This window comes from Myodes glareolus, chromosome X, assembly GCF_982192425.1.
Source record: "Myodes glareolus chromosome X, mMyoGla1.1, whole genome shotgun sequence".
Lineage (NCBI taxonomy): Eukaryota > Metazoa > Chordata > Mammalia > Rodentia > Cricetidae > Myodes > Myodes glareolus.
The window spans coordinates 122130469-122202557 of NC_142053.1; the positions used below are offsets into that span (position 1 = coordinate 122130469).

Sequence of the window (72089 nt, forward strand, 5' to 3'; positions counted from 1 at the left end):
ATGTAGCCACAAACCAAGCCTTACAGAATGTAATAGAAAATCATAACCCAAGGAACCCAACAACACCCACAATGACTTAGTTATATAGTAACAGTGCACAAACACAACACAAAAAAGGGAAACACACAAACTCTACCACCAAAAAAAATAAGTGGAGCTAACAACTGCTGGTCATTAATATCACTTAATAACAATGGTCTCAATTAACCTATAAAAAAAGGCACAGAATAAGAGAATGGACGTGAAAACAGGATCCAACATTCTGCTGCTTACAAGAAACACACCTCATCCACAAAAACAGACATTTACTCAGAGTAAAGGGTTGGGAAAAGGTTTTTCAACCAAATGGACCAAAGAAACAAGTGGATGTGGCTATATTAATATTTAACAAAATTGAATTCAAACTAAAATCGATCAGAAAAGAAGGAGATGGACATTTTCTACTCATAACAGGAACAATTCATCAGGATGAAGTCTCAATCCTGAATATCTATGCCCCTAATAGAAAAGAACGCACATATGTAAAAGAAATATTACTACAACTCAAAGCACACATCAAACCCCACACACTAATTTTAGGAGACTTTACCACTCCTCTTTCACCAATGGACAGGTCAACCAGACAGAAACTAACAGAGAAATAAAAGAACTAACAGAGGTAAAGAATCAAATGGACTTAACAGAACATTCCACCCAAACAGGAAAGAATATACATTCTTCTCAGCATCTCATGGAACCTTCTTGAAAATTGATCACAGACTAGTTAACAAAGCATACTTCTAAAAATACAAAATATTTAGTAACCACCTATGCCTTATCAGATTACCATGGAATATAGTTAGAATTTAACAACAATTCTGCCCCAGAAAGCCGACAAACTCATGGAAACTGAACAGTCAATCACTGAAACACTCCTGGGAAAGGGAAGAAATAAAGAAATAAAGTCTTCCTTGAATTCAATGAAAATAAAGGCACAACATACCCAAACCTATGGGAAACTATGAAAGCAGTGCTAAGAGGAAAGTTCATAGCATTAAGTGCCCACATTAAAAAAATGGAGAAATCTCACATTAGAGACTTAACAGCACAGCTGAAAGCTCTAGAAAAAAAGAAGCAGACTCACCCAGGAGGAGTAGAAGACTGGAAATAATCAAACTGAGGGCTTAAATCAACGAAATAGAAACACAGAAAACAATCCAACAAATCAATGAAACAAAGAGCTTGTTCTTTGACAAAATCAACAAGATTGACAAGCCCCTATTCAAACTAATCAAAAGGTAGAGAGAGAGTGTGCAAATTAACAAGATCAGAAATGAAAAGGGGGACATAACAACAGACACTGAGGAAATTCAGAGAATCATTAGGTCTTACTACAAAGGCCTATATGACACAAAGTTGGAAAATGTAAAAGAAATGGACTCATTTTTAGATAAATACCATATACCAAAATTAAATCAAGACCAAGTAAACAATATAAATAGATATATAAATCGTGAGGAAATAGGTGTCATAAAAAACCACCCAACCAAAGAAAGCCCAGGACCAGACGGTTTCAATGCAGAATTTCACCAGAGATTCCAAGAAGAGCTGATACCTAAACTCCTTAAGGTGTTTTACATTATATAAACAGAAGAGTCATTGACAAACTCTTTTTTTTTAAAGTAATTTTATTAAATTATAAAAGTTTCCATTTATGCCCCTCTTCCCAATGCCCTCCCACTTCCCCCCTCCCTCTCCTCCTCCCTCTTTGTCCCTAAGCGCAGTCAGGGTTTCCTGCCCTGTGGGAAGTTCAAGTTCCTCCCCCCTCCCTCCAGGTCCAGGAAGGTGAGTATCCAAACAGACTGGATCCTAAAAATCCAGTATATGCAGAGTAAACTAGTCCCAGTGTCATTGTCAATGGCTTCTCAGAAAGACTCCAGGCCAGCCACATTCAGAGAATCCGGCCACATTCAGAGACTCTGGTTGGATCACGTGCTCGTTCAGTCGCAGTCCAACTGGCCTTGGTAAACTCTCATTAGATCTGACCCCTTGTATCAGTGGGTGATAGCATCCCTCGCAGTCAGAAGGTATACTCTTTCCTATTTGGGTGGAGTGTTCTATAGATGTCTGTTAAGTCCATTTGATTCAGTACCTCCAATAAATCTCTTATTTCTCTGTTAGGTTTCTGTCTGATTGACCTGTCCATTGGTGAGAGAGGAGTGTTGAAGTCTCCTACTATTAGTGTGTGTGGTTTGATGACTGCCTTGAGTTCTAGAAGAGTTTATTTTACATATGTGGGTGCCTTTATATTAGGGGCATAGATATTCAAGATTGAGACTTCTTCCTGATGAATTATTCCTGTTATGAGTATGATATCCATCTCCATCTCTTCTGATTGATTTTAGTTTGAAGTCGATTTTGTTAGATATTAGAATGGCCACACCCGCTTGTTTCTTAGGTCCATTTGCTTGGAAAACCTTTTCCCAACCCTTTACTCTGAGTAGGTGTCTGTCTTTGTGGTTGAGGTGTGTTTCTTGTAGACAGCAGAATGTTGGATCCTGTTTTCGTATCCAATCTCTAAGTCTGTGCCTCTTTATAGGTGAGTTGAGTCCATTGATATTAAGTGATATTAATGACCAGTGATCGATGACTCCGGTCATTTTTTGGGGTAGTAGAGTGTATGTGTATTCCTTCTTTGAGTTGTGCTTGTGAAGGGTGGCTAGATGTCTGAGTTAATGTAGGCAGTGTTGGGAATGTTGGATTCCTTGGGTTGTGACTTTCCTTCTAGTATTCTCTGTAAGGCTGGATTAGTAGCTACGTATTGTTTAAATTTGTTTTTATCCTGGAATATTTTGTTTTCTCCATTGATAGTGAACAATAGCTTGGCTGGGTAAAGTAGTCTGGGCTTGCATCCATTGTCTCTTAGTTTCTGCAGTACCTCTATCCAGACCTTCTGGCTTTCATGGTTTCCATCGAGACGTCTGGTGTAAGTCTGATAGGTTTACCTTTATAAGTTACTTGACCTTTTACCTTTGCAGCTCTCAATATCCTTTCTTTAGTCTGAATGCTTTGTGTTTTGATTATTATATGACGAGGGGATGTTTTTTTCTGACCCAGTCTATTCGGTGTTCTGTATGCTTCTTGAACCTTCATAGGAATATCGTTCTTTAGGATGGGAAAGTTTTCTTCTATAATTTTGTTGAGTATATTTTCTGAACCTTTGAAATGCAATTCTTCTCCTTCTTCTACTCCTATTATTCTTAGATTTGGTTTTTTTATTGTGTCCCACAGTTCCTGAAGGCTTTGTGATGAGAATTTGTTGGATTTGCTGTTTTCTTTGGTCAGAGTGTTTAATTTCTCTATGGTGTCCTCAGAGTTTGAGATTCTTTCTTCTATCTCTTGTATTCTATTGGTTAAGTTTGTTTCTGAAGTCTCTGTTCGTTTACCCAGATTTTCCATAGCCAGCCGGCCCTCGGTTTGTGATTTCTTCATTGACTCCATTTCAGTTTTCAAATCTTGAACTGTTTCTATTACCTGTTTGATTGTTTTTTCTTGGTTTCCCAGAATTTCATTTACGGATTTACTCATTGCTTCAAACTTTTTGGTATATTTCTCTTCCATTTCTTTACTCATTTCCTCAATTTTTTTGTTATACTTATCTTCCATTTCTTTATGGCAGATTTTCACCTCCTGTTTAAGTTCCTCTATTATTTTCATAAAGAAGCGCTTAGAGTCAATTTCTTCTATTTCTTCTAGAGTAGGGTGTTCAATTCTTCTAGTTTCGAGCTCCCTGGATTCTGGCGATGTCATGTTGCCTTTCAGGTTGTTGGAGGAATTCTTGCATTGGCGCCTGCCCATCTCCTCCACTCTGGATGAAACTCCTCAGCACTTTCTGGATAGAACTCCTCAGCACTCTCTGGGTAGGACTTCACAGCACTCTCTGGATAGAGCTCCTCAGCCCTCTCTGGGAAGAACTCCTCAGCAGTGCAACAGGGCTAGCTGGTCTTCCCAGGACCCAGGAGACAAAGGGCCCGCAGCAGTGGGGGGAGGGGAGGGGTCCCTTGGAACACCGAAGACCCTGCCGCAGAAGCTGAGGGGGGAAGGGCTGTGCTCCCTTCCCGGACAGGCAGGCAGGCTGCCCAGGCTAGCACCCACTCAGCTCTCTGGGAAGAGCGCCTCAGCAGTGCAACAGGGCTAGCTGGTCTTCCCAGGACCCGGGAGGCCAAGGGCCTGCAGCAGTGGGGGGGAGGGGAGGGGTCCCTTGGAACACCGAAGACCCTGCTGCAGAAGCTGGGGGGGGGGGCTGTGCTCTCTTCCAGGGCAGGCAGGCTGCCCAGGTGAGCACCCACTCACCTCTCTGGGAAGAACTCCTAAGCAGTGCAACAGGGCTAGCTGGTCTTCCCAGGACCCGGGAGGCAAAGGGCCCACAGCAGTGTGGGGGAGGGAAGGGGTCCCTTGGAACACCGAAGACCCTGCTGCAGAAGCTGGGGGGGGGCTGTGCTCTCTTCCCGGGCAGGCAGGCTGCCCAGGTGAGCACCCACTCACCTCTCTCGACAAATTCTTTTTATACAGCGACAGTTAACCTGATACCAAAACCACACAAAGACTCAACCAATATAGATAGTTACAGACCAATCTCACTCATGAACATCAATCCAAAAATTCTCAATAAAATACTGGGAAACAGGATTCAAGAACACATCAAAAAATAATCCATTATGATCAAGTAGGCTTCATCCCAGAGATGCAGGGCTGGTTCAACATATGAAAATCTACCCATGTAATCCAGCATAAGAATAAACTGAAAGAAAAAACATATGATAATTTCATTAGATGCTGAAAAAGCATTTAACAAAATTTAATACCCCTTTATGATAAAGGCTTTGGAGAGATTAGGGATACAAGGAACATATCTAAATATAATACAAGCAATATACAGCAAACCAACAGTTAATATCAAATTAAATGGAGAGAAACTCAAAGCCATTCCACTAAAATCAGGAACAAAAGAAGACTGTCCACTCTCCCCCTATTTCTTCAACATAGTGCTTAAAGTTCTAGCAATAGCAATAAGACAACATAAGGAAATCAAGGGGATGTGATTCAGAAAGGAAGCAGTCAAACTTTCATTATTTGCAGATGATGTGATTGTGTACATCAGTGACCCCAAAAAGTCTCCAAGAGAACTCCTACAGATAATAAATAACTTCAGTGATGTGGCAGTATACAAGATCAACTCAAAAAAAAAAAAACAGTAGCCCTTCTATACACAAAGGGTAGAGAAGCAGAGAGGGAAATCAGAGAAAATTTACCTTTCATGATAGCCACAAATAGCATAAAGTGTCTTGGTGTTACACTAAGCAAGGAAGTGAAAGATGTATTTGTCCAGAACTTTAAGGCTTTGAAGAAAAAAATTGAAGAGGACACCAGAAAATGGAAGGATCTCCCATGCTCTTGAATGGGTAGGATCAACACAGCAAAAATGGCAACTCTACCAAAGGCAGTCTATAAATTCAATGCAATCCCTATGAAAATCCCAACAAAGGTCTTCACAGACCTTGAGAGAACAATGATCAACTTCAAATGGAAAAACAAAAAACCCTGGATAGCCAAAACATTCCTAAACAATAAAGGAATTTCAGGAGGCATGACCATCCCTAACTTCATACTCTATTACAGAGCTACAGTAATAAAAACAGCTTGGCATTGTCATAAAAACAGAGACTTTGACCAATGGAATTGACTCAAATACCCAGATATTCACCCACAAACCTATGAACACCTGATTTTCGATAATGGAGCTAAAAGCATATAATGGAAGAAAGAACGCATCTTCAACAAATGGTACGTACTTACTCAATAGTGGACTTTAGCCATAAACAGTCTCTATTTACAGTAATCCAAATTAGACAGCTACCTTGCTCAAGATCTTTGGAGAAGATGAGCACAGATGCCCACATTAGCGAAACCCTGGACTGTAAATGGTATAGAGGAAAGTGGGGGGTGATGACAGGGCTATCCCAAGGACACATGAAAAACAGTCTATTTCCTTCCTGCAGTACAGAAGTACTAACCTTGGAAAAGGTGATCTTCTGGAAACTCTCCTTAAAGAGAGTAAGATTTCCTGTTAAATGGGTAAGTACATTTTCCATGTGAAAATTTCTATTCTGTGGGAATGCCGAAAGGGGTGTCAGTTATGGATATCCATGGTGTGAGTGCACGTAGGCCAGTGGGAAGCACAGAGAGTCACCTGCTAACTCTACTGACGCTTTCCTGTAGGGATGAGAAAAAAAAAACAGATTTTGTGCTCCAATGTGGGTCTCCGTCTGTATCGCCATCCTTCGCCAGATGAAGGATCTATGGTGATAAGCAAAATATTCATCAGTATGGTTATGGGCCAAGGCCGGTTCAGGCACCCTCTCCTCTGTCCAGAGAACAATCTCGCGATTTCTCCTTGGACCTGGGATCCAATATATAATAAAGACTCCTGTAAACCCTAAAATGACTCCCTTAGTTGAAATATATTCTTCCCTGATCCCATATTCATCCTTCCTCCCTCCCCCCCATCCCGGTCCAACGAGCTTTCCCCATTCCTCCCCTACTCCCTTCTCTCTAACCCTCTCCCCTTCCGACAACCCTCCCCCCCCCATGTACCTTAGGTTACCTGGGACTCTTGTCTATTTCCTACCTCCTGGCGGATTGCTAAATAATCTTCTTCAGGTTCATCTTATTATTTAGCTTCTCAAGGATCACAAATAATAGGCTCAAAGACCTTTAATTATGGTTAGAATCCACTTATGAGTGAATACATACCGTGTTCCTCTTTTTGGGTCTGGCTTACCTCACTCAGTAAAGCGTTTTCTATTTCCATCCATTTGCATGCAAAATTCAAAATGTCATTGTTTTTTACCGCTGAGTAGAACTCTAATGTGTATATGTTCCACACCTTTTTTAACCATTCTTCTATTGAGGGGCACCTAGGCTGTTTCCAGGTTCTGGCTATTACAAATAGTGCTGCTATGAACATAGTAGAACAAATGCTTTTGTAGTATGTTAGGGCATCTCTTGAGTATATTTCCAAGAGTGGAATTGCTGGGTCCTGAGTGAGGTTGACTCCCAGTTTCCTGAGAAACCACCACACTGATTTCCACAGTGGCTGCACAAGTTTGCATTCCCACCAACAATGGATGAGTGTTCCCCTCACCCCATATCCTCTCCAGCATAGGCTATCATTGGTGTTTTTGACTTTAGCTATTCTGACAGGTGTAAGATGGTATCTCAAAGTGGTTTTGATTTGCATTTCCCTGATCGCTAAGGAGGTTGAGCATGACCTTAAGTGTCTTCTGGCCATTCGAAGTTCATCTGTTGTGAATTCTCTGTTCAGTTCAGTACCCCATTTTTTAATTGGGTTAATTAGAGTTTTAGTGTCTAGTTTCTTGAGTTCTTTGTATATTTTGGAGATCAGACCTTTGTCTGATGAGGGTTAGGTGAAGATCTTCTCCCAGTCTGATGGTAGCCTTTTTGTCTTACTGACAGTGTCCTTTGCTTTACAGAAGCTTCTCAGCTTCAGTAGATCCCATTTATTCATTGTTTCTCTTATTGTCTGTGCTGCTGGGGTCCTACTTAGGAAGAGGCCTCCTGTGCCTATATCTTGTATACTACTTCCCACTTTCTCTTCTATCAGGTTCAAAGTGGAAGGATTAATGTTGATGTCTTTAATCTATTTGGACTTGAGTTTTGTGCATGGTGATAGATATGGATCTACTTTCATTCTTTTACAGGTTGACATCCAGTTATGCCAGCACCATTTGTTAAAGATGCTTTCCTTCTTCCATTGTATACCTTTAGCTCCCTTGTCAAAAATTGGGTGTTCATAGGTTTGTGGGTTAATATCTGGGTCTTCTATTCGATTCCATAGGTCGACTTCTCTGTTCTTATGCCAATACCAAGCTGTTTTCAATACTGTAGCTCTGTAATAGAGTTTGTAGTCAGGGATGGTAATGCCTCCAGAAGTTCTTTTATTGTATAAGATTGTTTTGGCTATCCTGGGTTTTTTGTTTTTCCATATAAACTTGATTATTGTTCTCTCAAGTTCTGTGAAGAAGTTTGATGGGATTTTGATGGGGATTGCATTGAATCTATATATTGCTTTTGGTAGAATTGCCATTTTTACTATGTTGATTCTCCCAATCCAAGAGCAGGGGAGGTCTTTCCATTTTCTGGTATCCTCCTCAAATTCTTTCTTCAAAGTCTTAAAGTTCTTGTCAAATAGGTCTTTCACTTCTTTGGTTAGAGTAACCCCAAGATATTTTATGCTATTTGTGGCTATTATGAAAGGTGATGTTTCTCTGATTTCCCTCTCAGCTTCTTTATCCTTTGTGTATAGGAGGGCCACTGATCTTTTGGAGTTGATCTTGTATCCTGCCACGTTACTAAAGGTGTTTATCAGCTGTAGGAGTTCTTTGGTAGAGTTTTTGGGGTCACTTATGTATACTATCATATCGTCAGCAAATAACGAAAGTTTAACTTCATCCTTTCCAATACGAATCCCCTTGATCTCCTTATGTTGTCTTATTGCTATTGCTAGAACTTCAAGCACTATATTGAAGAGGTATGGAAAGGCTTTAGTGGAAAGGCTTTGAGTTTCTCTCCATTCAGTTTGATGTTAGCTGTCGGCTTGCTGTATATTGCTTTTCTTATATTTAGGTATGATCCTTGTATCCCCAGTCTCTCCAACACCTCTATCATAAATGGGTGTTGAATTTTGTCAAATGCTTTTTCAGCATCTAGTGAGATGATCATATGGTTTTTTTTCTTTCAGTTTATTTATATGATGGATTACATTGATAGATTTGTGTATGTTGAACCAGCCCTGCATCTCTGGAATGAAGCCGACTTGATCATAATGGATAATTTTTCTAATGTGTTCTTGGATTCGGTTTGCCAGTATTTTATTGAGAATTTTCGCGTCGATGTTCATGAGTGAGATTGGCCTGTAATTCTCTTTCTTGTTTGTGTCTTTGTGTGGTTTTGGTATTAGGGTAACTGTAGCTTCATAAAAGGAGTTAGGCAATGACTCTTCTGTTTCCATATTGTGGAATACGTTAAGGAATATAGGTATTAGCTCTTCCTGGAAGTTCTGGTAGAATTCTGCATTGAAACCATCTGGTCCTGGGCTTTTTTTGGTAGGGAGATTTTTGATAACATCTTCTAATTTTTCGCGACTAACAGGTCTATTTAGATTGTTCACCTGTTCTTGGTTAAACTTTGGTATATGGTACTTATCTAAAAAATGTCCATTTCTTTTACATTTTCCAACTTTGTGGCATATAAACTTTCATAGTAAGATCTAATGATTCTCTGATTTTCCTCTGTGTCTGTGGTTATGCCCCCCTTCTCATTTCTGATCCTATTAATTTGCATGTTCTCTCTCTGCCGTTTGATTAATTTGGATAGGGGTTTTTCAGTCTTGTTGATTTTCTCCAAGAACCAGCTTTTTGATTCATTGAGTCTTTGGATTGTTTTCTGTGTTTCTATCTTGTTGATTTCAGCCCCCAGTTTGATTATTTCCAGTCTTCTAGACCTCCTGTTTGAATCAGCTTCTTTTTTTTCTAGAGCTTTCAAGTGTGCTGTTAAGTCTCCAATGTGTGCTTTCTCCGTTTTCTTTAATTGGGCACTTAGTGCTATGAACTTTCCTCTTAGCACTGCTTTCATAGTGTTCCATAGGTTTGAGTATGTTGTGTCTTTGTTTTCATTAAATTCAAGGAAGACTTCAATTTCTTTCTTTATTTCTTCCTTGACCCAGGGGTGATTTAGTAGTTGACTGTTCAACTTCCATGAGTTTGTTGGCTTCCTGGGGGAAGCATTGTTGTTTAATTCTAATTTTAATCCATGGTGATCTGACAAGACACAGGTAGTTACTAATATTTTTTTGTATCTGTGGAAGTTTGCTTTGTTATCGAGTATGTGGTCAATTTTCGAGAAGGTTCCATGAGCTGCAGAGAAAAAGGTATATTCTTTCCTATTTGGATGGAGTTTTCTATAGATGTCTGTTAAGTCCATTTGATTCAATACCTCCAATAATTATCGTATTTCCCTGTTAGGATTCTGTCTGCTTGACCTGTCCATTGGTGAGAGAGGTGTGTTGAAGTCTCCTACTATTAGTGTGTGTGGTTTGATGTCTGCCTTGTGTTCCAGTAATCTTTCTTTTACATATGTGGGTGCTTTTATATTAGGGGCATAGTTATTCAGGATTGAGACTTCATCCTGATGAATTGTTCCTGTTATGAGTATAAAATGTCCATCTCCATCTCTTCTGATTGATTTTAGTTTGAAGTCAATTTTGTTAGAAATTAGTATGGCCACAACCACTTGTTTCTTAGGTCCATTTGCTTGAAAAACCTTTCCGAATCCTTTACGCTGAGTAGATGTCTGTCTTTGTGGTTGAGTTGTGTTTCTTGTAAACAGCAGAATGTTGGATCCTGTCTCTAAGTCTGTGCCTTTTTATGGGTGAATTGTGTCCACTGATATTAAGTGATATTAATTACCAGTGGTTGTTAATTCTGGTTGTTTTGTCGTTGTTGTTGTTAGTAGAGTTTGTGTGTTTCCCTTCTTTGAGTTGTGCTGGTGAAGGGTCACTAGATGTCTGAGTTTCTATGGCCATTGTTGGATTCCTTGGGTTGCGATTTTCCTTCTATTACTTTCTGTAAGGCTGGATTTGTGGCTACGTATTGTTTAAATGTTTTTTTTTTATCCTGAAATACCTTGTTTTCTCCATTGATAGTGAATGAAAGCTTGGCTAGGTATAGTATTCTGGGCTTGCATCCATGGTCTCTTAGTTTCTGCAGTACCTCTATCCAGGACCTTCTGTCTTTCATGGTTTCCATGGAGAAGTCAGGTATAAGTCTGATAGGTTTACCTTTATAAGTTACTTGACCTTTTTCCTTTGAAGGTCTTAATATTCATTCTTTATTCTGTATGTTTTTTGTCTTGATTATTCTATGGCAAGGGAATGTTCTTTTTTTTTTGATCCAGTCTATTCGGTGTTCTTGATGCTTCTTGAACCTTCATAGGAATATCTTTCTTTAGGTTGGGGAAATTTTCTTCTATAATTTTGTTGAATATATTTTCTGGGCCATTGAGCTGTAATTCTTTTCTTTCTTCTACCCCTATTATTCTTAGGTTTGGTCTTTTTATTGTGTCCCAGATTTCCTGAATGTTTTGTGATAAGAATTTGTTGGATTTGCTGTTTTCCTTGATCAGTACGTTTATTTTCTCTACGGTGTCTTCAGCATCTGAGATTCTATCTTTTATCTCTTGTATTCTGTTGGTTATGCTTGTCTCTGTTGTGTCTGATCATTTACTTAGATTTTTCATATCCAGCCGGTCCTCTGCTTATGTTTTCTTCCTTACCTCCATTTCAGTTTCCAAGTCTTGAACTGTTTCCATTATCTGTTTGATTGTTTTTTTCTTGGTTTCCTTAGGTATCTTTTATGGATTTACTCATTTCTTCAAACTTTTTGTTATTCTTCTCATCCATTTATTTAAGGGAGTTTTTCTCCTCCTGCTTAAGGGACTCTATCACTTTCATAATGTCAATTTTTTTCTACTTCTTCTGGATTAGGGTGTTGAAGTCCTCCTGTGGTAAGTTTGCTGTGTTCTGGTATTTTCATGTTGCCTTTCAGATTGTTGGAGGAATTCTTGCATTGGCACCTGCCCATCTCTTCCTTCAAACGCTCTATGATGGATCTTCTGGTACAGAATCAGGTCCCCGTGTTGGCCAGGGACCTCTCAGACAAAAGGCCTAACTTGCTGCAGGCAGGCTATTGAAACAAAGGACCTCCAGCCCGGTTGCACTCACCACGCTGTCCCAACACCCAAACAGGCTGAGCTGGGGAATCTTATGGCCCCACAGAAGGGATGAACAAGGGAGCGGTAGCCTGGGCACAAGCTGGGATGGGATAAGAAAAGAGGCAGCAGCAGGGGACAGAATCCCCTGCAGACTGACCTGGAAGTTTAGGGGTTGAGGAATGTCTGTGCTCCAATTCCTGGACTTCTGCTGTGGGTCAGAAACACACTCACCCCTCCGATGGATCTTCTGGTACAGGCTCAGGTCCTCTTGCTGGTCAGAGACCTCAAAGACAAAAGACCTACCTTGTTGCTGGCAGGCTATTGAATCAAAGGAACTCTAGCCCAGTAGCACTCACCACCCTGTCCCAGCACCCAAACAGGTTGAACTGGGGGATTTTATGGCCCCGAAGAAGGGAGGAAGAAGGGAGGGGAGCCTGAGCACAAGCTGGGATGGGATAGGAAGAGAGAGTCAGTAGCAGGGGAGAGAAGCTCCTGCAGACTAACCTGGATGTTTAGGGGGTTGAGGAATGTCTGTGCTCTGATTACTGCTATGGGTCAGGAACACATTCACCCCTCCAATGGATCTTCTGGTACAGGCTCAGGTTCCCTTGCTGGTAACAAAACAGTTTTCAAGCAGGAATTACAGTTACAATATTTATATCTACTTTATCATTTATCATAACTAAGGAAAACTATAACTATGGCTGTAAATTCTTCAAATCCATCACAGATTCCAGAAGGATATGCTATTACCTAAGTAAACATGAAATGCATTCTATTCAACTTCCAATACTCTAGACATGACAGAGATATCTCACTGCCTGGACAGTCACCCAAAGAATTTCTGTACCATTGGGGCATCCGTATTCAACCTTCAGGCCCATAGTATCCAGAAGACTTTGTCATGAAGCAGAAAATTTCAAAGACATTTCAGCCACTTTCTTTTGTATCCTGCAGAATGTCTCACAGACTCTTTCATGAAGCAATCATTCCAAAGAATCATCTCACCTTTAGATAAGTTCAGTAGTCATTTTTCTGCAGGTCCTACATGTTTATTTAAGCATTCAAGGCAAGAACAGTTTCTTGTCCAAATGACTAACCAACTCCATAAGGAGCCTCTTCCTTGAACAGTTTCTGCTTGAAGTAGATTGTGCTGCCAGAAGCAGATGTGTCTCATAATCATGAAAAGTCCTAAGTTATTAAAACATTTTGAAGGTCACATTCTGAAGGTCTCTGGAAGATTTGAAAAATATCTAACTGAAATATATCTCTATATATTTAGAATACCTAACATGACTACAAGCTTGACTATTATAGTTGATTATCTATTAACCTGTATTTTTAGTTATACTTCACATTTTTAAATGAACTACAGAACCATAATATCTTTATCAAGAGCAGAAATATACATATAACAATATTGACCTTAAATTTGTATCAATAAATCAAGATCATTACCAATGCAAATTATTTATATCTATATCATATCCTTCTTTAAGTGTGAATAAACATTTATAGACAATACTTTGGAATATGGGCACAGTTCTGTCCATACTGCTTCCTGCTGAGTGGAGGTGCTGTTAATCAGGTCTTTTATGCTGTATCCTGTATGCTAGATTCATCTCAGTCAGGAGTTGTGTGAAGTAATTTTTGAGGATGTTTACAGCAACCTTTCAAGGATCGTGGTCTATCATACAATATTGGTCTAGAAGCAATCCACAGGTTCTCATCTTCTGTGAAAACAAAATAAGAACCTCTTTTCCAAAGCAACTTATCTTTAGACCCAAATTTTGAAGCCATGATACCTTTATAATATACATGCTGGTTTAGCTTAGCATCCCATATAATGAAATGGCTCTCTGTACTTAGCTCCTTCACACTCCAAAAATTCAAAGAAAACACAATATGCATAATTCAGAATCTCTGTGACTTTTCCATTTATATGTGGTTTTTTTACTCTGTTACTTTTTAATATTTATTATTTTTACTCCTTTAATTTATGACTGTCTGTACTCTGTCTCTTTAAGTACTTCACCCTTTTTAAACTTTATTTTATGACTCTCTATACTCTTTTTCCTCTCTCTCCCAAGCCTATAAATATCTATCCAATACTGTGACCCATTTAGAGGTCATTTATGTCTGAATCTGTCCTACGGTGAATCTGTAATTCCTAAGAGTCTAGAAATACTTCTTAAAATGCTAAGTAATTCTTAAAATTTAAGCTGCATCATTGCTCTGGTAATTTGTCAATGCCTGCTTGCCCCACCAAGTCCAGAATGGTGGAGCTGCACATGCCTTTGAGCCTCATGCACTTCACCACTTCCAGGCATACAGGGAGTCCATGTTGCCATCAAGCAAGCCATTGTCCTTTACTCACAAGCTCCATCAAAATGTTTGGTCTCTCAAAAGAGCCAGAGGTCACACTAGCAGCAAAGCTCAAAGAGCCAGCATTGTAGTTTTATTTATTTATTATTTATTGATTGATTGATTGATTTATTAAAACTTTCCACCTCCTCCCTGTCTCCCTTTTCCCTCCCCCTCCACCCCCCCTCCCTCTCTAGTCCTAAGAGCAGTCAGGGTTCCCTGGCCCGTGGGAAGTCCAGGGTTCTCCCCCCTCCATCCAGGTCTATAAAGGTGAGAATCCAAATGAACCAGGCTCCCACAAAGACGGTCAATGAAGTAGAATCAAAATCCAGTGCCATTGTCCATGGCTTCTCAGTCAGCTTTCATTGCCAGCTACATTCAGAGTGTCCAGTTTGATCACATGCTCCATCACTCCTAGTCTAGCTGGCCTTGGTGAGCTCCGATTAGATCAGTCCCACCATGTCAGTGGGTGGACGCACCCTTCGTGGTCCTGACTTCCTTGCTCATGTTCTCCTTCCTTCTGCTCCTCATTTGGACCTTGGGAGCTAAGTCCAGTGCTCCAATGTGGATCTCTGTCTCTATCTCCATTTATCACCAGAAGAAGGTTCTATGATGATGCAAGATATTCATCAGTATGGCTATAGGATAAGGCCAGTTCAGGCACCTTCTCCTCTGCTGCCCAAAGAACAATCTGTGAAGACCTCTCCTTGAACCTGGGAAACCCTCTAGAGAGAAGTCCCAAGCAAACCCTAAAAGGACTCCCTTAATTAAGATATTTACTTCCCTGCTCCCATATCCACCCTTCCTCTATCCCACCCATCCCATTCCCCAAGCTCTCCTGATTCCTTCCCTTCTCCCTTCTCTCTACTCATCTATCCTTACATCCACCCCCCCACACCCCTGTGCACCCAAGTTTTGCGTGGCAATCTTGTCTACTTCCAATATCCAGGAGGATAACTACATGATTTTGGGGGGGGTTCACCTTCTTAATTAGCTTTTCTAGCATCACGAATTATAGGCTCAATGTCCTTTAATTATGACAAGAATCCACATATGAGTGAGTACATACCATATTCCTCTTTTTGGGTCTGGGTTACCTTACTCAGTAAAGTGTTTTCTCTTTCCATCCATTTGCATGCAAAATTCAAGATAAGATATCATTGTTTTTACCACTGAGTAAAACACCAAAGTGTATATATTTCACACCTTCTTTAACTGTTCTTCTATTAAGGGGCACCTGGGTTGTTTCCAGGTTCTGGCTATTACAAATAGTGCTGCTATGAACGTAGTTGAACAAATGCTTTTGTAGTATGATAGGGCATCTCTTGTGTATATTCCCAAGAGTGGAATTTCTGGGTCCTGAGGTAGGTTGACTCGCAGTTTCCTGAGAATCCACCACACTGATTTCCAAAGTGGCTGCACATGTTTGTATTCCCACCAACAATGGATGAGTGTTCCCCTTACTTCACATCTTCTCCAGCATAGGCTATCATTGGTGTTTTTGATTTTAGCTATTCTGACAGGTGTAAGATGGTATCTCAAAGTGGTTTTGATTTGCATTTCCCTGATCACTAAGGAGGTTGAGCATGACCTTAAGTGTCTTTTGGCCATTCGAAGTTCTTCTGTTGAGAATTCTCTGTTCAATTTAGTACTCCATTTTTCTTTGTATATTTTGGAGATTAGACCTTTGTCTGATGAGGGGTTGGTGGAGATCTTCTCCCAGTCAGAAGGCAGTCTTTTTGTCTTACTGACAGTGTCCTTTGCTTTACAGAAGCTTCTCAGTTTCAGGAGGTTCCATTTATTCACTGTTGCTCTTATTGTCTGTGCTACTGGGGTTCTATCTAGGAAGTGGTCTCCTGTGTCCATGTCTTGTAACTACTTCCCACTTTCTCTTCTATCACGTTCAATGTGGTCAGATTAATATTGAGGTCTTTAGTCCATTTGGACATGAGTTTTGTGCATGGTGATAGATATGGATCTATTTTCATTCTTCTACATGTTGACATCAAGTTATGCCAGCACCATTTGTTAAAGATGCTTTCTTTCTTCCGTTGGATACTTTTAGCTCCTTTGTCGAAAATCAGGTGTTCATAGGTTTGTGGATAAAGATCTGGGTCTTCGATTCTATTCCGTTCGTCAACATCTCTGTTTTTGTGCCAATGCCAAGCAGTTTTCATTACTGTAGCTCTGTAATAGAGTTTGAAGTCAGGGATGGTAATGCCTCTGGAAGTACTTTTATCATATAGGATTTTTTTTCTATCCTGGGTTTTTTTTTTTGTTTTGCCATATAAACTTGATTATTTTTCTCTGAAGGTTTGTGAAAAATTTTGTTGGGATTTTGATGGGGATTGCATTGAATCTATAGATTGCTTTTGGTAGAATTCCCATTTTACTATGTTGATCCTACCCATCCAAGAGCATGGGAGATTCTTCCATTTTCTGGTATCCTCTTCAATTTCTTTCTTCAAAACCTTAATGTTCTTTACAAATAGATCTTCTCTTCCTTGGTTAGAGTTACCCCAAGATACTTTATGCTATTTGTGGCTCTCATGAAAGGTGATGTTTCCCTGATTTCCCTCTCTGTGTCTTTGTTCTTTGTGTATAGGAGGGCAACTGATTTTTGGAGTTGATCTTGTATCCTGCCACTGTACTTAAGGTGTTGATCAGCTGTAGGAGTTCTCTGTTAGAGTTTTTGGGGTCACTTATGTACACTATCATATCATCTGCAAATAATGAAAATTTGACTTCTTCCTTTCCAATTTGAATCCCCTTGATCTCTTTATGCTGTCTTATTATGATTGCTAGAACTTCAAGCACTATATTGAAGAAGTGTGGAGAGAGTGGACAGCTTTGTTTTGTTCCTGATTTTAGTGGGATGGTGTTGAGTTTCTCTCCATTTAATTTAATGTTAGCTTTCAGCTTGCTGTATACTGCTTTTATTATATTTAGGAATGATTTTGTATCCCTAATCTCTCCAAGACCTTTATCATAAATAGGTGTTGAATTTTGTCAAATGCTTTTTCAGCTTCTAATGAAATGATCATGTGGTTTTTTCCTTCTGTTTATTTATATGATGAATTACGTTGATAGATTTTCATATGTCAAACTAGCCCTGCCTCTCTGGGAAGAAGCCTACTTGATCATAATGTATAATTTTTTGCATGTGTTCTTGGATTCTGTTTGCCAGTATCTTATTGAGAACTTTTGCATCGATGTTCATGAGTGAGGTTGGTCTGTAATTCTCTTTCTTGGTAAAGTCTTTGTGTGGTTTTGGAATCAGGGTGACTGTAGCTTCATAAAAGGAGTTAGGCAATGACTCTTCTGTTTCTATTTTGTGAAACACATTAAGGAATATAGGTATTAACTCTACGTGGAAATTCTGATAGATTTCTGCATTGAAACCATCTGGTTCAGGACTTATTTGGTAGGGAGTTTTCTGATAACAGCTTCCATTTCCTCATGACTTACATGTCTATTTCAACTGCTCACCTGATCTTGACTTAATTTTGGTATATGGTATTTATCTTTAAAAAGTGTCCATTTCTTCCACATTTTCCAATATTGTGGCATACAGGCTTTTGTAGTAAGATCTAATGATTCTCTGAATTTCCTCTGTATCTGTGGTTATGTTCCACTTTTCATTTCTGATCTTGCTCATTTTTGTGTTCTCTCTCTGCCATTTGATTAGTTGGATAGGGGTTTGTCAATCTGTTGATTTTCTCTAGGAACCAGTTTTTTGTTTTATTGATTCTTTGGATTGTTTTCTGTGTTTCAATTTTGTTGGTTTCAGCCCTCATTTTGATTATTTCCAGTCTTCTACTCCTCCTGGGTGAGTCTGCTCCTTTTTTTCTAGAGCTTTCAGGTGTGCTGTTAAGTCTCTAATGTGTGCTTTCTCCGTTTTCTTTATGTGGGCACTTAGTGCTATGAACTTTCCTCTTAGGACTGCTTTCTTAATGTCCCATAGGTTTGGGTATGTTGTGTCTTTATTTTCGTTGAATTCAAGGAAGACTTTAATTTCTTTCTTTATTTCTTCCTTGACCCAGGGATGGTTCAGTAGTTGACTGTTCAGTTTCCACGACTTTGTAGGCTTTCTGGGGTTAGAACTGTTGTTGAATTCTTACTTTATTCCATGATGACTTGATAGTACACAGGTGAATACTACAATTTCTTTTTATCTATGGATACTTGCTTTGCTACCAATTATGTGATCATTTTTTGAGAAGGTTCCATGAAATGTTGAGAAGAAGGTATATTCATTTCTGTTTGGGTGGAATGTCCTATAGATGTCTTTTAGGTCCATTTGGTTCATTACCTCTGTTATTTCTCTTATTTCTCTGCTAAGTTTCTGTCTGGTTGACCTGTCCATTGGTGAGAGAGGAGTGGTGAAATCACCCACTATTAGAGTGGGGGGTTTGATGTATACTCTGAATTCTAGTAATGTTTCTTTTACATATTTGGGTGCTTTTATATTAGGGGCATAAATATTCAGGATTGAGACTTCCCCCTGATGAATTGTTCCTGATATGAGTATAAAGTGTCCATCTCCATCTCTTCTGATTGATTTTAGTTTGAAATCTATTTTGTTAGATATTAGTATAGCCACACCCACTTGTTCCATTGGTCCGTTTGATTGGAAAACCTTTTCTCAACCCTTTTCTCTGAGGTAGTGTCTGTCTTTGTGTTTGAGGTGTGTTTCTTGTAGGCAGCAGAATGTAAGATCCTGATTTCGTATCCATTCTCTTAACCTGTGCCTTTTTATAGGTGAGTTGAATCCATTGATATTAAGTGATATTAATGACCAGTGGTTGTTGACCCCAGTTTTTTTTTCTGGTGGTAGTGTTTGTGTGTTTCCCTTCTTTGAGTTGTGCTGGTGGAGGGTTGCCAGATGCTTGTGTTATTATGGTTGTTGTTGGCTTCCTTGGTTTGTGATTTTCCTTCTAGAACTTTCTGTAAGGCTGGGTTTGTGGCTACATATTGTTTAAATCTGTTTTTGTCCTGGAATATCTTGTTTTCTCCATTGATGGTGAATGCAAGTTTTTCTGGGTATAGTAGTCTGGGCTTGCATCCTTGATCTCTTAGTTTCTACAGCACATCTATCCAAGACCTTCTGGCTTTCATGGTTTCCATTGAGAAGTCAGGTGTAATTCTGATAGGTTTCCCTTTATATGTTACTTGACCTTTTTCCCTTTCAGCTCTTAATATTTGTTCTTTATTCTGCATGTTTTGTGTTTTGATTATTATATGGTGAGGGGATGGGATTTTTTTTTGATCCAGTCTATTTGGTGTTTTGTATTCTTCTTGTACCTTCATAGGAATATCCTTCTTTAGGTTGGGAAAGTTTGCTTCAATAATTTTGGTGAACATATTGTCTGGGCCTTTGAGCTGTAAATCTTCTTCTTCTACACCTATTATTCTTAGGTTTGGTCTTTTCACTGTGTCCCAGATTTCCTGGATGTTTTGTGTTAAGAATATGTTGGATTTGTTTTATTCTTTCATCAGTGAGTTTATTTTCACTACAGTATCTTGAGTTTCTGAAATTCTTTCTTCTTTTCTCTTGTATGCTGTTGGCAATAGTTGTCTCTACAGTTCTTATTCATTTACCCAGATTTTCCATATCCAGCTTTTCCTCGGTTTGTGTTTTCTTCATTTCCTCCATTTCATTTTTCAAGTCTTGAACTGTTTCCCTTACCTGTTTGGTTCCTTTTTCTTGGTTTTCTTGTTTTTCTTGGGTATCTTTGAGAGATTTATTCATTTCATCTACTTTTTTGTTTGTTATCTCCATTTCTTTTTGACAGTTTTTCACCTCTTGTTTAAGTTCCTCTATTATTTTCGTATAGTTCCGTTTAAAGTCCATTTCTTCTGGAGTAGGGTGTTCAATTCTTCTTGTTTTGTGATCCCTGGATTCTGGTGATGCCATCTTGCCTTTCAGGTTGTTGGAGGAATTCTTGCATTGGCGCCTGCCCATCTCTTCCTTCAAATGGAGCCAGGAGAGTCTTGGTGTTTTGGTCCAGTCTTTGCTGTGACTGACTCTTTGGGTGAATCTCTTCAGTGCAGGAGCTGGAACTGTTCCTGTCTGGATGGAACTCCTCAGCACAGACACAGGGTCTCCTGGTAATCTTTGGACACTGGAGACAAAAGGGCGAACATGGGGGCAGGGCAAAGCGCTTTGAGTGGAACACAGAAGACCCTGCAATAGGAGTTGGGGGGTGCTGTTCTCTCTTCCTGGACAGTCCGCCCAGGATCGCAAACACTCACCCCTCTGGATGGAACTCGTCAACACTGAAATAGGGATAGCTGGTAGTCCAAGGACACCGGAGACAAAATGGCGAACATGGGGGCAGGGCAGTGTCCAATGGAACACAGAAGACCCTGCAGCAGGAGTTGAGGGGCGGGGGGCTGTGCTCTCTTCCAGGATAGTCTTCCCAGGATAGCACACATTCACCTCTCTGGATGGAACTCCTCAGTACTGAAACAGGTATAGCTGGTAGTCCAAGGACACCTCAGACAAAAGGGCAAACATGGGGGCAGGGCTGGGTCGAGTGGAACACAGAAGACCCTGCAACAGGAGCTGGGGGGAGGGCTGTGCTCTCTTCTGGGACAGTCCACCCTGGGATAGCACATACTCATCCTTCTGGATGGAACTCCTCAGCACAGACACAGGGATCAAAGCTGACATTTTAAAACCACCTCTTTTTTTCTGCTATGACAGTTGCGTCAGGAAAATCTCTCTGCGTCATGCCATCAGCAAACAGCAAAAAGATGTATTAAGCTCTCTCTCTCTCTCTCTCTCTCTCTCTCTCTCTCTCTCTCTCTCTCTTTCTCTGTTGCAGAGGCTTCTTGGCTCTCCACAACTCTCCTTCCCCCTGAGTTCGCCCTTTTGTCTGAGGGGTCCTTTGACCTCCAAGAGTCTTGTCCCTGTGCTGAGGACAACCTCTCAGACTGACTGGCCAACTGGGGAACAGTTCCTGCACCTGCACTGAGGAGATCCACCCAGAGTCAGTCACAGCAAAGACTGGACCAAGACACCAAGACTCTCCTGGCTCCATTTGAAGGAAGAGATGGGCAGGCGCCAATGCAACAATTCCTCCAACAACCTGAAAGGTAACATGACATCACCAGAAACCAGGGATCATGAAACAAGAAGAACTGAACACCCTACTCCAGAAGAAATCGACTTTAAACAGAACATTATGAAAATATTAGAGAACCTTAAACAGGAGGCAAAAAACTGCCATAAAGAAATAGAGATGACAAACAAAAAAGTAGAGGAAATGGATAAATCTCTCAAAGATACCCAAGAAAAACAAGAAAACCAAGAGAAAGCAACCAAACAGATAAGGGAAACAGTTCAAGACTTGAAAACTAAACTGGAGGTTATGAAGAAAGCATAAACGGAGGGATGGTTGGATATGGAAAATTTGGGTAAATGAACAGGAACTACAAAGACAAGTATTACCAACAGAATGAAAGTGATAGAGCAAAGAATCTCAGATGCTGAAGATACTATAGAGGAAATAAACTAATTGATCAAAGAAAACAGCGAATCCAACAAGTTCTAAACACAATCTGGGGAAATCTGGGGCACCATGAAAAGACCAAACCTAAGAATAATAGGTGTAGAAGAAGGAAAAGAATTACAACTCAAAGACCCAGAAAATATAATCAGTAAAATTATAGAAGAAATTTATCCCAACCTAAAGAAAGATATTCTTATGAAGGTACAAGAAGAATACAGAACACCAAATAAACTAGATCAAAAAAATCCCCTTGCCAAATAATAATAAAAACACAAAACATGCAGATTAAAGGAAGAATATTAAGAGCTGAAAGGGAAGAAGTTCAAGTAACATATGAAGGGAAACCTATCAGAATTACACCTGACTTCTCAATGGAAACCATGAAAGCCAGAAGGTCTTGGAGAGATGTGCTACAGTTACTAAGAGACCATGGGTGCAAGCCCAGACTACTATACCCAGCCAAGCTTTCTTTCACCATTAATGGAGAAAACAAGATATTCCAGGATAAAAACAAATTTAAACGATATGTAGCCACAAACCAAGCCTTACAGAATGTAATAGAAAATCACAACCCAAGGAACCCAACAACACCCACAATGACTTAGTTATATAGTAACAGTGCACAAACACAACACAAAAAAGGGAAACACACAAACTCTACCACCAAAAAAAAATAACTGGAGCTAACAACCGCTGGTCATTAATATCACTTAATAACAATGGTCTCAATTAACCTATAAAAAGGCACAGAATAAGAGAATGGACGCGAAAACAGGATCCAACATTCTGCTGCTTACAAGAAACACACCTCATCCACAAAAACAGACATTTACTCAGAGTAAAGGGTTGGGAAAAGGTTTTTCAACCAAATGGACCAAAGAAACAAGTGAGTGTGGCTATACTAATATTTAACAAAATTGAATTCAAACTAAAATCAATCAGCAGAGATGGAGATGGACATTTTCTACTCATAACAGGAACAATTCATCAGGATGAAGTCTCAATCCTGAATATCTATGCCCCTAATAGAAAAGCACACACATATGTAAAAGAAATATTACTAGAACTCAAAGCACACATCAAACCCCACACACTAATTTTAGGAGACTTCACCACTCCTCTCTCACCAATGGACAGGTCAACCAGACAGAAACTTAGCAGAGAAATAAAAGAACTAACAGAGGTAATGAATCAAATGGACTTAACAGAACATTCCACCCAAACAGGAAAGAATATACATTCTTCTCAGCATCTCATGGAACCTTCTTGAAAATTGATCACAGACTAGTTAACAAAGCATACTTCTAAAAATACAAAATATTTAGTAACCATCTATGCCTTTTCAGATTACCATGGAATAAAGTTAGAATTTAACAACAATTCTATCCCAGAAAGCCGACAAACTCATGGAAACTGAACAGTCAACCACTGAAACACTCCTGGGTAAGGGAAGAAATAAAGAAAGTAAAGTCTTCCTTGAACTCAATGAAAATAAAGGCACAACATACCCAAACCTATGGGACACTATGAAAGCAGTGCTAAGAAGAAAGTTCATAGCATTAAGTGCCCACATTAAAAAAAATGGAGAAATCTCACATTAGAGACTTAACAGCACAGCTGAAACCTCTAGAAAAAAGAAGCAGACTCACCCAGGAGGAGTAGAAGACTGGAAATAATCAAACTGAGGGCTTAAATCAACGAAATAGAAATACAGAAAACAATCCAACAAATCAATGAAACAAAGAGCTTGTTCTTTGACAAAATCAACAAGATTGACAAGCCCCTATTCAAACTAATCAAAAGGTAGAGAGAGAGTGTGCAAATTAACAAGATCAAAAATAAAAAGGGTGACATAACAACAGACACTGAGGAAATTCAGAGAATCATTAGGTCTTACTACAAAGGCCTATATGACACAAAGTTGGAAAATGTAAAAGAAATGGACTCGTTTTTAGATAAATACCATATACCAAAATTAAATCAAGACCAAGTAAACAATATAAATAGATATATAAATCGTGAGGAAATAGGTGTCATAAAAAACCTCCCAACCAAAGAAGGCCCAGGACCAGACGGTTTCAATGCAGAATTTCACCAGAAATTCCAAGAAGAGCTGATACCTAAACTCCTTAAGGTGTTTTACATTATATAAACAGAAGAGTCATTCACAAACTCTTTTTATAAAGCTACAGTTACCCTGATACCAAAACCACACAAAGACTCAACCAATATAGATAATTACAGACCAATCTCACTCATGAACATCAATCCAAAAATTCTCAGTAAAATACTGGGAAACAGGATTCAAGAACACATCAAAAAATAATCCATTATGATCAAGTAGGCTTCATCCCAGAGATGCAGGGCTGGTTCAACTTATGAAAATCTACCCATGTAATCCAGCATAAGAATAAACTGAAAGAAAAAACATATGATAATTTCATTAGATGCTGAAAAAGCATTTAACAAAATTTAATACCCCTTTATGATAAAGGCTTTGGAGAGATTAGGGATACAAGGAACATATCTAAATATAATACAAGCAATATACAGCAAACCAACAGCTAATATCAAATTAAATGGAGAGAAACTCAAAGCCATTCCACTAAAATCAGGAACAAAAGAAGACTGTCCACTCTCCCCCTATTTCTTCAACATAGTGCTTAAAGTTCTAGCAATAGCAATAAGACAACATAAGAAAATCAAGGGGATTTGATTCAGAAAGGAAGTAGTCAAACTTTCATTATTTGCAGATGATGTGATTGTGTACATCAGTGACCCCAAAAAGTCTCCAAGAGAACTCCTACAGCTAATAAATAACTTCAGTGATGTGGCAGTATACAAGATCAACTCAAAAAAAAAACAGTAGCCCTTCTATACACAAAGGGTAGAGAAGCAGAGAGGGAAATCAGAGAAAATTTACCTTTCATGATAGCCACAAATAGCATAAAGTATCTTGGTGTTACACTAAGCAAGGAAGTGAAAGATGTATTTGTCCAGAACTTTAAGGCTTTGAAGAAAAAAATTGAAGAGGACACCAGAAAATGGAAGGATCTCCCATGCTCTTGGATGGGTAGGATCAACACAGCAAAAATGGCAATTCTACCAAAGGCAGTCTATAAATTCAATGCAATCCCTATCAAAATCCCAACAAAGGTCTTCACAGACCTTGAGAGAACAATAATCAACTTCAAATGGAAAAACAAAAAACCCTGGATAGCCAAAACATTCCTATACAATAAAGGAATTTCAGGAGGCATGACCATCCCTAACTTCATACTCTATTACAGAGCTACAGTAATAAAAACAGCTTGGCATTGGCATAAAAACAGAGACGTTGACCAATGGAATTGACTCAAATACCCAGATGTTCACCCACAAACCTATGAACACCTGATTTTCAATAATGGAGCTAAAGGCATATAATGGAAGAACGAACGCATCTTCAACAAATGGTACGTACTTACTCAATAGTGGACTTTAGCCATAAACAAAAGACATTACGCCAATATTTTGCAATCCTAGAGAAGCCAAATTACAAGGTGAACCCAAAGAAAAGCATATATAGATCCTCCTGGATATTGGAAGCAAACAACATTACCAGGCAAAAGTTGGTAGCATGGGGGTGGGGGTAGAGGTGGGGGGTGGTACTGGGGAACATGAGAGGGAAAGAGAGAAGTGAGAAAGGAAAGACTGGAGAGAGCTTGGGAGAGTGGGAGGGTGGAGATGGAGGAAGGGTGGATATAGGAGCAGGGAAGAAGATATCTACATTAAGGGCATCACTTTAGGGTTGGCAAGAGACTTGGCTCTAGAGGGGATCCCAGGTATCCATGGGGATGTCCCCAGCTTGGTCCTTGGGCAGTAGAGCAGAGGGTCCCAGAACTGGTCTTGCCCCACTATCTCACCGATGATTATCTCGAATATCACCATAGAATCTTCATCTGGCAATGGATGGACTTAGAGACAGAGACCCTCATCAGAGCAATGGACTTATCTCCCAACGTCCCCTTGAAGAGCAAAAGGAAGGAGAAGATGAGCAAGGGAGTCTGGACCGCAAGAGATTGGTCCACCCACTGAAACAGTGTGCCTTATCTAATGAGAGCTCACCAAATCCAGCTGGACTGGGACTGAATGAGCATGTGATCAAACCATACTCTCTGAATGTGACTGACAAGGGGGGCTGACTAAGAAGCCATTGATAGAGGCACTGGGACTTGTTTCTACTGCATGTCCTGACTTCTTGAGACCCTAGTCTATTTGAATGCAAAGCTTCCTAGGCCTGGATATAGGGGGGAGGGCCTTGGACTTCCCACAGGGCAGGGTTCCCTGCCCTCTTTTAAGAAGGGTGGGGGAATAAGGAGGGGGGGTGGAAGCGGGAGGGGAATGGGAGGAGGGGTGGAAGTGTAAATTTTTGAATGGAAATAAAAGGATACAAATAGGGAAAGAAGTAGCAAAGTTATCCCTGTTTACATATGGCATGAAATTAAACATTATGAAGATTTCAAAATCCATAAACACTTACCAGAAAATTTGTAGAAATGATAAACTCAAGAAAGTAATAGATTACTCAAAGTGCAATACCAATAACTTTTCTATAAACACCAATTAAATACAGAGATTTACACACTATTAACAATAGACATGATGAAAATATATCATCTAGAAATAAACCTAATCATAGAAGTGTGGGACCGCTATAATAAAAAAACTTTAAGCTTCTAAAGAAAGAGATAAAAACATGAAAAGTAGAAAGATATCCCATACTCACGGATAGGTAGAATTAACATTGTGAAAATGATGCGGCTATCTGAAGTTATAATCTCCAACTCATCCCTCATAGAAGCAGAAAAAGGAACTATCCTAAAATTCCTATGATCCCTCAAAAGACAACAAATAGTCAAAATATTCCTGAACAAAAATACCAATGTAGAATTTTTACAACACTGAATATTGAGATATATTATAAAAACTCAAAAAAAAACAAGAGTCAAAGCAACAACAACAACAACAACAAATGACTCATCCAACAAGTGGGCCTGGGAGTTGAATAAAAAGTTTCCAGAAGTAAAAAAAAATGAATGAAAAATAAAAACGGACATGCTCATCATCCCTAACAATTAGGGAAATTCAAATCAATACAAATTTTAGATTTCATCTTACCTTCATCAGAATGGAAAAGATGAATGGAACAACTGACAACAAATATTGGAGGGGTTGCAGGATAAAAGGAACCTTCATTCACTGCTTATAGGAATTCAAAGTGTAGAAGCCACTATATAAATCAGTGTGTATTTCCAAAAGCCTGAAAATAAATCTACTATATGACACAACTGTATCAGTCTTGACATATGCCCAGAGAACTGGACAGCATGTTCCACAGGTATATGCTCAGATATATTCACTGGTGTTTATTCATAATTGCTGAGAAATGAAAACAACCTATATGTCCTTCAACCAACTAATGAATAGTGAAAATGTAGTACATATAAAATATGGAATCCTATTCATCCATAAAGAAAAATGAAAACATGAAATTTGCAGGTAAATGGATGACTAAAGAAAAAAAATATTCAGGAATAAGACCTAGAACTAGAAAGAGAAATGCCACATGTTCTTTCTTATTGGAGGCTTATAGCTTCAAATGTTCAGATGTGATAATATAGCATATAGATGTAATTATATATATAGACTTCAGAAACCAGGAAAGTAAAATGGACCATTGCCAGAATAGAGGGGTGGAGGAGCAATAGAGAGGAGAATACAAAGATATAAGTAATCTGATCATGGAAATCAGAAAGGGGTCTCCATAGGGAAGGGGATGCAGATAAATATGCAAGAAGGTAAGATGTTAAAGGGGAATAGTGGGATAGAAGTGATCTCATAAGAGGGATGGGGAAAGAGGAACTACTTATGGAGTGCTGGTTTCTAAACAAATGCAGAAGAAGGTAGAACAAGGATAAGAGGGAATATCAGAATATAAATGATCAGATGGTAAAATGGGAGATCCCTAAGGAGAAAGAGAGAGGTAAATAAAACAAGTGGTAAGGAAGAACACAAATTTGAACTGGTAGAAATGGAGGAAGGATCTGGAAGAATTCTTTACACAGAGGTGTAAAGACTTTCAAAACATATTGTATGAAAATGTGTACTAAAAATGCTCCTAGGTATATGTAAATAATCATCCAGATTAGCATGATTATTAATTAAAATACAATTTTAAAACAAAGCTCAGGCACAAACATAAAGCTGTGGAGTCAATACCATTGTTGAAGATACAATAACATTATCAATGTCTTTTCTCTCCTGAGTTATTCTGATTTAAAAAAACGTTCTACTACTGCTTACCTAGCATGCAGGAAGCCCTGAGTTCAACATTATACAAGTAGTTATGGTGATACATGCTTGTTATCGTTATCCCAACACATGCTTGTTATCCTCCTAGGGTGGGGGTCTATTGAAGAAGTTCAAGGTCATCTTCTGCTCAATAGTGAGTTGATCCTGGGATATGTAAAACCATGCATTCAATAGATAAGTATGTATATATTTTTAAGTTCCCAGACTACACAGTGGAATGGACAACATAGCTTCTTTCAAGGATATAGATGATTCTTATTTGTGCTGCCTAGCTGGAAGTCACCAGCCATATCTGTTTGTGTCATAAGATGTGATTTGCTCACATTTAATCTTCTTTTAGATTCACCAACACATTCCAAATGACAAGTTTTTACTCTAGTACCTCTAGGTTTAGAGGAAGTTCCCCAGCTTCAACAGCACACATATTTTGGGTCCACAGTTCTTTGCTGTGGGGAATCATCTGTGCATCACAGGATGCCACACACACCAGGTGAGCAGCATCTTCTCCATTTGGGACAACAAAATTGCTTCTGTACATTGCCATGTCTTAGATTCTTTTTTCATTTTCTTCTCAGACATTCTCAGAGTCCTCCTCCCAGATTATTAAAGATTTTCAAGTTGATCATTAAAACTAAGCACCCAACTCTACCTACTGTCAATTTGACAATGACACATGTTTGTTTTACATCATAAACTTTCCCCTTTGTCCCCTTAGCTTCATGGGACCTCATAATACAAAATGCATTCAATCCACCTATAGTGGATTTAAGTTCCTATAGTTATAAACAATTTCAATTTCATAGAAGTTCAGGGTCTTTTAACTATGAGTTCCTTTTTTAAAAAGCAGAGGTCTTTCCAATATACATTGAGACAGAATAAACATGGCTATTAGATGAAGAACAAACTGGGTAATAAAAAGAAGCCATGGGGCTGGAGAGGTGGCTCAAAGGTTAAGAGCACTGGCTGCTCTTCCAGATACCCTGAGTTCGATTTCCAGCAACCACATGGTGGCTCACAACCATCTATAATGAGATCTGGTGCCCTCTTCTGGCGCATAGGCATACAGGCAGGCAGAACACTGTATATATAGTAAATAAATAAATCTTTAAAAAATAAAATAAGTAAATAATAAAACATGAACAAGTCATGGAGTGTATGATAAAACCTGGTCAGAAATGAGATTGTGAGTGAGTAAGAGAAGAAGGTAGCAAACAGTGTTTCTCCATAGTTCCTGTTTTGAGTTCATGCCCTGACTTCCTTCAACAATGATCTGTGACCTGGAGGTGCCAGTGAAGTAAACCCTTTCATTTACAAGCTATCTTGGGTTTTATCACAGTGACAGATAAGAAACTAGAACAGAAACTGGTACAACGAAAGTATGATGTTGCTGCAATGGACCTGACAACATGTATATTTATGCTTTTAGATTATATCATTAGAGAATTGTGATGAACTGTTTTGTTTTGTTTTTAGGTTGGTGCAGAAAAAAAAACTGTTGAATGAACTTAATGAGCTATTGTGTAGGATTGTGGGAGATGAGAATGCTGAGAGTGGAGACCTGAATTGTGAAATTTCAAAAGGAAGCAAAGATCCTTTCTGTGATATATCAGATTAAGAATTTGTTCTAACTGAAGGATTTAGGTTTGAGGAACAGTTATGATTACTATAAGAACAACAGTACTGAGATGAAATCTTCTGTGACTCATTAGGACAATAAGAGATGGATCAACACACAAAAGCTGTGGTCAAAGGAGGGCAATACTACCTCAAGATGAAGAACAGCCACACCTCATCTATCTTTGGAGAGAACAATGGTAACTCTCAGAAAAATCTGTTAGTCTGTCTTTTTGTTTGTCTGTCTCTTAATCTAGGGCCTTCTTATGGTTCTTATTGACGACTGCCACTTGTTTAAACAGTTGAGTAGTTTCCAAGAAATTTAGAAATTTTGTTTACATATATTGTCTATTTATTCTTCTCTTATGCACTACATCTTGAACACAACCTTCCCTCTGTCCACTTCACCCAGTTCTTTCCCCCACCTCCCCCAGATCCACTTCTCCTCTGTTCCCTTCAGAAAATAGCAGGCCTCCAAGGGGTATCAATTGAAAATGTCATAATAAGTTGCGATAAGACAAGAAATACATTCTCATATAAAGACTGGGTGCGGTGACCCAAATGTAGGAAAGGGTCCAAAGAGCAGGCAAAAGAATCAGAGATGTGGGTTATTAATAGTTGTAACTTTTTCCTGATGGCACAAGGAGTAAATAATATCATGAAAGCATACTTCAAATTAATTTTCATAAAAATCTTTTCACCTTTACGCAGAACAAGTCCCATTGTTAAGGCTATTTGTTTGGCATTTTGGACAGAAGAAGGGGGTGATGAAAATCTTTCAGGCATTATTTGCTGGCTGACCATTGCATATCCATTTACAACACGACTGTCTTCACTAGCAAACCACATCTCCTCTGGATTGACTAGGGACTACTCACTCACATCAGCCAAGATCAAAGAGGTGCAGAAGGTGGTCTCAGTGCACAAGTCATCAGATCAGAAGTTTCCAGGGCACAATTGAGGTTAAATGTAGAGTGCCCCATGTTTTTTATAGTTATATCTGAGCTTGCTGGGAGAGTTGCTTGATATTTTCTTATTGTACTTCTAGCTAGTTATGAAAGCCCATTTAATTCTAGTAGGGTTTTTATCTTATGGAATTTGAGGATTCATTTGAGGGAAAAAAGGCCATTATGAAATCAATAGAGTCCCTTAAACAGGATATGAATGACTCCCTTAAAGAACTGGATGAGAAGTACAACAAAAAGATTGAAGAAATGAGTAAAGAAATGGATGAGAAATATAACAAAAAGTTCGAAGAGATGAGTAAATTCATGAATGATACACTGGGAAACCAAGAAAAAACAATCAAACAGGTAATGGAAACAGTTCAAGAATTGAAAACTGAAATGGAGGCAATGAAGAAAACACAAAACGAGGGCCGGCTGGATATGGAAAATCTAGGTAAACGAACAAAGACCACAGAATCAAGCATAACCAACAGGATACAAGAGATGGAAGAACGAATCTCAGAGTCTGAAGATACCATAGAGAAAATAAAAGCTCTGATCAAAGAAAACAACAAATCCAACAAATTCTCATCACAAAACATTCAAGAAATCTGGGACACAATAATAAAACCAAGTCTAAGAATAATAGGGATTGAAGAAGGAGAAGAACTGCAGATCAAAGGACCAGAAAATATATTCAACAAAATTATAGAAGAAAACTTTCCCAATCTAAAGAATGATATCCCTATGAAGGTTCAAGAAGCATACAGAACACCGAATAGGCTTGATCAATAAAAAAAATCCCCTCGCCATATAATAATCAAAACACAAAACATACAGATTAAAGAAAGAATATTAAGAGCTGCAAAGGAAAAAGGACAAGTAACTTATAAAGGTAAACCTATCAGACTTACACCGGACTTCTCTATGGAAATCATGAAAGCCAGAAGGTCCTGGATAGAGGTACTGCAGAAACTAAGAGACCATGGATGCAAGCCCAGACTAATATACCCAGCCAAGCTATCATTCACTATCAATGATAGAAGAGAAAGTGGGAAGTAGTCTACAAGATATAGGCACAGGAGACCACTTCCTAAGCAGAACCCCAGGAGTGCAGACAATAAGAGAAACAATAAATAAATGGGACCTACTGAAACTGAGAAGCTTCTGTAAAGCAAAGGACACTGTCAGTAAGACAAAAAGGCTACCTTCTGACTGGGAAAAGATCTTCACAAACCCTTCAACAGATAAAGGTCTGATCTCCAAAATATACAAAGAACTCAAGAAACTAGACACTAAAACTCTAATTAACCCAATTAAAAAATGGGGTACTGAACTGAACAGAGAATTCACAACAGATGAAATTCGAATGGCTAAAAAGCACTTAAGGTCATGCTCAACCTCCTTAACGATCAGGGAAATGCAAATCAAAACAACTTTGAGATATAATCTTACACCTGTCAGAATAGCCAAACTCAAAAACACCAATGATAGCCTATGCTGGAGAGGATGTGGAATGAGGGGAACACTCATCCATTGTTGGTGGGAATGCAAACTTGTGCAGCCACTGTGGAAATCAGTGTGGCGGTTTCTCAGGAAACTGGGAGTCAACCTCCCTCAGGACGCAGCAGTTCCACTCTTGGGAATATACCCTAGAGATTCCCTAACATACTACAAAAGCATTTGTTCTACTATGTTCATAGCAACACTATTTATAATAGCCAGAACCTGGAAACAGCCTAGGTGCCCCTCAATAGAAGAATGGTTAAAAAAGGTGTGGAACATATACATGGAAAGGGAGAGGGTTAGAGAGAAGGGAGTAGGGGAGGATTGGGGAAAGATCAGGGGACTGGGATGGGGGGGAGGGAGGAAGGATGGATATGGGATCAGGCAAGTATATACCTCAACTAAGGGAATCATTTTAGGGTTTACAAGAGACTTGATTATAAAGGGGATCCCCTGTCCAAGGAGAGATCCCCAGATGGTTCTCTGGACAGAGGAGAGGGTGCCTGAACCGGCCTTGGCCCACAACCATACTGATCAATATTTTGCATGTCACCATAGAACCCTCATCTGGCGATGGATGGAGATGGAGGCGGAGAACCACGTTGGAACACTGGACCTAGCTCCCTAGGTCCAAATGAGAGGCAGAAGGAAAGAGATCGTGAGCAAAGAAGGCAAGGGCACAGGAAGCCTTCATCCGACGTTGGATGGCGATACAGATGGAGACCCATATTGGAACACCGAACTGAGCACTCCACAGTCCAAAAGAGGAACAGAATGATGAAGAAAATAAAAAAAGTAATCAGGACTGCGAGGGATGCGAGCACCCACTGATACAAGGGGACTGATATAATGAGAGTTCACCAAGGCCTGTTGGACTGGGACTGAACGAGGACGTGATCCAACCAGATTCTCTGAATGTGGCTGGCCTGGAGCCTTTTTGAAAAGTCATTGACAATGACACTGGGACTTGCTTCCTCTGCATATACTGGATTTTGGCGCTCCAGTCTGTTTGGACTCTCACCTTCCCTGGACCTGGAGGGAGGGGGAGGAACTTGAACTTCCCACAGGGCAGGAAACCCTGACTGCTCTAGGGGATGGAGAGGGAGGGGGAGAGGGAGTTTGGGGAGTGGGAGGGTGTTGGGAGGAGGGGCTTAAATGGAAACTTTTATAATTTAATAAAAAAATAAAAAATAAAAAAAGCAGGCTGAACAAGCCAGAGGAAGCAAGCCAGTAAGCAGCACTCCTCCATGGTGTCTCCATTAGTTCCTACCTCCAGGTTCCTGCCCTGTTTGAGTTCCTGTCCTTACTTCCTTGGATGGTGAACAGTGATCTGGAAGGGTAAGCCAAATAAACCCTTTCTTCCCCCAAGTTGCTTTTGGTTATGGTTTTCCATCACAACAGTAGGAACCCTAACTAAGAAACATAGCCACAAGCCAGCCTGACAGACAGAGGCAATTCCTCAATTTCAGGTGTTCTCTTCACAGGTGTCTTGAGTTTGTATCAAGTTGAAAAAAAAAAATTAACCAGAACACACTGTATGCGTAGTCCACTGTGGAACTGAGTGAGGTCTCAGAGAACAACTGGACCTCCAAGAAAATAAAGGGGGACAAATATCCACCCATATAAAGCCAGTGGAGCTAGGCAACAAAGTGACTGCCAAGAAGAAAACAGCCACTAAGGACTGAGCATGCTCTCATGCTGCATTCTGAAAACATTACCAAACAAAGTATATTGAAGTTCACGTGGATAAAACACATTTTCAGAGATTGACAGCCAAACAATATAACATTGGATTTTAGGCAGGTAGAAAGGGTACAGGCAAATCATGATGGGCCATATATTGATCATTGTTAGTGCTAAAAGCAGAGTCTATACTTGGAATGCATTTATTTGTTATTGATTTACACTTAAGAGAAGAACATAGGACCTTCTACATGCTGAGAAAGCTCCCATCTATGTTAAAGCACCTCAGCCCTTGACCATTTATATACTTATACCATGGAGAGTGTTTCATGACTTCAATATCAAGAACTAGATGAAAAGAGAAAAAAGAAAAACATGAAATAAAATGAGTTAAAATGTACTGGACAACATAGCAACTAATTTGTGTTTTCTCTTAACTCTACAAATTAACTGTTATAAGAACTAAACACTGACTCTGCCTTCTTTGCAGGCATTGAACCGTGAAGTAAACAAGTAGCCAGGCTGAGTTAGATAAAAGCGTAAAAATCTTCTTAGCTAAATAGAAACACATTAGAAAGTGACCCTGGGATCCCAGCGCTATCATGGATACAAAAGAGGGCCATTAGAAGAAGAAACCACTAGTTATCTGGGCAAAACCTGAGTGTTATGTTATAATTAGATTAGGGTGTTTAGAGGTGTTAAGCTTTCCCTTCGTGGAGCCACAGACTGATGCATCAAACCTGGAAGCACCAATATGATAGGCCCCATATGGCACCCGGTATACCATAATCAGAGAAAAATATATGACTCCACAGAGGTCTTCCTTGGAAACCTCAGGTTGAGTTAATTACCTAACAGGATAACTGACCCACTTTGTTAAAAATTCACTGATGTAGCTGGGTGATGGTGGTGCACTCGGGAGGCAGTGGCAGGCAGATCTCTGTGAATTTGGGGCCAGCCTGGTCTACAAGACTAGATACAGGACAGGTTACAAAGATACAGAGAAACCCTGTCTCCAAGAAGAATTTCATGGACAAGAAGCAGAAAGGATGGCACAAAAGCATCCTTAGATGCAAATGTACTGACAATTATGACCCAAAAGGCAGTATGAGTATATTGTATATAACAAATAAATTGCAGGAAAATGTGTGGGGAGAATGCAGTGGAACAAATTAATCTGAGTTGAATAGTTCCACTTGAAGGGAGACTCTTGAGACCCAAAACTTAATTTACTCAAAAGTCTTACGAGGCCCTGAAGTTTATCATTTTCAGAGCCTTCATTCCCCAAAATTACATATACAGTAAGGACAGACAGGGAAAGGAAGGAAACTGCCAAACCTGTTGAGTCACTTTCATGAACAGAGGACAGTACTGGAGTGGGTTTTTCGGTGATGGAGCTGTCTTTGAGTTGTTCCTGCTCCTAAAAGTAGTCTTTCACTACAGGTCATCTCACTGGTTCACCAACTTGTATCTAAGTAGAATAGCTTTGTTGCTGTAAACACCCTCTCTGAAGTAATTTTTGCTCACATATCCCCAAGAAGTGTCTGTCATACAACAGGGAGTGGCATGAAAAATCCTGAGCTGCACTAAGAGGGGATACTTATTATGCTTAGAAGATGTAAGAAAATACCCATTTTTTACAAGATAGTATGGGAGAATATGGGCATGGAAGGATAGGACGAGTTTAAAAGACTTAGAGAAAAGACAACCGGACTTAAAGGACTGAATGAGAGAGCGTGAAAACATGGCAAAGTCATCAAAAGTAATAATTCTCATCCTGGATGGGGAGATTTCTTATGGAAGTCTCTCAGCATCAACAATTTGGGGAAATTTCATAAAAAGGGGAATTGTTATTATCATGACTTGAGAAACAGGCTCACTATCATGAGTTTTTTAATTTTGTTTTTGTTTGGTTGTTTTTTATGGACTAGAAGTTTATGTGAGAAATTAACAAGTTCTAGCATTCATTTCCATACATACTATGTTCCTAAATTATTTACTTTTAGCAATAATAATTAAAATCCAGAACTCATAAGACGAAGTGTGCGAGAATTTATTTAATGAAAATCCATAAGTCACTCAATGAAGTCAACTTCAGCAGCCAAGACAGGATATGTAACTGGAGGCCCACCTGTCCTTCTTGAGAAAGGTTCTGAAACTGGGAAATTAGGGAGGGGGTATTTGAAGAATAGTTGTGATTGTTCCTTGTAATTTTGGATTTTCAAGTGTATGTAAGTTGAAAATTTACATTTAAATGATAGAATATATTTGGTAATGCCGGGGAAGAGTCAAAGAAAGAGAAATTATGCCACCTCCCACTAGAAACATAAAGGAAGAGAGGGTTGCCATTGCCAGCGCAGTGCCAACTTTCTGGGTATCTGGGATGGGCGGTGTGCGGAAAGATGGGGGGAGGGCAATCCCATCCTTGCGAATGATGGATAGATAGTTGTACAAGATGGAGAGGAAGACAAAACTGCTAGCAATGACATTGAGAATCCCAGCAAGGATGAATGGATTGTAGGTAGTTTTCTTCCAAATTCTCCCTGAGTACAATTTCCAAAGAACAACAATGAGGGAGACTGTTGCAACCAGGCCAAGAAAGATGCAGATCAGTAGTAGGTGTTGAGCAATTCGAATATCCAAAGGGATGAAGGTGTCCTGGTAGGTATATTTGTAACACACTTTGGAAGTGTTGGAACTGTCTTCCTGGTGGTAAACACAGGCTTTCCACATCCCCACTAAAGTCATTCTAGGCTTGGAATCCATGGGCTCCTGAAAACACCACACTTGCCACTGAGGGAGGCCAATGGAGATGATACACAGGATCCATGCTGGTGTGCCCAGAGCAAAGCCTCCTAGCTGCCGGCGGGCACACCTCCTGGCCATCACAAAGGTGACACTGAACACCTGGCAACTGCAAAGAAACACAGGACATCATGAGGATGGATTCTTCAGGACTGGGAGATTATTCCCTGTGGGGTCAGTGCCAGGGGAGAAAGGTTATGTTGAGCAGATGGACTTTTGACCAGGCAATCTCCTGAAGGGAGTGTGTTCTGATCAAACTGAGAAGGGCTTGCTCTGCAGCAACATTTACTAGCAGGTTGATAGTCCACACACAATCTAAGATTTCCTTTTTACACCCCTTACAGACTCACAGTGAAATATTTAGATGGCTCCAAATATTTAGCCATCCAGATTGTCATCATAGCATGAAATTTCATACTGAAAATAGAAAGCCACTTCAAGTCTGACAGTTGAATAATTTACGCAGTATCCACACCACGGTGTTATATGCCAATCTTAAATATAAAAGTGGAATCATACATTTAGAATAGGTATCTGTGGCTTAGTATACATATTTGTGGTTTGTTATTTTGCTTTTTTGGTATTTGGGGACATTTGTTTTTGCATCATTGTATGGCTCTATATCCCAAGCTGGCCTAGAACTATGTTTCCAGTGCTGCCTCTCCTTTTCAACTGCTGGTATTAGCGGCAGCAGCTACCACATCAGGTAACTAATGTCGGGTTATCAAACTTCATCAATGGGATAGCCAGGGTGAGCAGTTTGTCCTCAAGATATGAATGACCTGTGTTTCTCTGCTCCAGCATTGAGTTTTGACATCTGGATTAATACTGAGCTTTAGCTATCATTGAGTCAAATCCATAAGGAACTATATATGCATGATCAGGCATATATACATCTTTGGCTTGATATGCAATCTTCTTTCTCTTAGGCAGACACTAAGGAGCAGAATTTGGGGGTGATATTCATACTTTAAAATTCAATACACTATTTTACTTACTGGTTGCCCCATGTTATACTCCCAGGGTAGTAGATATGGAGGAGCCAGATTCTACAAAACTTTTTTCACATTGGTGCAGACAGAAGTTTCTGTCCTACCCGGACCCACAGCTGTTCAGTCCCAAAGAAATACACAGAGGCTTATATTAATTATAAACTGGTTGATCTATTTTCTCAGACTTATTTATTAACTAGATCTTGTGACTTAAATTAACCTGTAAGTCTTATCTATGTTTAGTCATGTGGCTTGGTGCCTAACTCAGGTACATATTCTCATCTTGCTTTCTCTGCATCTGGTTGGCGACTGCATACTGAACCTTTCTTCCTTCCAGAATTCTCCTAGTCTGGTCACCCTGACTATACTTCCTGCCTGGCTGCAGGTAAATCAGCATTTTATTAAACCAATATAAGTGATAAATTTTTACAGGGTACAAGAGCATTATCCCAAAGCACATTGATTATCTCAAAAATCTAATATACCAATGCCAATAAATTACGAATGAGTGAAAAGTTCTAAATCAATAGAGAATTAACTTATTCTGGGCAGTGCATACAACAAGTTCTTATAATGCATATTACCTTGATGCAAACCATTCCCTGGTCTGTTTGACACGTTCAGAATTAACACTATTTAACTACTAGGGATAATTTACACTTTCAGGCATTATGTAAAACACAGAGAAAATTATAAATATACACTTAGTGTGGTGATTTTATTGTTCACTTGACCTCTTATAAAATAATCTAGGACAGGAGTCTCCATAACAACTTGTCTAGATTAGATTTTCTGTGGCATATCTGTGAGGGATGTTAAGGGAGGTAAGAAAATTTACCCTGGTTGGGGGTGTGTGGGTGTTGGTACACCATTCTCTTGGAAGAACACTGCACTATGAGTAGAGAAAGCAATTTGCGTGCTAGCATTAATGTATTGATTCATTTCTTGATTGCGGTTATAATGTAACTAGCTGCTTTATATTCTTACCTTCTTGCTTTCCTCACAATGACAGAATTATTAACCCAATAATCACTATTTCCTTTACATTGCTTTTCTCAGAGTATTTTGTCATATCAAGAGAAAAAGAAACTGAGTCACATAGTATTTATTTATTTATATTTAGCCGATCATGAAATATGCATGTTGGAGTCTAAGGGTCTGATAATCTGACCTCACCTTTCACTGGCCCTGGCATAGCTGACCCTGCACCTTGTGGATTCTTCAGGAGGAGATTTCATCCAGCCCCTCAGGGAATAGCTGCCCCACACTTGTGAAAGTTGGCCCCACACCTTACCAATGGACACACACATCACCTGGGCAATACACTAGAGAAGATCCCCTTGGAGTACAGGTGAATCATCCCTGAGAGCATGAGAGCACCAGAGCTTATCCTGTCCACCCCCCTTATCTGCCATGTGGTGACAGGGGTGAGGAAAAGATGCCTACCCCCACCTTGCTACCTGCAGCAGGCAAAAGAACTGGCCTCCTGCTGAAATCAGGCAGGACAGAAAGCTGCTGTCAACAGCCTCCAGGTCATGAGAATGGTAGAGCTAGTCCTTACCCTTGCCAGTTGTAGTGCACTGGATAATGGGCCCTACCCTCAGCCCGGGTAGCACAGTAGAGCTAACAAACCCTGTTGTTGGGGGCACAAGTGAGCCAGCTCTGTGGGTATGAGAGTGGGAGAGCTGCCCTCCCCATCTCCCTACAGCAATAGGGAGGGAGGGACCTGTACCTCAGCTGGACAAAACAGTAGAGCCAGCCCTGGCGGTATGAGCATGGGTGAGCCAAACTTGAGAACATGAAAGCAGGAGAACTGGCCCTGCTCCTTGCTGAAGGCTGGTGAGCTAGCCAAGGCAGTGCTAGGGAGCTTGCCCAGGCAGTGATGATGAGGGAGAGCTGATGGGCTGAAAAACGCAGCTATCACCTAGGCCCAGAACCAGGACTCACCCAGGGATGAGTTGTCCCACCCCAACATCCACCTCGTCTATGAACTGTTGGAGAATGAGAATGGGACACACCTACAGATGCAAAACTGTCCTGTACATGACACAGAATCATAAGAGGATAGCCAAGAGCTCCAGTGAGAGTCCATTATGAATGGTGTAGCAGAAGCAAACCTCGAACCAGACCAGTGACTCATGAGAATGAACACTTGCAAGTGAAGATGAAAGGACTAAAGGGTGAATCACATGATTCACAGAACCATATTGCAGCTTCCATGGTAAGATTCTTTTTTTTAATCTATTTTTTTAAAAAAGAAAACAAACTATCTTTTCCATTTTACATATCAATCCTAGTTCCCATCCCTCCCCTCCTCCAATCCCCTCCACTTTTCCCCCACCCCACCCCCATCCACTCCTCAGAGAGGGTAAGGCACATTGCTTTGAGGAAGGTTCAAGGCGCTCCCTACTATATCTAGGCTGAGCAAGGTATTCTTCCAAAGGCAATGGCTTCCCAGTAATCCAGTTCATGCAGTAGGGAAAAATCCTGGTGCCATTGCCAGTGGCCCTGCAGTGCATGGTGAGATTCTTCTCCTTTTGTTTTGTTTGGCTTATTTGGTTTTTCATTTTTTCTTTTAAATTTTGTGTTATTTTCGGGGGACTTGCATGGGCAGAGGGTAGATGTGAGGGGACAGGAAGAGAAACAGGATCGGGATTCATGATGTGACAATTCTCAAAGTATCAAAATAAATTCAACAAACATTTTTAAAAAGATGTGCTTTCCTGTGCTCCAGGAAGAAAATCTGAGGGATAGACTTTAAGGTAAGACCCAAAGGAATTTAGTCCCTGGTGAACTACCCACAAGATTATAATCCCTGGAAACAGAGGCCTGCAGGCATCTCCATTGTCATTGGCCAAGAAGCAGCACTTAAGTGGCGGCACAATTATACCATTTAATATTCCTTTGTTTAAGCTAAAAATAAACGTACCATATAATTAAAAAAATATTTTACTTGATGAAGCACGATTGATAAAAACTCACAGAGAGATACTGGGACTCAACTTGAAGGTCAGAAAAGCAAAGCAGTAGTCACTGGCTCTTACCTCTACCTCAGTCTGAAATAACAAACCTGAATCTAGGAATCTCAGATGGGACTGAGACTGAAAGTTGTCTCCTCCCATTTTATAATACTCTCTAGTTCTGGGATTAAAGGCATGCAGCACTGGATTTAAAGGCATGCACTGCCTAAATTCTGTGGCAACTAGTGTGGCTACTGGGATTAAAGGTGTGTGTTACCAAGGCTTGGTCTGTACGACTGGTGAAGGCAGGAAAGGAAAAGGGAACGATGGAGAGAAAGAACAATAGAGAGGGAATAGCAAGGTAGAAGAGAGTTGAAGAAGGAGCTTTAATTAGGGAGGGAGTTCAATAGTGAAGGACAGCAAGGAAGGTTAAAAAAAAGAAAGATTGCATGAGAAAGACATAAGGAATCATATTATTATCTACTTGCCTAAAATTACATATAATACATATAAGTATGTGTATACACGAACATTTACAGTTTAATTGAAATTTATCCACTGAAATTTGACAGTGCTTTCCCCAACAGCCATAGACTAACTAAAACCCTAACACCAGGCATGAGAAACCCCCTTTTGAGTTGCTAGTCAGAGTTGTCCAAAAGACTCCTAAAATACTGTATGTTATTGCTATTGCTAATTTCCTTGGTTACCCCTTGGAGGTTGGCGATGGGTCCCTGTTGCTAAAGACACCATGTACTACAGACACAATATCCAGTGGACTTGAGTTGGATCTAACATGAAAATCTCCTCCATAAACACTAGCTTTCAGGTAGAAGAAGATACCATACCATCTCCCAAGAGAGGGAAGCAACCATTGTCTTACCCAGATATGATGCCTTTGAACTATCATGACCAGCATAGCATGAGAACCCTGACAGAACTATAGTAACATTTATACTTTGGCAAAAGTTCACAGCTCTGTAACTGGATTTAAGGACCACTCCACAAGAGGGAAATCAGGCCTGGTATTGGAAACCAAGCCAACTAATAAGAGTTAATAGTGTGTGGATTTTAGAGGATAAATTAACTCCAGCATAATTCCTAACTAAATTCTAATATCTGTTCTTATAGCCACAGTTCTTATGAGCCATAGTTCACACTCCTCATCAAAGAAACTTCTTTATGTAACAGATGGAGACCATTACAGAAAGACGTAACCTATTAAAATGCAGAGGACAGCAGGTCATGTGGTACCAAGTTCCCAGTGATACATCTGCAACACAACTGCTATACCTAAGGCTCAGGGAGCATTATGAAAGAGGGGGCAAAGATATTGCTAGAGCCAGAGAAACAGGAAGTTTTCTGTGAAATTATATCTCACAGAAATGTCAGAGAACCTATACTCATGAAGGTTCATCAAGATGACTGCCTAAACGATACCTGATCAAGGATGGCACCAATCAATATGCTAACATGAAGGAAATCCCATGGGGCCTCAACCCTAGACAAGCAACTATGAGCACCTAAGGAATACTAAAACTGAGTGAAATATTCTTTCCTAGGGAAGAGTTTCCCAATTATTTATCCAATACTAAGTGGTCAGTCCTGAAATCATAAGGTAGCTGTAATTTACAAATTTGAGAGACCATGAATGTGATAGAGAACAAGACAGTTACCCAGTATGGGTTGGAGGGAAGAGAGGGAAGGAGGAAATGATGTTTTTGTACCTTAATTTTAAAAAATAAAAGACATTAAAATAATTAACTTGTGTTTATTACATACATTGTCTTTGCTATGTGACTCCTATCTGCCAGCTACTGATTATTATCTCACAGGAGTCAATGCGGGATGTTGTATCAAAACATTCTAGAAGTAAGCATAATATGGAGAGATGAAGTCATATGGGGACAGAAATTCTTTAGGAATATTTCTCCTAATTCAACCAAAAGGAGAAATCTGTTATAAATGAGGAGAGATGATGTCATCACGTACCTGAGATGTGTCTTGAATGGCAAATCCAAAATACATAGTCTAACCTTGGGGCCTAATGAGTACAAGGTGGGAGTTCGGGTGAAAAATGGGGAGGAAATATCCAATTCAGTCTGTGAAGACCATGTAGAGTTCTCTCGCTTTTAGTATAAGTACCATGTAGGGGCCACTCTCCAGAATGTTGCAGCTGGTGGGGAGCAGGGATAGCCCTTCTGCTGTTATGACCCCAGGGTCAGCTTCTCCATCTTTCTGAGGTATTGATTGGGGGGATTTCTCCTCCAACCACGCCACCACATGTCAGATGAGAAATGAGGACAGCTCTCCCTTGCTCTTAACATTGAGGCAGGGTCACCCATACCTCTGACCACAAGGCCAGTTCTGTTGTGCTGCCTAGTTGAGTAACATGGCCAACTTTCCTGAGTGTTGCAGCTAGTAAAGGGGAGGGTCAGCTCTCTAGTCTATTGTAGGTGATAAGGGGCAAAGGATAAGGAGAGCATCTCTTCCCCACCCACACCACCTCATGACAGATGAGTAGTGTAGGGGGCAGGGACAGCTCTTCTGCTCTTGTGACTCAGAGACAGTTCTTCCTCCTGACTCAGGTGTTGATGTGCAGGAGGGTGGAGGAGGGCAACTCTCCCCTGCCCATGCCACTACAAGACAGATGGGAAATGGAGACAGCTCTCCCTTGCTCACTACTTCAGGGCTGGCTCACCTTCACCTTCACCAACAGGGTTGGCTCTTTTGCATTTTCCAGGAGAGGTGCAGGGCCAGCTCTCCCACCTGCCTCAGGCATTGATGGGCAGGAGAGAGTTGTCATCTGCTGTAACACAACAGATGGTCGTGAGGGTGTAGGTGTGGTGTAGCCAATCCTAAGAGCATGAAAAGCAGCAGAATTGGCCCCACCGCTTGCTCATTGCTGCAACAGGTGATTTAGCCAAGGCAATGCTGGAGAGTTCACTCTGGTGGTGAGGACAGGGAAGAACTGAACTCGTGAGCATTCCAACCCTGCAGCTTCCCAGGTGCAGAATTAGGCTTCTGACTTGGCCCACCCCAACATCCACCCAATCTATGATCTGCTGGATCATGTGATGGGGCCTGATCCACAGACCCAAAGCTTCAGGATCTCCACAACTCAGAGCAACAACAGAATATCTAAGAGTGTATATCAATAGTGTAGTAGTAAACCAGGTGCCTTAAACCAGACCAATGACTCTTTGCAATGAACACTTGCAAGTAAAGACATATGGACAAAAGGGTTTGCTGTGTGACTCACTGTGTCAGACTGCAGCTTCTATGACAAGTTATTTTTCCCTTTTTCTCTTAAGTTACTTTATCTGATATAGCGCGTCTTACTTGGTATGGAGATAGAAAGCGCTTGAAGTGGTGTTCCTATATCTTGCACCAGGCTGATCTGATGCTTTGATGAGAATAGCATTTTGAAAAAATGAATAATGATGCTTGAATTTAAAGTCCATAGGCTGCCTTTGTCATCCAGGTATGTGTGAGATAAGGGAGTGTAGACCCTGCCATTAGTGCACAATTTCCTGTCAGAGAAGGTTTGGGGTCTCACTTAGCATCAGAAAATTCACCAAACTTCATGTTCTAGACTAAGATCTCCAGCCAAATTCAGATGTCTGTTCAAGTAAAAAAGAGTAGCAGAGAGTTAAGGCCCATTTCAGAGGAGAAGAAAGGACACCTCCTGTGTGACAGGGGGACCAGAAGAATCTCAGTCCCTTCAGAATATGGTCTCGTAAAAGGTTAGATTACAAAAATTTAGAGTAACCCTGGATGATTTGAATGCATTTACGTTAATCCTTCAGTAAGTGGTCTATGCCAAGAGATTTGCATCCCCAAAGCATGACTTGAACATGGAAACAACGTGCAAAGAATAGAAACAAATGTAGGGTTAGGGTAGATTTGTGACAGATAAAGATTCTAATGACAAATTACATTATGGTTCCTATTTGAATATTAACTCTTTCACATAATGATTCTTAAGCCTGTGATGAAGCAGAACCAGTATGACTCAAAGCATTTCTGTCAGTTTTCTTCTCTGTGAGAGCATAATACCCAAGAAAACAAAAGAAAAGGAGGAAGAAAACTGACTCTCCTTCCCCCAGCACTTTTCAAGTATCAATAGCTTCTTAGCAAAGAGTAGGTGGGACTTCGGGAGCTCCTCCCTCATCCATGCTGTTATTTTGTCTTGCTCCATTTCATGTTGGTCTTGTGCGTGTAGACACAGTTGCCTAGAGTTCATGCAGGCACCAGCCCTGTCATGTCCATAAAACACTGTTTTGCTGCAGACATTTAGTATCTCTGGCTCTTACAGTCTCCCCCATTTCTAATCCATGCTCATCCATGATGATTCCCGAGTCTTACAAGTAAGAGACGTGATATAGATCTCACATCTAAAGTGCAGCACTCATAGACTAATTCACTGTATGTTGATTAGTTATGGGTCTCTATTAGTCATTACTTTATACAGGAGTTTCTCTGATGAAGGTTGGGGGATGCACTAATCTATGAATAAATATATGAATAAATAACAAAGATATAAAATTAGGGAGCAGTTTATTACTACATCCACCCAGTAAAATAGTAGTATTGTGTTCTCTCCTAGAGCCTATGACTTAGCCAGACACAAGTTTCTGGTTCAGTTAACAGTGCCATGCATGGGTTCTATCTTTTGGGTTAGACTTTAGATTCGATTATAAAATGATTGTTTACTCCTATAACATTAGTGCCACTTTTGCACCACTGGACCTATCTTGCCAAACCAGTTACTGTGGTTTACATAGTTGACAGATGAGTAAAACTGTTGATTACTTTTTTGTACCAGAAGTATGAACCGCCCAGCACGAGGAAAGCTTGCTAATACGAGTAAAGTTTCTAGGCCAGTATTAGCTTGATTTTCCAACGTCCTATGAGCAAGTTTGTGGTATTTTAGCAATAAATTCTTACTTTCAAGTGCTGGAACATACTCAAAGGTAATGGAAAGTGTCTGCAATGCCTGGGAGGACTCCACCAATCAAAAACTTGAAATGAGGAAACCTATTCCAGGAGCTGAGATTTTTATTTGATTACCTACAGTATCTGGGGGAGGCATTATAGAGTGATGCCTATTTAAACAGCTTATTATAGAGTAATTCCATTTAAACTTTCTTGATATATGTATATGAGTATATTTTTTTAGAATGCTTCTAGAGTAGTAGCTTTCCATATGACCTTTTACAAAGTCTTTGGTGAAAGGTATCCCTCCGTATACTGCTACTTCTACTATGTGACCTCACCCTCCCATCTCATTTATAAGGGAACAAATACAAATGCTTGAATTAAATTCATTGGCTGTCTCTGTGCAGAGTCAAGTAAGATGGGAGAGAGAGCAGATTCTTTCCCTAGAGTGAAAAATTTCCTTAGAGAAATCAATTCATGCCCTACTGACATCAGCAAATTCAATAAACTTTGTGTTCTAGGTTCAGTTCCCCTGCCAAAAACACTAAAGGAATAACATGTTTCATGAGTTAAATGCCTACTGATGTTCTGAAAGAAGAGTCAAGGTGCATATCACAAAGTAGCACAGAAGTGGCATCACCTAGATGTGAGAAAGACTAAAACTATACCAATAAGGCTGCTTAGAATATGCTATCATAAAGATCACATCACATACAAAAATCAGAGTAATTCTGGGTGTTATTTATGCAGAAAATTGTATTCTTTCTGAGGAAAGGTCACTGATACGAGACTTGGGGATCTCCAAGCATGGCTTGATGGGTAGCTGAGCTACAGAACAGAGTATCATCTTTAGGGACAACAATGGAATACGTAAAGTTCTAAATTGAAAATTCAAGTATAATTTTTACTGAGCACATTAATTCATTTGTCTGTTTTGTTTTTTTAACACCAAAATGAAGTCGAATGACATTAGACCCTTACATCGCTGTTGCTTAGTTTCCATAACTGTGGACAAAGGTCTAATAGAACAACTTAAAAAGAGGACGGAGTAATTACTAGTTTGGTGACAAATATGTTAGTCCAGAGCCCTTGTTTCTGTTGATTCTGTGTGTATGGAGACACTGTGATGGGAGTAGGTGACTCAAGATAGCCACCTCTGAGTGGTCAGAAATCAGAGGCAGAGAAGGTAACAGGGACAAAGTATCATCTTCAAAGACATAAGCCCTGGAATCTACTTTCTCCTCCAGTCACCCACCTTCTTAAGTGTCCAGATCAACTCAAGATAGCACCACCCATCAGCTGTGAATCGATGAATTAACACAGGAGCCTTCTATGGGAACAAGACAGATACAATTTATAACTCAAAGGTAAATTAGGAGACAGTTGTTCAAGTGATAGGATATTCCTACTTATAGACTTGGGAAGAATAAAAAAATTTCACATGAATGGCACATGGGAAGATGTTTGAGGACTTTACACTAAGTGAAATATACCTGTCACAAATAATTAAATACAATGTTATTCCACTAAGGAGGTCCCTGACCAAGTAAACTCCACTGAGACAGAAAGTAAAATAGCAAAATGGTTATTGATAGGAGCAAAGGCTGGGAGAAAGAGGAGATGGCATTCAATAAGTACAACAATTCAACTGAGAGAGGTTAACAGTGGTGAAGTCACTACATCCCTGTGAATATACTTATAGCCGTGGGATCATACACCTAGAAAGGTCAGTGAGAAATCCTGATACATATTAATCATATTAATCAGAGTATACAATAAAGACAGACAAACCCTCTACTAACCAGTGATTCTGCCTTCAAATGAACTGTTGACCAAGAATGTGTAGTTATCTGGACCAGCACAGCTGGCTCTTCCAGACTTGTGACTGGCTTTGTGGCCACCCTTGAGTTCTTAGCATCTCTATTGGCTGGCTATAGATTTCTGAGAATTCTATTGTGACATCAAATATCAGCCCTCAGTGACCTCATCTTTCACATTCTCAACCATACTGTGTGGGTTCAGTGACAGTTGAGGGGGGTTACCATGCAGTCAGGCTCTCTGCCTTCTTTAGTTATGTATGGCCTTTCTCGTGCAGCATTTGTGGGGTGGGGTGTGTTCAGTAGTGATCCTCTCTGCTCTTGGTGAAGACCCTCCTAAACTTGTTCAGACCTGTCTTCTATCTTTGTGTTTCTCCTTTTGAAGTAGAATAAGGTAGAAAAAGCAATTATTAGATACTGGCTTATTGATTTATTTAGTGATTCACTTAAATCATTACTTGTACTGATTATTGCAAAGCATGACATCACAAAATTACCTAGAGACATCACAGAAACAATGGTTCATTGCCCTTATCAACTGGACCACAAAGCCTCACACCCATCAATTATAACATATGCTCTTTTAAAAACAAAAGGCTGACTGGCACATACGATTGAATAAAATCCCGCTTGGTTGCTCACACCACCTTGTGGTTTTAGAGTATAAAGTGAGAATGCAAACTGGACCCAGTTTGTGACCAGCCAGTGCCTTTAAGACATATCCTGGCTTCTGTCCATCGGTAACATCTCTCTTTCGCTCTCACTGATAACAGAGTACTTATTCCAGAGAGAGTACCTCAACGGTTTTTGAGGCAAGATTTCTAACTCTGTCACTTTAGTTGGTTACATTTTAGAAAAGTCATTTTCCTATGTAGATTGCGGCATTAGCGGAGATGGTATGATTATTCGCAGATTAGTGTCAGTTCATTCATCAGAAATATGAAGAGATTCACTATGCTTTCATAAATTGGTGGGCATGTAGATTTTCTAATTATTTGAACGGAGTAGTGATGAATATGGTTGGGCAAGTGTCAGTGAAATAAGAGGACAAGTCCTTGCAGCATATAAGAAGGAGTGGCAGAGTAGGGTCATGTGGTAGATCTAATTTTAGCTTTCTGAGAATTTTTCACAATGACTTCAATAGTACTGACCCAGTTTGCAATAACACCAACAGCGAATAAGGGTTTCTCTTTTCTCACATTTTCACCACTATTTGCCAGTTGTTTCCCTGATCTTAGCCGTTCTGGCTTGGTAAGATGAAATAACATAATTGTTTTAGCATGCATTTTTCTCCCATCCAAGTACTAACCAGGCCGAACCCTGCTTAGCTTCCGAGATCAGATGAGATTGAGCACATTCAGGGTGGTATGGCCTTAGACTAGTATGTGTTTTTCTATTTGCTAAGGATGCTGAAAAATATGATGTTTCATAGCTATTGTAGTATCTTCTTTTAAGAACTTTGTTTTCACCCACAGGGCAGGGTACCCTGCCCTCTCTTAGGACTGAAGGGGGGAGTGGGTGAGTGGGAGGGAAATGGGGGGAAGGGAAGAAGTGGAAATTTTGAATGGTATTATTTATAAAGCAATAAAAAAAGAACTTTGTTTGGATCCATAGCCTTTTTATATTGAGGTTTTGTTTTCTGGATTCTTTGTTTTTGTTCTCTCTGAATAGTTGAATACTAATCCTTATCGAATATATAGCTGGAAAAGATCCTTTCCAAATCTGTGGACTTCCTCTTCACTTGAATTTATTCTCTACTTTGCCTTAAGAAGCTGTCCAAATTCATTCTCCAGTTTGTAGACATCCAGGTTTTCAGCACTGTTTGCTGAAGTTTCTGTATTTGTTTCAGCAGCTATTTTTGCTATTTTTTTAAATATCAGAGATCTATAGTTCATGCACTCCTTAATGGATTCTTTGTTTTCTTCTATCAATCTATATGTCTGCTTTATGTGCAAGAAGCATAATGATTTTATTACTATTCCTCTGTAATAAATCTTTAAATCTGGACTAGAAATCCCTCCCTTTTGTTCAAGATTGCTTTGGCCCTCCAGTTTTTATAAATGTGGACCTTCTTCCCTAAAGGCCAGGTCAGAGAGGTTCCTGTAAGTTTGGGAAGCTGTGTCCTAGGATTTTCATGGCAACCTAGGCCAGTGCAAGCTCCGGACTCAGATAGGGCTAACAAGCTCCTAGCTTGTGAAGAAGAGGAAGCATACATTCCCAGGTCATATACCTACCATGTCAGCCCAGGAAGCAAGGTTTTTAATGCCTAGGAGTTTGCAACTGGGGCTGAGGGAGGTAGGGAAGTTTGTTGTGATTTCTTCCTCTCCTAACAGAAAGTAGAGTGTCCCAGTATACATGTCACTGACAGAATCCCTGGGAGCATTATGAGGTTACCATCCAACCCACAATTCATTTCTGAAGCCACAGCCTGTCCTGGATATTAGGATTCCTGGTATGGTGTTGAAAACAGACACACACAATCACACACACATGCACACACACACATACACAAAATCTTTTACTCAAAGTTTTTTATCTTCTCTTTCTTCTTATTTTTTATCCTTTCCTTCCTTTCTGTCTTCTTTGCTTTCTCCCTACTTCTCACCCTGCATGGCTCTCCATTGGCCTTTATCTATTCTTCCATTCTCCTTCTTTCTGTTTCTTCTTCCTACCACTCCTTTCTTCTTTTTTCACTTTCTTCTCTTTTGGTAGATCTACAGGTGAAGTTCAGGAAACCCCTTACTGTCAGACTAGGGTTCTGCAAGGCAACCCAATTGCTAGCAATATGCAAAGATGATGAGAAACACTGAAAGGATGACATGCACCTAGGACATCCTGAAAATGTGTAGCTTGTGGATGGACAGCAGCAAACAGTAGAAGACGCTGTCTTCCCTTTGGGTGATTCTGAGTAGAAGCAGCAGAAGTTGTAGGTGGAGTGTAGCCAAAAACAGTGTGGCAGTAGCGGTGTCATAATGCCAAGATTCACCAACCAAGGATGCTCTATCAAATCAACTGATAGGTACATCTTACTTGCTACATCCACGGCTGTCTCCCCAGTGTAGCAGAAATGCTGACTGGATGGGCAAATATTGCCGGAAGGATCAGGATTCGCGCTTCTCGGAGTTGTGTCCTGGCCTGTCCCGTGTCAATCAATTGTGGTGTAATGCTACCTGAGTCGCCATTAGTACTGACTCGACCTGGCTGTCCTTGGAGCCATATGTCTGTCTTTGCCCCTTGTCTGTGTGTTCTTTGTGATCCTTGCATATTGCTAACAGATCAGACTATTCCAGGCAGCTGCGGATACAAACAAGACTGCTGAGGACATTTTTGAGTTTTGCGCCCCTATTCATTAAAGCCTTTAAAGAAATAGCCAGTTCTGGAAATAGGGAAGTCATCGTTAAAATAGTTCCTTAATGGTGTGGAGCAAAAGGAGTTGCTCTTATCAGGAGAAACCTTAGAAGCCTTCTGTAGGAAAACAGCTGCAGCAACACTAGATGTTTGCCTGAGAATTACGTGCAGGAGGCCTATGCAGCCTTCATTATGGCCAGAATAAACCTAGGCTAATTACAACATCTGACCCTGAGAGTCGGGGAGGGAAGAAAGTTGAGATTTATGGTATGAAACCAGATTCAGACAAGTTTGAGATCATGTCTAAAATTTTCTAGCAGAAAGTTTTCCCAGGAAGATAGTGGCCTTCTCCTCTCACACCCCAAGATATTCTGAGCACAAGTTCACCTAGCCCTGCCAACCGCCTGGTACAGACTGGGCGAAAGTCCTTGTGCCCAAGTCAAAGCATTTTCAAAGATTCTTTTTGTAAACTATTCTACGCTTTTTTTATGATCTGATGATGCATGCCTTTGCCAAGTTCTTTGTTTGTAATAATATAAAAACCTCGCACTGAAAAAGTAAAACACAGCAGCATTTTCAAAAATACATTGAGAGTGGTCTGTCTGTCAATATCTCCGCCGTATCCTGAAATCTTCCGTCCTTCGCCCTGATTCCCTCACGGGCTGAGTGGCTCCCCTGAGCCAGTCCGTAGCACTTACTCATGCATAGATTGTAACTCTTAGATACATCTCCTTACTCAGTCACTGTGCTGGCTAGTTTTTATGTCAACTTGACAGTAATTATCATCATCTAAGAGAAGGGATTCTCAATTGAGTAAATAAATATCTCCAGAAGGCTGGGTTGTAAACAGACATGTCTGTAGGGTATTTTCTTAATTAGCGATTGATGTGGGAGGTTCCAGGCCATTGTGGTGGTGCCATCCCATGTCTGATGGTCTGGGTTCGCTAAGAAATCAGGATGAGCAAGCTGGGTGGATGAAGCCAGTAAAGTAATCAGCACCCCCATGGCTACTGCATCAGCTCTTGTCTGGGTTCCGGTCCTGCTTTAATTTTGCCCTGAATTCCTTCAGTAATTAATAGTGATATTGAAGTGTCAGTCAGATAAACCTTTCTTCCCCAAGTTGTTTCAGTCAATGGTGTTTCAGCACAGCAATAGTAACATGATGTGGGATTCTCCTCTGTAGGAAGTTGTTTCAGCCTATGGTAGCGGAGAATATAGCCAGTCTGGAAGAAGACAGAGAGAGAGAGAGAGAGAGAGAGAGAGAGAGAGAGAGAGAGAGAGAGAGAGATTAGGTGGAGTCAAAGAGATGCCATGTAGCTGCTGAAGAAGAAGATGCCAGAACTTTGCCCAGTAAGACACAGCCTCATGGCGACAAACATATTAACAGAAATGGGTTAGTTCAAGATGTAAGCGCTAGATAGAAATACATCTAAGTCATTGGTCAGGCAGTGTTGTATTTAATATAGTTTCTGTGTGATTATTTGGGTCTGACCTTCTGGGAAACAAATGAACAGTCTCTATTTACAGTAATCCTAAATAAGATAGCTACCTTGCTCAAGATCTTTGGAGAACAAACCAAGATTAAGACGTTAGGACATTCTTCAAGCCCACTTCTCCCAAGTGTAGTGGCCCCAGGCATCTGACTGTGCTATTGTCATAAATGGAAGAATGAGTAGGATAAGAAATAACTTTTGCACATGGCACACTGCTCAAGCTGGAATTCCGTGTAGTGGTGACTGCAAGTGAGGAGCATATATTCTTTGCTTGTCCTGGAAAGGATAAATACCTAAAAGAATGCAAAACAATGATAGAGTATGCTTCTTATGTAGTAGGTGTTGTAGATGTACCTTTCGTTCACACAGGGAATGATGTTTGCCTGTGGGGAAAATTTTTTAGGGATTTAGTCCTCAGGAACCTAAGAGAATTCAGGTGGCAATTAGTGCATGGATTCCAGAGAAGAGGCTTCCATAACGCTAGGTATGTGTGCCTAGAGTTGAGGCTAATTGACCAATACTATTCGCTGGGAACCATGTGAAATGTAGTAGGTCCATCCTTTGGAATACATGGTCTGGTCTTGGTAATAACTCCAGATTTCGCAATGAGCACAGATGCCCACATTAGAGAAACCCTGGACTGTAAATGGTATAGAGGAAAGTGGGGGGTGATGACAGGGCTGTCCCAAGGACACATGAAAAACAGTCCATTTCCTTCCTGCAGTACAGAAGTACTAACCTTGGAAAAGGTGATCTTCTGGAAACTCTCCTTAAAGAGAGTAAGATTTCCTGTTAAATGGATAAGTACATTTTCCATGTGAAAATTTCTATTCTGTGGGTTGCAGAAAGGGGTGTCAGTTCTGGATATCCATGGTGTGAGTGCACGTAGGCCAGTGGGAAGCACAGAGAGTCACCTGCTAACTCTACTGACGCTTTCCTGTAGGGATGAGGAAAAAAAAAACAGATTTTGTGACTTTTTTTCTCTTTAAGGAGGCTCTGTCTTCAGTGGGAAGGAACTGAGTAATCCAGAATGTGGGTGTGCTGCTGGTATATTGGTGAGTGGCATGAGGAACTGGTTCTGCCTAATGGGTCTAATTGCCCACCACACTATTTGAATGTTATCATATTGCCTTCTCCTGTTTGAGGCTGTGAGGCCCATCTCTGGCCACAAGTGGTCATGACAGTGGATATCCCAATAGCGAGTCTTCTTAAAAGCAAGTAGTTAGGGTATTTTGTTCATCATTTTGTTTGCCTGGGCTTTGGGCAAGTGTAGCATAGAATTCTTAGTGACAGTGCCTTGCCTTGAAGTGGAACTATCATGTCAATGTCCTGTTATAGGATATTATTTCAAGGTGTGTTACTTTTTTATGCTCTGGAATATTTGTTTAATGATACAAAGATGTGTCTGATTAGATAAAATTCACCCATGGATGGGTAACTTAAAGACTTCTGGTGGTAGGAATTCCACATCAGTAACTAGTTGACAGGAAGTGGTAGGGAGGAGCCAGGTGGAAAATGGTTTATAAAGAGGGGTTTAAAAAGGGGGTTTATAAAGTGTTGCAATTTTTAAAAAGTGGCACACAAGAGAAAGATGCCACGCAACAGAGTTCACGTGGTGGGTTTTTTTAATTAATTAATTAATTAGTTTGTTTGTTTATAAAAATTTCCACTTCCTCCCCTCCTCCCCATACCCTCCCATTTTCCCCACTCCCTCTCCTCCCCCCACTCCCTCTCCTCCTCCCACGTGAAGGGGTTTTTATTAGGGGAAAAGTAACATTAACAAAAAAAGGATGGGGAGGGCATTACCAGCCTCTGGGGACAGGAGCAGCAGAAGAGAAGAGAAAGGCAGAGGAGAGATAGAAAGAGAGAGGAGGACAAAAAGAGACAGAGAGAAAGGGAGAGAGAGATGGAAGTTGCCAGGGCCCTTTTAAAAGGTGAATGTGCCCAGCAGGTGAGACTTCCTTCTATCTATCAGGATCGCTGGCAGAATACTGCAAAGGTCACATAAAATATCAGGATATAGATTTTTGGTAGGCTTATTCACTTTGAGTTAAACAGAACAAGATTCAATGGCTTTCATCAAGCCAGGATCAAGCAAGAAAGGCCCAAACTGCCCTGGAGAGTCATTACTCAAGGAAGAGGCCATAGGGCAAAGCTCACAGGCCACCCATTGAGTTGTCATCACAAAGGTGTGTGAGGGCTGAGGGCCCTGACCCTGAGAAAGCCATGGTTGCCAGGCACCAGGACTTAGTGAGGCCAAAATGTGAGAAACCGTGATCGAGAAATGAGTCCACACTCATGGGAAATAGCCAGAGGTGGGAGACAAAGGAGAGGCTCACCAATTGGCCAGTTTGGAATGGCCTTCCTCAGCATTCCCCGCTGGAGACTGTGCCTACTGTACTATACGCCCACGCAGCCCCGGCCATTGGCTCCCCTCCAGCTGGCCTGTGCGCCAGCTCCCAGCTCCCAGCTCTGCTCAATAGCAGCCTCGGTTGGAGCCAGGGCGGGGAGCCTTCTTCCAGAGATCAGATCCACTCCGCGCTGCTATCTTCCCAGCCAAGGAGCCAGCGCTCCCAGTGCCTTGGCCTGGCACGCCCAGTGCCGCTGTGTCCCAGTGCCCTCCTGCTTGGCTTTAGTTAAGTAATCCACTCAGCACACAGTCTGTGAGCTTAACCTCTCGATTTGAGTATATATATATATATATATATATATATATATATATATATATATATATATATATATATATAAAATCAGAATTTTTTCCGGTTCTGACTCGCCTGCCTTGCGGATTCACGTGCACCCCGCCACCTATTGGCAGGCAACAGTCATTACAGGTAAGATTTCTTTTGGTTGAAAAAAAATAAATACAAGTAAGATATTTTAATTACACTATGGCTGAGATTTTACAAGATGCTTATGATATTCCTCTTGTTTGGTTATTTCTGGGGCTCACTCTTTTTTGTTTTTGGTAGCCTCTTTATGATGAAGTCTTCAGACTGTATCCAGGATTCTTAGAAAAGAGGTCAAAAACTTAAGGAAGGGCATGACCATCTTGGATGGTAAGTTTCAGTCGGTTGAGGTAATTTCAAAAACAATTCAGACTGACTGAAACCAACCTCCTCAAGAAAGAGTTTGGAGTTCTTAAGGAGGAGAGTAGATCTTTGTCTAATATTACTTGATCAACTGAGCAAAATTTTGAGACGATACAGTCTAATATTAATTCATTGAAAGAGAGCTTCGCTGCTATGGAGGAGGGACCAGCTGATTTGGCTCGTAAAATCCAGTCCATGACTGTAAGTGCTGAAACATTAGCTGAGAGGATTAAAACCACTGAATGTATTAATCGGACATTATCAAAGGGGTATGATAGATTAATTGACAGAATTTCCATACAAGAAGGCAAAGTACATGCCATGAGCATTAAGTCCAAGGATGAGATAGTATCTCTAATGGACAAACTTCATGCCTTAGAATCCTCAATGAAGGCTTTGGAGCATAATACTGGAGAGGAGATTCAAGCCTTACAGAAGGCAATGGTAAACAGATTTGAAAAGATTGAGGAAAATATAAACTCTGATGAACAGGAGCAAAAGGTAGAAAGGCAAAATTTAACTCCAACAGTAAGTAAACTCTCCGGGATGGTTTCCGCAGAGTTATACCTACCTTTCCAGTAATAACATTAGAAAAGGTAACTGGCTCCAAAAACCCTAAGATCATTAAGGAACATACATGGGAGCTTGTACGTATGAGTGATGTGAAAGAAATTAAACAAACAATTGTTAATTACGGACTACATTCGTCCTTTGTTAGAGAGATGCTCAAAACCTGGCCTCTCAGTAACAAGGCCACAACTCACCATTGGGCTCAATTGACCTCAGATATACTAGAAAGCAGCCCTCAATTGCACTTTAGGTGCCTTTTCAAAGAAGAGACCAGACTTTTACAACAACAGAAAAGTGCGAAAGGAACTGAGATTTCCCTGGATCAAATTCTTGGAGAAAATCAACAACATCGAAAAACACCTGTCCAAACTAATCAAACGGCAGAGAGAGAACATGTAAATTAATAAGATCAGAAATGAAAACATGGACATAACCACAGACACAAAGGAAATTCAGAGAATCATTAGATCTTACTACAAAAGCCTGTATACCAAAAAATTAGAAAATGTAAAAGAAATGGACTTTTTAAAAGATAAGTACCATATACCAAAGTTGAACCAAGACCAGGTGAACAATTTAAATAGACCTGTTAGTCGTGAAGAATTAGAAGCTGTTATCAAAATCTCCCTACCAAAAAAAGGCCAGGACCAGATTGTTTCAATGCAGAATTCTACCAGAATTTCCAAGAAGAGTTAATTCCTATACTTCTTAATGTGTTTCACAAAATAGAAACAGAAGAGTCATTGCCTAACTCCTTTTACGAAGCTACAGTCACCCTGATACCAAAACCACACAAAGACACAACCAAGAAAGAGAATTACAGGCTAATCTCACTCATGAACATCGACGCAAAAATTCTCAATAAAATACTGGCAAACCGAATCCAAGAACACATTAGAAAAATTATCCATTATGATCAAATCGGCTTCATCCCAGAGATGCAGGGCTGGTTCAACATACACAAATCTATCAATGTAAACCATCATATAAATAAACTGAAAGAAAAAAACCATATGATTATCTCACTGGATGCCGAAAAAGCATTTGACAAAATTCAACACCCATTTATGATAAAGGTGTTGGAGCGATTGGGGATACAAGGATCATACCTAAATATAATAAAAGCTATTTACAGCAAGCCGACAGCTAACATCAAATTGAACGGAGAGAAATTCAAAGCCAATCTATTTAAATCAGGAACACGACAAGGCTGTCCACGCTCTCCATACCTTTTCAATAAAGTGTTTGAAGTTCTAGCAATAGCAATAAGACCACATAATGGGATCAAGGTGTTTCTAATAAGAAAGAATGAAGATAAACTTTTATTATTTGCAGATGATATGATAGTGTACATAAGCAACCCCAAAAACTCTACCAAAGAACTCCTACAGCTGATAAACACCTTTAGTAATGTGGGGGGATACAAGATCAACTCCAAAAAGTCGGTTGCCCTCCTATACACAAAGGATAAAGAAGCAGAGAGGGAAATCAGAGAAAGATCACCTTTCACGATAGTCACAAATAGCATAAAATATCTTGGGGTAACTCTAACCAAGGAAGTGAAAGACATATTTGACAAGAACTTTAGGTTTTTGAAGAAAGAAATTGAGGAGGATACCAGAAAATGGAATGATGATCTTTGCTCTTGAATTGGGAGAATCAACATAGTAAAAATGGCAATTCTACCAAAGGCAATATATAGATTCAATGCACTCCCCATCAAAATTCTTCACAGACCTTGAGAGAACAATAATCAAGTTTATATGGAAAAACAAAAACCCAGGATAGCCAAAACAATCTTATACAATAAAGGAACTTCTGGAGGCATTACCATCCCTGACTTCAAACTCTATTACAGAGCTACAGTATTGAAAACAGCTTTGTATTGGCATAACAACAGAGAAGTCGACCTATGGAATCAAATAGACGACCTGGATATTAACCCACAAACCTATGAAAACCAGATTTTCAACAAGGGAGCTAAAGGTATGCAGTGGAAGAAGGAAAGCATCTTTAACAAATGGTGCTGGCATAACTGGATGTCAACCTGTAGAAGAATGAAAGTAGATCCATATCTATCACCATGCACAAAACTCAAGTCTAAGTGGATTAAAGACATCAACATTAATCTGACCACTTTGAATCTGATAGAAGAGAAAGTGGGAAATAGTCTACAAGATATAGACACAGGAGACCACTTCCTAAGCAGAACCCCAGGAGTGCAGACAATAAGAGAAACAATAAATAAATGGGACCTACTGAAACTGAGAAGCTTCTGTAAAGCAAAGGACACTGTCAGTAAGACAAAAAGGATGCCTTCTGACTGGGAGAAGATCTTCACAAACCTCTCAACAGACAAAAGTCAGATCTCCAAAATATACAAAAACTCAAGAAACTAGGTACTAAAACTCTAATTAACCCAATTAAAAAATGGGGTAGTGAACTGAACAGAGAATTCACAACAGATGAACTTCAAATGACCAAAAGACAGTTAAGGTCATGCTCAACCTCCTTAGTGATCAGGGAAATGCAAATCAAAACCACTTTGAGATACCATCTTACACCTGTCAGAATAGCTAAACTCAAAAACACCAATGATAGCCTATGCTGGAGAGGATGTGGAGTGAGGGCAACACTCATCCATTGTTGGTGGGAATGCAAACTTGTGCAGCCACTGTGAAAATCAATGTGGTGGTTTCTCAAGAAACCCAGGTCCAAGCAGAGATCTCCAGTTTGTTCCCTGGGCAGCAGAGGAGAGGGTGCCTGAACTGGCCTTGGCCCATAACCATACTGATGAATATTTGGCATATCACCATAGAACCTTCATCTGGCGATGAATGGAGATAGAGACAGAGACCCACATTGGAACACTGGACTTAACTCCCTAGGTCCAAATGAGAAGCAGAAGGAGGGAGAACGTGAGCAAGGAAGGCAGGATCAGAGGGAACCTTCATCTGATGATGGATGGAGATCGAGACAGAGACCCACAATGGAGCACTGGAATGATCCCCCAAGGTCCAAATGAGGAGCAGAAGGAGGGAGAACATGAACAAGGAAATCAGGACCGTGAGGGGTGCATTTACACACTGATACAAGGGGACTGATCTTCTGAGAGTTCACCAAGGCCAGCTGGACTGGTAGTGAACAAGCATGTGATCAAACCGGATTCTCTGAATGTGGCTGACATGGGGATTGACTGAGAAGCCATTGATAATGGCAATGGGTCTTATTTTGTCTGCATGTACTGGCTTTTTGGGATCCTAGTCTGTTTGGATGCTCACCTTCCTAGACCTGGAGGGAGGGGGAGGAACTTGAACTTCCCACAGGGCAGGAAACCCTGACTGCTCTTAGGACTGGAGAGGGAGGAGAGGGAGGGGGGGAGTGGGAGGGTATTGGGAGGAGGTGAGGAAGTGGAAATTTTTATAAATAAATAAATAAATAAATTTAAAAAAATTCTATGTTATGGAATTTACTCTGATCCTCAGGAACATGCTCTTTATGATGACTACCTCTTATCCAATTTTGCCATAGCAGCTTTAAAGTCTTTGGACAGGGTTCAGGACCCAAGACAGAGAGTCGAAGCATATCTCAGGGTTAAACAGGGTCAGAGAGAACCCTTTAGTGACTTTTTACAAATACTAACTAAGGCTGTAAAAATAGGAATAAGTGACCCAGAAGCCAGATGTATAATAATTGAATCTTTGGCTTATGAGAATGCCAATGTAGAGTGCAAAAGGGGTCCTTAAAGATCAGATCAGAGCCCTTGGAGAAATGGGTCTTGAATACAATGAATGTTGATACATTTGACTATGGCACTGAAGCATGGGTAGAAGAAGTGATTTCCAATGATAAAAGAAGGCATCAATATACCAAATGTTTTAATTGTGGTAAAATGGGACAAATGAAAATGGAGTACAGACAATGGATTTCCAGGAATAATGCCTCTTCTAGAAATAACAGGAATAGGAGGACTCAGCATTTAGATTTATGTAGTGGGTGTGGCAAAGGCAGAGATTGGACGAATGAATGTAGATCAACAAGAGATAGACAAGGCAACCTGTTACCATCGGGAAACGCAATGGGGGGCCACTTGCATGCCCCCACGCGAATGTGGTCCAGGTATTTTTGGTTACTACAGAGAACATGCCTCGTCAGGAAAATTAAAAAGCCCCATGCCTGCTGTTAAAAAAAGTAGCAGCCTGAAGGATGAGTTAAATGTGGAGAATGTGTCAAGAAATCTGGTAGGACAGAGGAAACATATATTCTGGCAGATTTCTATTAATGAACAAAGACCAAAGCTAAGAGTGTGCATGAATGACATGTTTATTGAAGGCTTACTGGACACAGGTGTGGATGTAAGTATCATTACTTCAGAATCTTGGCATCAGAATTGGCCTCTTCAGGAGGTAGATATTCAGTTCCTGGGAATTGGAACCCTATCTTGAGTAAGACAAAGCACAAGATGGATTGAATGCATAGGGCCAGAAGGACAAATAAAAAAACTAAGGCCATATGTAGCCAATATTGCAGTGAATTTATGGGGTCATGACCTATTGCAGCAATGGAATACCCAGATTAACAGTCCTGCTGCTTCTAAAGCCTATATTTCTGAGGAAAATATTCAAAGATATTATAGACAGTGGAAACCGACCATTCGGGCTGTACAAAAACACAAAGCAATTGATGACCCTTCAGAGGTACCAACAGCCCTACCTCTAAAATGGTTGACTAAGAAACCAATATGGATCAAGCAATGACTTTTAGCTGAGGAAAAGTTGCTGGCTTTAGAACAGCTGGTACAAGAGCAATTAGATGCTCAACATATAGAAGCATCTACCAGCCCTTGGAATTATCCTATACTTGTTGATAAGAAAAAAATCTGGTAAACGGAGAATGGTGACAGATCTTAAGGCTATCAACAAGGTTATTCAACCTATGGGCTCTCTGTAATCTGGAATTCCTTTGCCCTCTCTGTTACCAAAGGGATGGCCTCTCATAGTTGTTGATTTAAAGGATTGTTTCTTCACTATACCTTTACAAGAAAAAGATAGAGAGAAATTTGCCTTCAATGAGACTACTTATAATAACTCTCAGCCTACTAGGAGGTACCAGTGGACTGTCCTCCCACAAGGAATGTTAAACATCCCCACATTGTGTCAATATTTTGTAAGTCAACCATTGGAAATAATATGCAAGCAATTTTCTAAGTCTATAATTTACCATTACATGGATGATATTTTGCTATCTTATTCAAACATAGATACCTTAGAGAGACAGTTTGAAGAAGTGAAGATAGTTTTACCTAAATGGGGATTGCAGATTTCTCCTGAGAAAATACAGAGAGGAGATTCTGTTAATTATTTAGGTTATAAAATAGGTTTACAAAAAATTAAGACACAAAAGGCACAAATTAGGAGAGATTGGTTACGGACTCTTAATGACTTTCAAAGATTGTTAGGAGATATCTCCAGCCTATGACCGGCTGTTGAGATAACACCTGATCTAATAATTCATTTAAACAAAACCTTGGATGGTGATAAAGACTTAAACAGTCCTAGAGAATTAGCAGCTGAAGTAGAAAAGGAACTGACAATGGTTGAAGAAAAATTACAGGAGGCACATGTGGACAGGGTAAATCCAAAGCTTAATTGTACTCTCATCATATTGCCTTCCAGGATTTCTCCTACAGGAATCTTAATGTAGAGAGATGATATTATCTTAGAATGGATCTTTTAACCACATAAATCAAGTAAAAACTTAAAAACTTATATGGAAAAAGTCTCTGAATTAATTATAAAAGGTAAATTGAGACTTTGTCAACTAGTAGGCATAGATCCAGCAGAAATTATAGTGCCTTTTACTACCGATGAGATAAAAAAATTATGGGAAGACAATGAACCATGGCAAAGAGTTTGTGCTAATTTTTTGGGAGAAATTAATAGCAACTATCCTAAAAGCAATAGGCTTAACTTTATAAAGATAACTTCTTGGATTCTTCCTTGAATCATCCGTGACACTCTGATAACCGGAGCCCGTACATTTTATACTGATGCTAATAAATCAGGGAAGGCAGGTTACAAATCAGAGCAATTGAGTAAGGTGAAACAAAGCCCTTATGATTCTGTCCAGAAGGCAGAATTATATGTCATTCTTATGGTGCTAAGGGATTTTAAAGAAACTCTTAATGCAGTTACTGACTCACAATATGCAGAAAGTTATCTTGCATATTGAAACTGCTGAATTTATACCAGACGATACAGAACTGACTTCATTGCTTATCCAGGTACAAGACATGATCAGGAATAGGTTTTGCCCTATGTATATAACACACATTCAATCCCATAATGGTCTGCTAGATCCTCTAGCACAAGGTAATGCAGACATTGATTAATTGTTGATTGTAGTGTGCTGCAGGCCTCTGAATTTCATAAAAAAACATAATGTCAACAGCAAAGGCTTGAAAAAAGAGTTTTCTATTACGTGGCAACAAGCTAAAGAGATTATAAAGAAATGCTCTACTTACTCTTTCTGTAACCAAACACCACTGCCTGCAGGGACTAATTCAAAGGGTACTCAAAGGAATGAAATCTGGCAGATGGATGTGTTCCATTTTGCAGAATTTGGCAAATTAATATTTGCCAAATTTTAATTGACACTTCTTCAGGTTTTCAATGGGCACCTGCTTTAAGCTCAGAAAAACCTGATTCAGTAATCACTCATTTATTAGAAGTTATGACCATCATGGGTTTACTTGCACAAATAAAGACAAATAATGGTCCAACTTATATCTCTAGGAAAATGAAATTTTTTTTTGTTTATTTAATATTAAGCATGTTACAGGTATACCATACAATCCTATAGGTCAAGTAGTCATAGAAAGATCAAATCGAACTATAAAGGATATGTTAAACAAACAGAAAGGGGTGGAAAATGCCCCCAGAAATAGGTTACATAATGCTGATTTATTAAACTTGAATTTTCTCAATGCTAATGAGAAGAGGACAACAGCCACAGAAAGACATTGAATAATAAGAAAGTCTGCTGAATTGTATCAATCAATTTATTTCAAGGATATGCTGACCTCTCAATGGAAGCCAGGAGATGTGCTGCGTTGGGGAAGGGGTTTTGCTCTTGTCTCCACAGGAGAGGAAAAATTGTGGATACCTTCAAAATTAATAAAGGTTTGGTTTGAAGTGGAGAAGCCTCTTGTGAAAGATTAATAACTATTCATTCACAAGAATAATAATCATACCAATAGTAAGAAAAATATATAGGTCGGGGGCAGGGTTCTCTTTTCTTTTTTTTTTATTTATTTTTTTTTAGTAAATTTTATTAAATTATAAAAGTTTCCATTTCCGCCCCCCCTCCCAACACCCTCCCACTCCCCCCACTCCCCCCCTCCTTCCCCTCCGTCCCCCAGGGCAGTCAGGGTTTCCTGCCCTGTGGGAAGCTCCAGCTCCCTCCCCCTCCCTCCAAGTCCAGGAAGGCGAGCGTCCAAACAGACTGGATCCCCAAAATCCAGCATATGCAGAGGAAACAGGTCCCAGTGTCATAGTCAATGGCTTTTCAGAAAGACCCCGGGCCAGCCACAGTCAGAGAATCTGGCCAAATTCCGAGAATCTGGCTAGATCACGTCCTCGTTCAGTCCCAGTCCGACTGGCCCTGGTAAATTCTCATCAGATCCGTTCCCTTGTATCAGTGGGTGATAGCATCCCTCGCAGTACTGATTTCGTCTTTCATGTTCCTCCTCCTTCCGCTCCCCCTCCGGACCTCGGGGGGGCTCAATCCGTTGCTCCAATGTGGGCCTCCGACTGCATAGCCATCCTTCTCCAGACAAAGGATCTATGGTGATAAGCAAAATATACATCAGTATGGTCATGGGCCACGGCCGATTCAGGCACCCTCTCCTCTGTCCAGAGAGCAATCTGGGGGATTTCTCCTTGGACCTGGGATCCCATATATAATCAAGTCTCCTGTAAACCCTAAAATGGCTCCCTTAGTTGAAATATATTGTTCCCTGATCCCATATTCATCCTACCTCCCTCACCCCCATCCCCGGTCACCAAGCTTTCCCCGTTCCTCCCCTACTCCCTTCTCTCTAGCCCTCTCCCCCTCCATCGACCCTCCCACCCCCCCATGCACCCGAGGTTACCTGGGACTCTTGTCTATTTCCTACCTCCTGGTGGATAGCTAAATAATCTTCATCAGGTTCATCTTCTTATTTAGCTTCTCTAGGATCACGAATAATAGGCTCAATGACCTTTAATTATGGTTAAAATCCACTTATGAGTGAATACATACCGTGTTCCTCTTTTTGGGTCTGGCTTACCTCACTCAGTAAAGCGTTTTCTATTTCCATCCATTTGCATGCAAAATTCAAGATGTCATTGTTTTTAACCGCCGAGTAAAACTCTAATGTATATATGTTCCACACCTTTTTTAACCATTCTTCTATTGAGGGGCACCTAGGTTGTTTCCATGTTCTGGCTATTACAAATAGTGCAGCTATGAACATAGTTGAACAAATGCTTTTGTAGTATGTTAGGGAATCTTTAGGGTATATTCCCAAGAGTGGTATTGCTGGGTCCTGAGGGAGGTGGACTCCCAGTTTCCTGAGAAACCGCCACACTGATTTCCACAGTGGCTGCACGAGTTTGCATTCCCACCAACAATGGATGAGTGTTCCCCTCACCCCACATCCTCTCCAGCATAGGCTATCGTTGGTGTTTTTGACTTTAGCTATTCTGACAGGTGTAAGATGGTATCTCAAAGTGGTTTTGATTTGCATTTCCCTGATCGCTAAGGAGGTTGAGCATGACCTTAAGTGTCTTCTGGCCATTCGAAGTTCATCTGTTGTGAATTCTCTGTTAAGTTCAGTACCCCATTTTTAATTGGGTTAATTAGAGTCTCTTTTCATCTTCACAGGAAAATACTCATCTTCAAAGAATTCAAGGGACCATGGATATTTGAATACTGATGGATGGAAACTAGTTACAACCCAATATGAATCAGCAAGAAGACTGAATAGGTTCAGTAAATACAATTATAATGTACACATTTTTAAATATGTATTAATATGCTTTTATTTGTATATATGTAGAGCTGGTTTTGAAGTTGGACTCTGGCTCAGTCCCTCTCCAATTCCAAGCCTGTTGATAAGAGATATCTCAGAGTTTCTGTCTCATATCAGGAGCAATGATCTGGGACAGAATAAGAATAATAATATTAATAATAATTGATAAACTTTCTTTGTCTTTCCTCATATCTGTTTCTGTCCTTATTATACCTTTCATTGAATATATATGTCTGTATATATCTTTGTAGATAATGTTATCTTTCCTATAAGAAACAATAAATTTTCCTGCCCTAATTTTTGAAGTTTCCAGGTTGAAGATGGGGCTTCACAAAATCAACTCCACCTGGTTGATATGACATCATGATGTTGATAGTGCTACTATTAGACCTGTTTTTTAGTACCAGCTGCACAAGACAGTTCCGAATAGTGCACATCTTTGGCAACACTCTGGTTGGACCTCCTCAAAACACTCAGAGACTATTTGCAATTTTCTCAGACCAAATATTAATTTTGGAATTTTACCGTCATTTACTTTCACAGGACTCCCTAAGAAGAATGACGCCCCCATGACACCTGGAAGCAATTTCAGAGGATGACATCCCCTCTCCCAGCAGAGTTTGCCCTCAGATTTAGGGACATCATTTAGGGGTTGGTTATAGGGTTGAGTGGATGGGGGAGGTGTTTTATAGGCTCAGGGGTGTTTATTTAAAAAAAGAGGGATTAATTGGTGATGGGATAGTAATATATTGATATTTGTGAGTTATTGTTTTTAGAAAATTATATTGGCACTGATTTTTGTATATTGATATAAAAGTTAAAGTATATTGGATATTGTATGTGACTATGCTTCTACCTCTGTTTAAAACATTTTATATATATATATATATGTACATTGCTTACATTTGGAGGTCATTGTCCTCATTTATTGCACAGTTGTTTATTTTCTTAGTCTTCAAGTTGTATTTATATTTAGGCCAATCAGTTTCTTTAGATACATAGAGATTCTATTTAGTATATATAGTATAATTTTCAACCTCTTCAAAGAGCTGTAGAAAATGGCCTTTAATCTAACCTAGAGTTCTGTGTTAGTGAGACACAATCACTCTTGGCAACACCGCTCTACTCCCGAGAGAATGTTGAGCACCAAAGATGCAGGTACACAAGCAGGGCAGAAACTCGGAGACAGGAAATGATACTGAGACAATGGAGAAATGCTGATTACTATTTGCTCCTTGTAGTTGCTTAGCATAATTTTTTTCAAGGCAGGCAGCCTCAAAGTGTCTGCAACTACAATAATGTGGGCTCTGCTATATCAAATATTAATAAAAATGCAACGTTGACTTGAACATAGACAAATTATATGGAGAATTTTTCTGAAATGAAGTGCCGTCTAACTTATGTCAAGTTAACATAAAACTGTTCATCACAGCCATACAATATGGATGGCAGGGAATACTGAAGAATATAAAATGGAGAGAACAATATAGGAAGTATAATGCATATATTCATTGCTCTCTTCTTTTTTCATGATTCTCAATAAACTATGATATGTGGTTATTAGTGGAAATGGTTTTTTTTAACCCTATTGAGAAAATGTTATAAATATCTTTGGGATGGGAGCTAAATAAAGTCTTGAGCCTTATGTGATACATAAAATGGTGTCTGTAAGCAAGGAGTGTTAACCCCAAATATTGATGGTGCTGAAATTGAGACATTTGCTGTAGGTATTCACCATGTAGTACAATAATAATCTGTCACTTGTTTTTCATTATGTGTGCACTAATAAAAATCAAACACATAATCTTCTACACCAGATACTACTTGTGGCTGCCATACCAGGTAGCTTAAGTGACAAATATGACTGTCTTGAAATCTATGCTTAAATTCCTGTTCTGAAATCTCAAAGTCTCTTTAAAAAATTATTAAGATAGTCTCATGATTCATAGGCTGAACTCAAATTGGTTGTATAGCTAAAGTTGATTTTGAATTTCTTATAATTCATCCTCCATTTTCTAAGTGTTAGGCTTTTGTGTATTTGCTATCACACACTAGATTTTGAAGTAGTACTGGGGAACGTATTGCAGATATTCATGCATTTCATTCATGATAAGGAAGCACTCTTTCAACAGGGCTAAATACTCTCCTTCTTAAACTTTTTCTATAAACTTCATAGTAACTTGTCCTTAAAGGTTTAAATTGATACTGTTGTTAGATCTCTAACATTGCTCAGTGGTATTGACATCACATTGTTAGGTGATTGCCTCAAGAATGTTTTTACTTTTTTATCACGAATGGTCTCACTTACCACTCACTTGGTACTACTTTTGGAGTTCTAATTTTTGTAAAAAGATTTTTTTGTTCTTTTTACCTGGATTTCTTCTTTCTATGTACTTACTATTCTAGGTTTTTATCTATTATAAAAAAACTTATTATATTATATAAGTAATAGTTTATAAAAAACTATCACTATGTTTTTATCATCTCAGAGTGTTACAGATTTCCTGGGTGTTTCATATCTTTCTTATATTTACCATTTTCTTTGACTGGTGGATCCATAACTTAATTTTACCCCATTTTTTCAAGTTTATTTTAAGTGCTTAGTAGAAAATAAGTTGGCATGCCACATAAATAATGGCAGATCCATGTCTATTACAACACTGTTCACTATATTGAAGTGAAAAAACTTAGCTGAGTGTCTCATCAATAGACATACACACAGATATGAATTTTATCTGTCTAGGAAGAGAAATGAGACAATGCAATTTTCAGAAAAATAGATCAAGCTAGGGATCATGCTAAGTGTAATAATCTTGACTCAGAAAAAACATTGACACAATAAAATCATTGTATGTTTTCTCTTATATATTGAGTCCAGATTTAAATATAAATATATGTGCATATGACATGTGTAAGTCATAATTGAAATGAGAAGAGCTCTGCCCCACCAAGGATGACATCCATTCCCTAAACAGGAACTCCTGAACTATATGAAGAGTAGAAAAATTGAGCCACATGCAAGGCAACATTCACTTACTCATCCTTCTCTGCTCTTAATTATATTAGTAATGGCATTGGTTTTATCAAGCTTCTGTCACAGGGACTTTCTTGTTTTGATAGCATGTGACCTATAACCATGAAGTAAAACAAATGCTTGTGTTAAGAAATTTGGTCATAGCCACAGGAAAATGAATTTAAGATACTCTCACCCATATTGTAATTTGTTTGACAGAACACTGAACCCTGAGAAAAATCAAAGAAAGAAGAAGAAAGTACAAAAGAGAACGTGGTGCTGACCACTGAACCCAAGATAAACTGGAGAAAGGACAAGTAGTACAAGAGAGACCACAAGTGATGACCGCTGAAGCCCAAGAAAAGCTGAAAAAGGATGGATGAGAATATGAAACTGATCCACAAACCCCAAAAAACAAGGAAGAAGTGATCAGATGTGAGGAACCTGCAAGAAAAAACTCGGTGAATATGTGAGTACTGTGTGCTTAGATAACAAAACTGGACAGTAATATCGGTAATAAAATTTGTAAATATAGAAATATGGGACAAGGAGAAAGCAATCAAATGGCTATGCAGTTGATTGAAGATATATTAAAAGACAGAGGAGAGAGAGTACAACAGCATCAGATACAAGAATTTTTAGAATTCATAGAGGAGATATGCCATTGGTTTTCCCAGAGTAGGATCTTAGACAAAGCCATATGGAAAGAAGTGGGAATGAGAATCCAACAACGTTATTGTAATTATGGACCAGAAAGCATCCCTGAAGATATGCCTTATTTCTGGATGCTAATACAGGAAAGGTTGGACTTTAATCCTGACCAGCAGGACATAGTTCTATCCACTCCACCTGAGAAGTTGCTAGATATCTTTCAGTACAGAGCAGTTACAACAGGTCAGAGACTAATGATTCAGGTCTTGAAAGGGAGTGTTCATCTCTCTCACTAACAGCAGCACTGAGAGACAAAGACATAAGGACAAGGTTCAGAAAGAAATAAAAGGCTTATAAAGAATGATAACCTAGTTATCACACAGATTAGAAACTATGGAGATACAGGACTCTTGTCAGAAGAACGATATTCTTCCTACTGCAATAGCAGTCCTAGATCCACCCATGGTTTAGAGTATACTGAACATAAAGCAGAGGCATAATGATAACAGTGAATCTCCTCTACAAGCCTGTATCATAGAAGCCACTAGCAGAGGGGAAGAGATGTAAGGATTTCAATTGTTTCCAGTAAAGGAGCAGAGAGATGTGCAAGGAAATCTGCTTAGAATACATACTCCTATATCATTTAAATTACCCAAAGAATTAAAAACTGCTTGTGCTCAATACAGTGCCATGGCATCCTTTACCCAGACACTGGTGTAGAATACAGCTGTAGAAGCTCTGCCACCAGTGGATTGGAAGCAGATAGGCAAGGCTTGTCTGTCAGGAGGAGATTATCTACTGTGGAAGGCCGAATTTACAGAACAATGTCAGACCACAGCTGAGAGAAACAGGACTCAGTAAATTCCTATTTCGTATGAGATACTGGCAGGTGAAGGAGCCTATATAGGAGCAAATCAGCAGTTAGAATATGATATGGTAGCAAATGTATAGATCAGTACAGCGGCAAGAAGGCCTGGAATAAGCTTCCATCATCAAAAGAACGGACTGAGGAGTTATCTAGTATGAGACAGGGACCAGATGAGTTATTTCAGGAGTTTGTATCCAGACTAACACAGACATCTAACAGTTTGTTTGGAGACTCAGACGCAGGACAGATAATAATTAAACAGTTGGAATTTGAGAATGTCAATGTTATATGCAAGGCGGCTATAAGACCTTTTAAGAAACAGGGTAATGTTCCAGATTATATTTGAATTTGCTCGGATTTTGACTAACCATATACACAAGGAATGGCATTAGCTCCTGCTTTACAGGGAAAGACAATTAATGATGTCTTATTGCAGCAGGGAAACCTAACCCCAGGGAAAATGCAAGCTACAGGAATACCTAGAGGCTGTTTTGGATGTGGTCTTATGGGACATCAGGTCAGACAATGCCCTGATAGGAGAGCAAGTCCTAAGACTGGTAAAGAACCAGGATTATGTAAGGAGATGCAGGAGATGAAAACATTAGACTAGTGAGTGCAGATCAAAAAGAGATGAACTAGGAAATCCCCTTTTGGGAAACAGATTTAGGGGCCAGCCTCAGACCCCATGCCAAATTTATGGGGCAATCCAGCAATCTGCACCCAACAAAGAAATCTATACAGGACCTTTTCAGAGTCACATGAGGTAGCATAGGGCTTGACTTCAGTTTAGCCATATACATGGTTCTATTACCTGAGATGGGAATGCAAGCTCTTCCCACAGGGGTCTATGGGCCTTTACCAAAAGGCATTTTAGGATTACTGCTAGGGAAAAGTAGCTCAACTATGCAAATGATCTTTGGGCCTCCTGGAGTAATTGATGCTGACTTTGATGGAGAGATCAAGATGATGATCCATTCACCAAATGGAGTTTCTGTAGTGAAAGCAGGTCAGAGGCTTGCACAATTAATTTTACTTCCAACTGTGCGGACCAATAATCAGAGTAAGAAAGAAAAGAGAGGAGAAGATGGATTTGGTTTGTCTGATGCATTTTGGGTACAGATAATAGGTCCTCAAAGACCAGAACTCACTTTGTTTATAAATGGAAAAAGATTTTCTGGCCTTCTAGATACTGTTATAACCACCAGCCAGTGGCCTTCTAAGTTTCAGGTGTTTCCCTAGCCCTGCATCCCCCAGAAAGAGAATATTAATGAGTATCCACTTTGGTTTACCTGGGGGATAAAAGGTGTTTTGTAAGAATAAACATGGGTAGATCTTCATGGTGGAGGAAGCCTTAGAGGCCCTTCTGACATGTGTGAACTGTGTCTCATTATTTCTCATGCCTACTTACCGGTCCAGTTAGGAGAAAAATAGTTTCTATGTTGGGGCATATGGGCCCTGATGAAAAAACAATCAAACATATGAAGTAAATTATTCAAGACTTGAAAACTGAAAGAAAGACAATAAATAAAACACAAGCTGAGAGAATTATTGAAACAGAATTCATAAGGAAATGATCAGGAACCACAAATGCAAACATAAACAGCAGTATACTAGAGATGGAAGAGAGAAACTTAGGCATTGAAGATACAATAGAGGAAATAGACTCATCAATTAAAACATTAAATCTAACAAAAGCTTAACCCAAAATATCCAGGAAATATGGGACACCATGAAAAGGCCAAACCTAAAAATAATAGGTATAGAAGGTACAGAAGAAGTTCAACTCAAAAGTACAATAAACATATTTAACAAAATCATAGAAGAAAACTTCCACAACCTAAAGAAAGACATGCCTATGAAGATGCAAGATGCTTACAGAACACCAAATAGACTGCCTCAAAGAAAGAACGTCCCTTTGCCACATAATAAACAAAACACTAAACATACAGAGTAAAGAAAAAATATTAAGAGCTGCAAATGAAAAAGGCCAAGTAACATATAAAGGCAGACCTATCAGAATTATACCTTAATTTTTGTTGGAGTAAATGGAAGCCAGAAGGTCATGGTCAAGGGTTATGCAGACGTTAAGAGAACATGGATGCCATCCCAGACTAGTATATCCAGAAAAACTTTCACCATAGAAGGACAAAACAAGATATTCCAAAACAAAGCTGGATTTAAGCAATACATATCTACAAACCCAGACCTACACAAAATACTAGAAGGAAAACTACAGCCCAAGGATGTTGACTACATTAACATATACACACACACACAATTGAATGGTTTCATAGCACCAAATCCCAAAGAAGGGGAAAACACACAAATTAACATCACCAACAATAAAAACTAAATTAACAGGAGATAGGGTCATTTATATCCCTTAATATAAATGGACTGTACTCAAGTCAACTTTAAAAAGCCACAAGTTAACAGATTGGATATGAAAACAAAATCCATCCTTCTTCTGCATACAAGAAGCAAATAATCTCAAAGACAGACATCATCTCAGAGTAAAGAGTTGGGAAAAATATTCCAACCAAATGGACCAAAGAAATAAGCAGATGTAGCTAGTGTAATATCAAATCAAATAGATTTTAAACAAAAATCAATTAAAAGAAGCAAAAAAGACATTTCATATTAGACACAGAA

The 72089-nt window shown here is 39.8% G+C and overlaps 1 pseudogene across 1 annotated transcript; it reads right to left on the reverse strand.

The window, feature by feature from the left end:
* Positions 1-35845: 35845 nt before the first annotated feature.
* On the reverse strand, positions 35846-47431 carry LOC148117459 (claudin-34 pseudogene; annotated as a pseudogene). The gene is made up of 3 exons (XR_015736996.1): positions 47315-47431; positions 46768-46842; positions 35846-36728 (listed from the first exon to the last, which is right to left on the reverse strand). The product of XR_015736996.1 is annotated as a claudin-34 pseudogene (transcript).
* Positions 47432-72089: the final 24658 nt, after the last annotated feature.